Genomic DNA, 71,351 nt, shown 5'->3' with positions numbered 1-71,351 from the left:
TATAAAAATCCCAAAAGAAAGAAATGATCTCACTCCAATAAATTTTTATAGAAAGTTAGCAAAAATAGATAAGATCTTGCTACCATGGAAAGGAAAATACCTGTCTATTTGTGGAAAAATCACCCTAATTAACTCTTTAGTCATATCACAGTTTACCTATTTGCTTATGGTTTTGCCTACACCTAGTGACCTGTTTTTTAAATTATATGAACAAAAAATATTCAATTTTATTTGGAACGGCAAGCCAGATAAAATTAAAAGGGCCTATTTATATAACGAATATGAATTCGGAGGGCAGAAATTATTAAATATTAAAGCATTAGACCTCTCACTAAAGGCATCGGTCATACAAAAGTTATACTTAAATCCAAACTGGTTCTCTAGTAAACTGGTACGAATGTCTCATCCTATGTTCAAGAAGGGCCTTTTTCCCTTTATTCAGATTACACCTGCTCATTTTCGGTTGTTTGAAAAGGAAATTATCTCCAAAATATCCTTATTCTTTAAACAAGCCTTAGAAAGTTGGTTGCAATTTCAGTTTAATCCACCTGAAAGGACGGAACAAATAGTACAACAAATATTGTGGTTAAATTCAAATATAATAATTGATAAAAAAACTGTATTTATCGAAGAAATGTTTAAAAAAGGTATAATTTTTGTGAATGATATCATAAATAGGACTGGTGGAGTTATGTCACACATGCAGCTAACACAGACATATGGAAAAGTCTGCTCTACCCAAAATTACAACCAATTAATTGCAGCATTACCACAAAAATGGAAGAGGCAAGTAGAAGGGAAAAAAGTAAGGAACTTGTATGTCGGCCCTGTATTAAAGAACAAAAATGGTTAAAGAAAAGTGTGATAAATAAAAACATATACCAATTTCATTTAAGGACCAAAAAACTAACAGCTGTGCCATACAAATTGCAAAATAGTTGGGAAGAGATTTTCGATGTACCCATTCCATGGCACATGGTTTATGAATTGATACGCAAAACAACGCCGGATTCAAAACTTCGAATTTTTCAATATAAATTACTGTACAAAATTCTTGCAACTAATAGAATGTTATATATGTGGGGTATACAATCTTCCCAGCTCTGCAGATTCTGTTGTGAGGAGGCAGAGTCATTAGATCATTTATTTTGGTATTGTCCATATGTAGCTCGTTTTTGGTCACAGGTCCAGGAATGGCTGAAGAATTGCAACATTTGCCTAAAACTAACGCTACAGATAGCAATACTGGGGGATTTGAAAAGCCATAGTCAATCAATCAATAATATAATAATTATTTTGGCAAAGATGTTTATTTTTAATTTACAATCTGTAGAAGCTATGAGAATAGGAAGGTTCAGGTCTTTTGTGAAGCATCACAGCACAGTTGAGAAATGTATGGCAAATAGAAATCCGAAATGGATGATGTTGGAAGATAGATGGGAGGGGTTGGGTGGAGCTGAAGGGTGGGACTAATAACAAGATAAACAATATAGGGCATACGGGATCTGTGAAATGTGTATAGGTGCGGAGCTTTTGTGAAATAGCACAGTTACAAGTGGAAATAAAATTGGATGGACAACAGAAATAGAGGAAGGACTAAGAACAAATAAGAGAGAACTATTGTAAAGTGGACTGTGTCTGTAAGATAGGTATAAGATGTAGAAATTGAAGGTAAAAGCAGAAGTGTTTATAAGTTTACTCCAATTGGGGGATTGGTGGTAGGGTCGCGGGGAATAATAATAAAGGCATATTCTTTAAAAAAGTATGTATGTCTATATAGGTATGTGTATGTATATATGTGTATATGTATGCATATGTGTATGGATATATATATTTACCCAAAAAAATATGGGGGAATGGAAATGATGCAGACAATTACATTGGAAGCAACATTCTTTCCGCAATACTAAGCTGATCCACCCCTAAAAAAAAATAATAAAAAAAAAAAAAAACCTTCCGAAGATTAGGAGTCATACTCAGAAGATGTTTGTACTGTTTGGGTCAGCCTATGTACACTACTGTTCAAAAGTTTGGGGTCACTTAGTAATGTCCTTGTTTTTGAAAGAAAAGCATATTTTCTGTCCCTTAAAAGAACATCAAATTGATCAGAAGTACAGTGTAGACCTTGTTAATGTTGTAAATGACAATTGTAGCTGGAAACAGCAGATTTGTTATGGAATATCTTCATAGGCGTACAGAGGCCCATTATCAGCAACCATCACTCCTGTGTTCCAATGGCACGTTGTGTTAGCTAATCCAAGTTTCTCATTTTAAAAGGCTAATTGATCATTAGAAAACCCTTTTGCAATTATGTTAGCACAGATGAAAATTGTTGTCCTGATTAAAGAAGCAATACAACTGGCCTTTTTTAGACTTGTTGAGTATCTGGAGCATCAGCGGGTTCGATTACAAGCTCAAAATGCCCAGAAACAAAGAACTTTCTTCTAAAACTCGTCAGACTATTCTTGTTCTGAGAAATTAAGGCTATTCCATGCGAGAAATTACCAAGAAACTGAAGATCTCGTACAACGCTGTGTACTACTCCCTTCACAGAACAGCGCAAATTGTCTCTATCCAACATAGAAAGAGGAGTGGGAGGCCCGGGTGCACAACTGAGCAAGAGGACAAGTATATTAGAATGTCTAGTTTGAGAAACAGATGCCTCACAAGTCCTCAACTGGCAGCTACATTAAATAGTACCCACAAAACACCAGTCTCAAAGTCAACAGCGAAGAGGATGCCTTCTAGGCAGAGTTCCTCTGTCCAGTGTCTGTGTTCTTTCGCCCATCTTAATCTTTTATTTTTTTCATGTGCTGACCAACTGACAGGTGATATCAACATGTAATATCTGTAATATCAACATGTTTCAAGCACACCACCATAGTCCCTGTGCCCAAGAACACGAAGGCAACCTGTCTAAATGACTACAGACCCGTAGCACTCACATCCGTAGGCATGAAGTGCTTTGAAAGGCTGGTAATGGCTCACATCAACAACATTATCCCAGAAACCCTAGACCCACTCCAATTTGCATACTGCCCAAACAGATCCACAGATGATGCAATCTCTATTGCACTCCACACTGCCCTTTTTCCACCTGGACAAAAGGAATACCTAGGTGAGAATGGTATTAATTGACTACAGCTCAGCGTTCAACACCATAGTACGCTCAAAGCTCATCACTAAGCTAAGGATCCTGGGACTAAACACTTCCCTCTGCAACTGCATCCTGGACTTCCTGACGGGCTGCCCCCAGGTGGTGAGGGTAGGTAGCAACACATATGCCATGCTGATCCTCAACACTGGAGCCCCCAAGGGTGTGTGCTCAGTCACCTCCTGTACTCCCTGTTCACCCACGACTGCATGGCCAGGCACGACTCCAATACCATCATTTAGGTTGCAGACGACGCAACAGTGGTAGGCCGGGTCACCGACAACGAAGAGACAGCCTATAGGGAGGAGGTCAGAGACCTGGCCGGGTGGTGCCAGAATAACAACCTATCCCTCAACGTAAAAAATACTAAGGAGATGATTGTGGACTACAGGAAAAGGAGGACCGAGCACGCCCCCATTCTCATCAACGGGGCTGTGATGGAGCAGGTTGAGAGCTTCAAGTTCCTTGGTGTCCACATCACCAACAAACTAGAATGGTCCAAACACACCAAGATAGTCATGAAGAGAGCACGACAAAGCCTATTCCCCCAGCTGCAGCATCTAGAGCATCCTGACTGGTTGCATCACTGCCTGGTGCGGCAATTGCTTGGCCTCCGACCGCAAGGCACTACAGAGGGTAGTGCGTATGGCCCAGTACATCACTGGGGCTAAGCTGCCTGCCATCCAGGACCTCTACACCATGCGGTGTCAGAGGAAGGCCCTAAAAATTGTCAAAGAGGGGTTAATACGGTATTAACGAGGGGTTAATACGGTAATCAGGGGGAAGTTGTAACCTATAACAAACCCTGTTCAATCTCCTCAGTACTTTAAATGGCACCACAAACCGCGGACCCAGCTTCCGGCAGGGCAGGTTTCGGGTCGAGAGCCAGACCCGATGCCCCGGTGCATACACCGGGGCCTCACTGCAGTGGCGGTCGGCACTCACCTTCTGCCGCCTGATGGCTCGTTGTAAACGCACATGAGCAGCGAGTGCCGAAACCATTTATCCACCGCAATAGCCTCACTCCCCCGGCCGGTCCTGGCAATAGGACCGCAGAAACCTAACCTACTCTCGGGGGGTGAAAACCTGAGGTGAGGCTAACCGAGACCCCCAGGCGTTCCATAAACGCCCTCCAGACTTTAGACGTGAATTGGGGACCCCGATCAGAAACTATATCCTCAGGCACCCCGTAGTGCCGGAATACGTGGGTGAACAGGGCCTCTGCAGTCTATAGAGCCGTAGGGAGACCGGGCAAAGGAAAGGGGGCAGGAAAGATCCGTCACGAAATCCACCGATAGGTGTGACCACAGTCGTTGTGGAACGGGAAGAGGCTGTAATTTCCCTCTGTGCAGGTGTCTAGGTGCCTTGCACTGTGCGCACACCGAGCAGGAGGAAACATAAACCCTCACGTCCTTAGCTAAAGTGGGCCACCAGTACTTTCCAGCAAGACAGCGCACTATCCGACCGATGCCAGGACGACCCGAGGAGGGTGACGTGTGGGCCCAACATATCAAACGATCGCGGACATCAAACGGAGCGTACAGACGCCCAACTGGACACTGTGGGGGAGTGGGCTCTGCACGTGACGCCCGCTCGATGTCCGCGTCCACCTCCCATACCACCGGTGCCACCAGGCAAGAAGCTGGAATTATGGGAGTGGGCTCTGCAGACCGCTCCTCCGTGTCATACATCCTGGACAGTGTGTCTGCCTTAACGTTCTGGGAACCTGGTCTGTAGGATAGAGTGAAAACAAAGCGGGTGAAAAACATGGCCCACCTCGCCTGGCGAGGTCAGTCCAAATGAGGAAAGGGTGTTTAGCCCCCTCAAGCCAATGTCTCCACGCTTTCAGAGCCCTGACAACAGCCAACAGCTCCCGGTCCCCCACATCATAGTTTCGCTCCGCCGGGCTGAGCCTCTTCGAAAAGAAAGCGCAGGGGCGGAGTTTTAGTGGCTTACCCGAGCGCTGAGACAGCACAGCCCCTATCCCAGCCTCGGACGCATCCACCTCAACTATGAACGCTAAGGAGGGATTAGGATGAGCCAGCACGGGAGCCGAGGTAAACAGAGCCTTAAGTTGACAAAAAGGCCTGTCCTACTCCGCTGACCACTGCAGTCGCACCGGTCCCCCCTTCAGCAAGGACGTAATGGGAGCCGCTACCTGACCGAAACCCCGGATAAACCTCCGGTAGTAGTTGGCAAACCCTAAGAACCGCTGCACCTCCTTTACCGTGGTTGGAGTCGGCCAATTACGCACGGCTTAAATGCGGTCATTCTCCATCTCCACCCCTGACGCGGAAAAGCGGTACCCTAGGAAGGAGATGGACTGTTGGAAGAACAGACATTTCTCAGCCTTGACGAACAGGTCATGCTCCAACATTCGACCAAGCACCTTGCGCACCAGAGACACATGCTCGGCGCGTGTAGCGGAGTATATTAGAATGTCATCTATATACACCACTACACCCTGCCCGTGCAGGTCCCTGAAAATCTCGTCTACAAAGGATTGGAAGACTGATGGAGCATTCATCAACCCGTACGGCATGACGAGATATTCATATTGCCCAGATGTAGTGCTAAATGCCGTCTTCCACTCATCCCACCCCTTGATACGCACCTCAAATGGAGTCAGCAGGTACAGCCAGCTGTCCTCTCCCAATGGAGGAGCGTGTTCAGCAGCACGCGACCATGTTACAGAGTCTCGGTACAGCCATGGATCGCGTGCTGCAAACCATGGACCAATGGGAGAGAGGGGGTTTTCCAGTTCACCCATCAGCAACTTCCCATCTCCCACAACAACCGACCCAGAGATCCACACTTCCTTCATCAGAATCCAGTGGGATTCGACTCTCGCTCCCGGGAGCATATGATGGATCGGCTGCCGGGTGCCAGGGGTTCCTACTCCAGCTGGAACTCTACCTGGCAGCTGTTCAGCCATCCCCCTCAGGACGCGAGAGAGTGAGAGCCCTCATCTCTTGTCTGACTGGAAAAGCACTGGTCTGGGCCAATGCCATCTGGGGAGAAGAAGTTCCGACGTTGGACAATTACGAAGATTTCACCCTGCTTCCAGGCAGTTTTTGATCATCCACCTGAGGGGAGAGCGGCGGGGGAACGCTTGTTCCATTTAAGATAGGGGATGAGGAGCGCTCAAGAGTTCGCTCTGGTTTTTAGAACTCTGGCCGCCGGCGCAGGATGGAATGAGCGGGCCCTGAACGACCACTACAGGTGTAGTTTACGCGAGGACGTTCGTAGGGAGTTAGCCTGCAGGGACACCACCCTTAATCTGGACCAGCTGGTGGACCTATCCATCCGGCTGGATTACCTGTTGGCATCCCGCGGACGTCCAGATCGGGGTCCGTCAGTTCCATCCCCCAGCACCTCTGATCCTACCCCGATGGAGCTGGGAGGTGCTGCTATGAAGGGGACCGGAGGGGGGACCGTTCCCTGCACCAACTGTGGCCGCAGAGGACACACTGCGGGTCGGTGCTGGGGAGGTTTCCCAGGTAATCGAGGTGGCAGGCGGAGCACTGGTGGATCATCTCTGGTGAGTAGGCACACACCTCACCCAGAGCTCCCTTTTGCACACATGTGGTTGTATATAGCCTTTCCTGAGTTTTCCCAGCATTCCCAGCATAAGGCGCTAGTAGATTCAGGCGCAGCTGGGAACTTTATTGACTGTACCTTTGCACTTAGTTTAGGGATTCCTATTGTTCCTGTTGATGTCCCCTTCCCTGTACATGCCTTAGATAGTCGTCCGTTGGGGTCAGGGCTAATCAGGGAGGTCACAGCTCCACTCCGTATGATAACGCAGGAGAATCATGAGGAAAGAATTAGTCTCTTTCTGATCGACTCTCCTGCGTTTCCTGTTGTGTTGGGCCTTCTCTGGTTGGCCTCTCATGATCCTATTATTTCGTGGCAACAGAGGGCTCTCAAGGGATGGTCTTGTCAGTGCTCAGGGAGGTGTGTAGGTGTTTCCTTAGGTGCCACTACGGTGGAGAGTCCAAACAAGGTATCCACCATGCACATTCCCCCCCGAATATGCCGATTTGGCACTCACCTTCTGTAAAAAGAAGGCGACTCAATTACCACCCCATCGACCGGGGTATTGTGCAATAAATCTTCTGATAGATGCTGCACTTCCCAGGAGTCACGTGTATCCTCTGTCACAGGAGGAGACGGTGGCTATGGAAACATATTTCACCGAATCTTTGGGACAGGGATACATTCGGCCTTCAATTTCACCTGTCTCCTCGAGTTTCTTTTTTGTGAAGAAGAAGGATGGAGGTTTGCGCCCGTGTATTGACTATCGAGGTTTGAATCAGAAGAAGGAGAGGGACCAACTTCGGCCGAAGTCGTGACAGTCTAGTAATAATTTGTCAAGAAAACCATCAATAAAATGATGTGGTTGAATGAGAATGGACTGTGTGGTTTCACTTGTTTCAGAGATATTCATGCTTTATCATAGACAGACTATAAGAATGTCTGAGTATGGATGTCATAGCAGATACATTTTGTGTTCTCATTTCAAATTACTTGTTTTCAACCAAAACATGGTGTACAGCTCTACAGTTGACTCCACAAACACCCTCCATACAGTACATGACTCTGAATCTAATGCTTAATATTTTTTGTGTTTGATTAATAGAGATTGAATTATATAATTTTGCTGACAACTTAAATTCAAATTTCGACTATCAGCGTTCATACATTTATTGCTAAGTATTAAACTCAGTACAAGTGAATGTCATAAATTACACTATTCAAGATCATAATGACACATATACTTTCTCAAGACCATAGAATTGGCCTCATGTGCAAATGATAACAACCTATATGATAGTCAGATGTATGGGAGCACGCCAGATCAGATAAATCAAGTTGAAAGACACAGAAGACAGAATGATGGTGTCAGCAAGTCAGAGCATCTTTATTACATTCACAATGGGGTCTGTTGTTGGTGTTCCACCCAGATGTAGTAGAATGTGTTGTTCTGGAGGTGTTAACCATAGAAATAGAATTACCAGAAAATAAATCCCCATTCAAGTCAATGATCCATGATGGGTGTCTGAGGGGATTTAGCCATTCTAGAAAGAACAGGAGGATGGTATGCACATCTTAAACTAGAGTTAACCAGAGCTGGCCTCAACAAATAACAATGTTATTTATCTGACAAACACTTTTTATAAGTTGAAACGTTGTATTTTAGGTTGCATGAATAAACACTGAGGAACAGCAATATTCTATGTGTTGGCCTCTCATTTCATGTACCCATTCTAGAAATTCTATTTCTATTGGGTTAACCCCTTGCTTGCTGCAGTGCTCGGTGTGTGTGGGGGACCTTAAGAGGTGTGTTTGGTTACACTTGTGGAGACAACCTTGCCATCCACTTTTTCCTCTTTGATAACCACCTCCTTGCGTTTGGTGGTGCTGGAGGAGCTGTGGCCAGATTTTGAGGAGCTGAGGCCGAGATTGTGAGGAAGGGAAACCCATGGTTAGCATAGTTAGCATCTATGATCTATGATCATAATAAGTATCTATTAAAGGTCAAACACCAGTAGATTCATGTCAAAAGTAACAATGTCTCATATTAAGGTCAACTTCAAAATAACATTTTTTAATAAAGTCAAATGTTGAAGGAAACATGAATTCATTTTCACTTGTTTCAAGGACCCTTGTCACCCCACTTCCCATCCTGCCTTACCCGCTAGCCTCTCCGTCCAGCAGCCTCCTGTACTCAGCGATCTCCATCTCCAGGCGTGTCTTGATGTCCAGCAGCATCTTGTACTCCTGGCCCTGGCGTTCCATGTCGCTGCGGAGAGACACTAGCTGCTCCTCCAGACTGGTCACTTGGTTCTGGAGGCGTCCCAGCTGCATGGAGTAACGGCCCTCCGTCTCCGCCAGCGTGTTCTCCAGGGAGCCTTTCTATTGGCCGGGAGGGATAGAGATGATGGGTCAAAAACTGTGGGAGTAGGTTTGGAATTTGGAATGTTTACAGTCATACTGAAAAAGTTAGCTCTAGTGATTGAATGTGAAGGCAGGTAGAGGTTAGCTATAGTAATGTAGAGGTGCCTGGCTATAACAACTTGAGGGATAGTGTTAGAGTCCAGGTGAAAGTGAGATACTTGAGGGTTGGAAAAGAGAATGATGAAAGAGTCAACTGTTGATTATTGAAGAAAGTTGTATAAAGTTGTGTTAGTAATGTCCCCTAAACTGTTGTCTGTGGTTAGATGTTAGTAATTACTACTCACCATGCTGAGCTGTGACTGCAGTTCGATCTCCAGGCCCTGCAGTGTGCGACGGATCTCTGAGATCTCTGACTTGGAGGTCTGGAGAACCTCTGTACTGGACGCCACCTCCTTGTTCAACGTCTCCGTCTGTAAAAAATAATAAGTTGTTAATGGTTGAAAAGTACCCAATTGTCATACTTGAGTAAAAGTAAACATACCTTAATAGAAAATGACTCAAGTAAAAGTGAAAGTCACCCAGTAAAATACTACTTGAGTAAAAGTCTACAACTATTTGGTTTTAAATGTTAAGTAAATAGAATTTCAAAATATACTTAAATATCAATAATAAAACTATAAATTATTTTTTTAAATTTGCCAGGGGCATACATTTACAAACGAAGCGTGTGTGTTTAGTGAGTCCGCAAGATCAGAGGCAGTAGGGTATTACCAGGGATGTTCTCTTGATAAGTGAATGAATTGGACCAATTCCCTGTCCTGCTAACCATTCAAAATGTAACAAGTACTTTTGGGTGTCAGACAAAGTGTATGGAGTACATTATTTTCTTTAGGAATGTAGTAAAAGTTGTCAAAAATATAAACAGTAAAGCACAGATACCCCAAAACTACATAAGTAGTACTTTAAAGTACTTTTACTTAAGAACATTACACCACTATAAGTCATCGATCCTCACAGGAACAAACCAACTCATGATAGAATGTGACAACGTTACCAACTAGAAGTAAAGGAACATCTACACCATGAACATATTTTAGAGGTTCTAGAGGTTCTACCTTGGTCTGGAACCAGGCCTCCAGGTCGCGCTGGTTTTTGGCACTAACGGACTCGTACTGCTCACGAATCTCAGCCATGACTCTGGACAGGTCCTCCTGTGGTGCTGCGTCCACCTCCACGTTGATCTGTCCAGTCATCTGTGTCCTCATGGCCAGCAGCTCCTAGGGAGAAACACATAGAGGTCAGTGACTAACCTCTGCTGATGGTAACAACTTGACCTGCCCTCTGTCCTCATTATACATTTGAACACCATTGCTTGATACAGATGTGCTTGAAAGCCAGCAGGGGTGTTCTAGTGGAGACCCATAGCAGGTTGACATGGTCAATAGATGTAATACTTTAAGGGACTGTATGGATATGTTCCATCAGCCCACACCCACCTCCTCATGGTTCTTCTTGAGATAGATGAGCTCCTCCTTCAGCCCCTCGATCTGCATCTCCAGGTCAGATCTGGCCATGGTCATCTCGTCCAGCATCCTCTTCATCCCAGCGATGTCCGCCTCCACTGACTGACGCATGGCCAGCTCGTTCTCATACCTGAGAGATAGAGATTGCTTCGGTCAAAGAACTGCCGGAATGTGTTCCTCTGTGGGAATAGCAGGGGGTTATAGATTCTAGTATTCCGTTAAGTTTAAAAAACAGAAAGTAACACCAGGCTTCTGATATGTCTGTTGGGAGGGTGTGGTTATGGTGTCGTTTGATTTTCTTTTTTGTAGTTTCAACACAGAATTCTGTAATAACCAGTATGAGGGTTTTTACAGATTTGGGTTATTCCATTTGGTTAATGGAATGCACCAACAGTGTTCTGTATCTGTGGATGGTGTTGGATATGCTTACTTGGTTCTGAAGTCGTCTGCAGCGAGCTTTGCGTTGTCGATGTTCAGATAGATGCCTCCATTCAAGCAAGTGGCAGCCTGGATCTGAGAGGTAGAGGATGGCGAAGCATTTCAGGGTGGGGCATGCATGGAATTTCATACTAATGCAGTAGGCACAAACTGTGATACCACACAGTAATCATTGAGATCTGAGTTTCAGCTGCACTGTAAATGATAGCTCATAGAAGCATTACATTGTCATTATGATAATTGTAAAGCATGACACAAAGAAACAAATTACACCTTTAGCAATCGCCTGGGGGCTCTTAACAGACAGGAAGGGTTGATTTCAATGATCTGCTTGATTTTCAATACTTCAGCTGCAAATATGCGTACTGTCTTTGCATCAATCTTTGGTGAAATATCTTGGTTGAATCAATTATAACAAATGTGTATCATTTAGCATTTAGCAAATCATATTCATATCACTCTTAGTAAATTGTTGGAAAACAAGCTGATGATATGTGGACCGTGTATCTGTACTCTCTAACAAGGCATAACATTGTCACTCTGCAGACATTACCATGTTTTGACATGCTGAGATGTCATTATTTAGTGCTTTTGCCATCTAGGACACATGTCACGTACCTTGTCCTGCAGGTCGGCGATAGTAGCGTAGAAGCGAGAGTAGTCACGAGAGCTAGGAGACGTCTTGCTCTCCATGAACTGACGGATCTTCAGCTCCAGCTCGCTGTTGGCCGCCTCTAGCTTGCGCACCTTCTCCAAGTAGTTGGACAGGCGGTCGTTCAGGTTCTGCATTGTGGCCTTCTCGTTGGCTGACACATGGAGGTCGGCTCCACCGCCGCCACCACCAACCCCTCCCATGCCGAAACCATAACCGCCACCACCACCTCCGCCGCCGGAACCAAATGAGGAGCTAGAGATGCGTACCCCAGAGCCTCCTGCACCTCCATACACACTGCCGGCCCTCATGGCAGTGACGCGGCCTCCTCCACCACCACCACCCATCGAGGAGAAGCGTGAGGAGCCCATACCCATTCCACCTCCACCTCCAGACCTCATGGACATGGTGCCACCTCCACCACCGCTGCTGCTGTAGGACATGCTAGATCTGGAGAAGGACATGGCTGCTGAGAGGGAGTCTGCCTGCCTGGGATGAAGAGGAGAGAGAATGTGGTGCACGGCCCAGCCACTGTTCCCTTTTATGCTGCACAGGGCTTAAGGTGGGAGGGAGGTTGGGAGGAGGACAACGGTGGTGAGGCAGAAGGGAGGAATAGAGAAGGGAGGAATACATGGAGGTATTACGTAATGTAGGGCAGGGCAGGGCTCCTCCACCCACTTTGACACCCTGCGGGCAGATGCTAGCATGCAGAAGGAGATGGAAGAGGATAGATAGATATGTACTTTGTGTGAATATTGAAAATATACCATTGTCGTGCAACCCCACCCTCCCCCATCTCACTCTATATATGGTGTCTGCCTGCACAAACATATAAAATTGCACACAACCATAAACAGATGGATTTCCTCTCTCGTAATAGCGTCTGGTTGAAAGCATAGACAAACCTGCTTCTATTCTCCCCAGGTAGGTCAGTCAGTCAGTCAACACACACAGTTTAACTTTGACAGGTGAGCTTTGCCATGACACACAGAATGGCTATTTACCTGAACCTGTTATGTTACTAAGACAACAAGTTGCAATGAAACTTCACGGTACAATATGATCTTTCACCTGATACCCAGACAACCTTCTCCCCGAACAGACCTGTCTTTGTCTCACACACTGATATCTTGCAAGACCATTTCCTGTCCTTTTCATTAAATGCAAAAGTCCATTGTTCCATCATAGTATTTCTGATTTTATGAACAGACTCAGGTACCATTGTTTTAAGTTTCACTCAACTGTATGCATGTTCAATCTATTGTAGGAGTCTGTAGACAAAAGTACCACTTTTTTGCCCCCATGGGATGAGTCATTACTCCGGGCATCGTACCCCAGGAAAAGTAACCTCAGATGGGATTAAAGTACTGTTCTTTTCCCTTAACACCTTGGCAGGGAACTTGGCATCTGCAGCGTGCTAGAACACGCTGTCGCTTGTTTGTATATTTCCATATAACTAGAGCATTTCCTGCAGATTATTCTTTATTATGCTCCAGAGGTTACCATTTGAGTCTCACATTTAGTATGTGAAAAAGTTTATTTGCATTTGGTTAAAGCCAAAGTGCATTGCATCATTTATGTCCACATGTTAATGATTTGTGGTAAAGTGGATTATAGTGGCATTGGTGGAATATGTAACAAAAAAGTAACATTTAACCTTTGTAGGTAAATTGTCACCATAGCTGACATATTATTAACATGTATGTTGCAGTGACATCACACTGGGCACACCACGTCTTTTCAACACGGACAATTGGGGGATATTTGGTTGAGATGTTGCTCAATGAGAATTTAACCTACATTCACCCATTCAAAAAGACAGCCAAAAGTTTGTTGAATTCCCAATGTGTTATCACTATGCTTTCAACCATCCAAAAACAAAAACAAATTCCAATGGTTTTCTCATAAATGCGTTATAACTGCACTTTCAACCATTTAGCACAAAGTTCAAATGGAAAACAATGACAGATATTTTGTTGATCTGTACAACGGAATGTGTTATCATTGTGCTTCATCTAATGAATAGTACAACCAAATGAGCTGAATTGCAGTTGAGATTTCAAATTTCAAAACCAAATATCAACATTTGAAGGAGAGCTGTTCCAATTGGCTTAGTCTTAATATTTTGGTTGAGACGGAGATGTGAATCCAACATATTCATTATTAAGTTGTCCACAAACAGAAATTAAAAGCTTGAAACCCTACGCCTATATGTATTATCAATTTTTATCCTGGGTTAAATTTAAATAATAGCTGAAATGAAATATGATTACATTAACTTTTTCGGGATCGGTGTCCCTTCCGCAGGTTGACTTGCAGTAGGGTGTGGCCATAGAGATGTATTGTTTGGGTGTGGATAGGTGATGAAGGATGGAGGGCCAGACAACACAGGCACTCTGTCTCTGTTGATACAGTCCAATGAAAAGAACAGGTTCAATTTTTATTAAACAATTCTTTATGCTTTATGCCAATGTACTGTCTGTACTGTCTATAGTCCTGGGATAACATTTTAGGCATAGATATGTACACCCACATCATGATATTATTCTACCATTATCACAGAGTAGCACTTGTTCTGCATTCTAAAACATTGTCTGTTTCACCCAGCACTATATTTTGTAAGCTTGGTCATGATCATACAAAAATATTTTAGAGTAATGTCTAATTAGTGTTAAACTTCTTCAGGATCGGTTGAGCTAACATAGGCTAATGCGATTAGCATGACGTTGTAAGTAACAAGAAAATTTCCCAGGACATAGACATATCTGATATTGGCAGAAAGTTTAAATTCTTGTCTAACTGCACTGTCCAATTTCCAGTAGCTATTAAATTGAAAGAATACCATGCTATTGTTTGAGGACAGTGCACAGTTATGAACTTGAAAAGTTATTAATAAACCATTGAGGCACATTTGGGCAGTCTTGATTAAAAACTTTGAACAGAAATGCATTGGTTCATTTGATCAGTCTAAAACTTTGCTGCCATCTAATGGCCAAAATCTAAATTGCGCCTGGGCTGGAATAATACATTATGGACTTTCTCTTACATTTCAAAGATAAGGGTACATATAAAATACAAAAAAATGCATGTTTTTTCTTTGTGTTACCAGATCTAATGTGTCATATTCTCCTCCATTCCATTCACATTTCCACAAATTTCAAAGTGTTTCCTTTCAAATATCAATATTTTCAAGTATCAAGAATATGCATATCCTTGCTTCAGGTCCTGAGCTACAGGCAGTTAGATTTGGGTATGTCATTTTTGGCAAAAATTGAAAAAAAGGGTTGGATCCTTATTAAGAAGTTAAGAAAAATGAGTGTAAAGTAAAAAATTGAAAATGAACAAATAATTAAACAGCAGCAGTAAAATCGCAATAGCAATATGTACAAGTAGGTAGTTAAAGTGACCATGCAAAGATTATAAACAGAGAGTAGCTGCAGCATAAAAGAGAGGTCTGGGTAGCCCTTTGATTAGCTGTTCAGGACTGTTATGGCTTGCAGGTAGAAGCTGTTAAGATGCCTTTTGGACCTAGAATTGGCACTCTGGTACCGCTTGCCGTGCTATAGCAGAGTGAACAGTCTATGACTAGGGTGGCTGGAGTCTGACAAATTTTAGGGCCTTCCTCTGACACCACCTGACATAGAGGTCCTGGATGGCAGGAAGCTCTGCCCCAGTGATGTATTGGGCCGTATGCACTACCCTCTGTAGTGCCTTGAGGTTGGAGGCCAAGCAGTTGCCATACCAGGCAGTGATGCAACCAGTTAGGATGCTCTCGATGGTGCAGCTGTAGAACCTTCTGAGGATCTGAGGACCCATGCCGAATCTTTTCAGTCTCCTTGGGAGGAATAGGTTTTGTTGTGCCGTCTTCACGACTGTCTTAGTGTGTTTGGACCATGATAGTTTGTTGGTGATGTGGACACCAAGGAACTTGAAGCTCTCAACCTGCTCCACTACAGCTCCATCGATGAGAATGGGGGTGTGCTCGGTCTTCCTTTTCCAGGAGTCCACAATCATCTCCTTTGTCTTGATCACGTTGAGGGAGAGGTTGTTGTACTGGCACCACCCGGCCAGGTCTCTGACCTCCCTATAGGCTGTCTCATCATTGTCAGGGATCAGGCCTACCACTGTTGTGTCATTGGCAAACTTGATGATAGTGTTGGAGTTGTGCCTGGCCATGCACTCATGAGTGAACAGAGAATACAGGAGGGGACTGAGCACGCACCCCTGAGGGGCCCCCGTGTTGAGGATCAGTGTGGCGGATGTGTGTTACCTACCCTTATGCCCTGGGGCAGCCCGTCAGGAGGTCCAGGATCCAGTTGCAGAGGGAGGTGTTTATTCTCAGGGTCCTTAGCTTAGTCATGAGCCTTGAGGGTACTATGGTGTTGAACGCTGAGCTGTAGTCAATGAATAGAGTTCTCACATAGGTGTTTCTTTTGTCCAGGTGGGAAAGGGCAGTGTGGAGTGCAATTGAGATTGCATCATCTGTGTATCTGTTGGGGCGGGATGCAAATTGGAATGGGTCTAGGGTTTCTGGGATAATGGTGTTGATGTGAGCCACGGCCAGCCTTTCAAATCACTTCATGGCTACAGACATGAGTGCTACGGGTCGGTAGTCATTTAGGCAGGTTACCTTAGTGTTCTTAGGCACAGGGACTATGGTGGTCTGCTTGAAACATGTTGGTATTCCAGAATCAGACAGGGAGAGGTTAAACATGTCAGTGAAGACACTTGCCAGTTGGTCAGCGCATGCTCGGAGAACACGTCCTGGTAATAGTTCCCAGCTTGGGAACCTGGGACTGAACACCTCCCTCTGTAACTGGATCCTGGATTTCTTGGTAAGCTGACCAAAGTTGGTGAGGGTAGGCATAGATCAGTGTGGTGGAGGCAAAGCCTCCACCACACTGATCCTCAACAAGGGGGCCCCACAGGGGTGTGTGCTTAGTCTCCTCTAGTCCTCCCTGTTCACCTACGACTGCGAGGCCACGCAAGACTCGCGTTCCTAGGAAACTATGCAGTATTTCGTTTTTTTATGTGTTACTTCTTACATTGTTACCTCAGGAAATCTTAAGTTTTATTACATACAGCCGGGAGGTACTATTGGATATAAGAGCAACGTCAACTCACCAACATTACGACCAGGACTTTCCCGAAGCGGATGCTCTGTTTGGTCCACCACCCAGGACAATGGATCGGATCCCAGTCGGCGACCCAAAACAACGGCGCCGCAGAAGGGGCAGACGGAGCGGTCTTCTGGTCAGGCTGGGTAGACGGGCACATTGCACACCGCTCCCGAGCATACTATTCGCCAATGTCCAGTCTCTTGACTGGACAAAATCCGAGCAAGGGTTGCCTCCCAGAGAGACATCTGAGATTGTAATATTCTTTGTTTCACGGAAACATGGCTCACTCGGGATACGTCATCAGAGTCAGTACATCCACCTGGTTTCTTCACGCATCGCGCCGACAGAAACAAACATCTCCCTGGTAAGAAAAAGGGCGGGGGTGTATGCCTTATGATTAACGAGACGTGGTGTGATCATAACAACAAACAGGAACTCAAGTCCTTTTGTTCACCTGACCTAGAATTCCTTACAATTCCATACATCTACCAAGAGAATTCTCTTCGATCATAATCACAGTCGTGTATATCCCCCCCAAGCAGTCACGTTGACGGCCATGAAAGAACTTCATTGGACTCTATGTAAACTGGAAACCACATATCCTGAGGCTGCATTTATTGTAGATGGGGATTTTAACAAGGCTAATCTGAAAACAAGGCTCCCTAAATTTTATCAGCATTTCGAATGTGAGATCCGGACTGGCAAACGCTCGATCATTGTTATTCTAACTTCCACGACGCATGCAAAGCCCTCCCCTGCGCTCCTATCAAAAAAGCTGACCACGACTCCATTTCGTTGCTCCCAGCTTATAGACAGAAACTAAAACAGGAAACGCCCGTGCTCAGGTCTATTCAACGCTGGTCCGACCAATCGGATTCCACACTTCAAGATTGCTTCGATCACGTGGACTGGGATATGTTCCGCATAGCGTTGGACAATAACATTGATGAATACGCTGATTCGGTGAGCGAGTTTATGAGCAAGTGCATCGGTGATGTTGTACCCACAGCGTCTATTAAACCTTCCCCAACCAGAAACCGTGGATTGATGGCAGCATTCGCGCAAAACTGAAAGCACGAACCACTGCTTTTAATCAGGGCAAGGCGACCGGAAACATGACCGAATACAAACAGTGTAGCTATTCCCTCCACAGGGCAATCAAACAAGCTAAGCATCAGTATAGAGACAAAGTAGAGTCGCAATCCAACGGCTCAGACACGAGAAGTATGTGGCAGGGTCTACAGTCAGGCACGGACTACAAAAAGAAAACCAGCCCCATCGCAGACCACGATGTCTTGCTCCCAGGCAAACTAAACAACTTCTTTGCTTGCTTTGAGGACAATACAGTGCCACCGACACGGCCCGTTACCAAAACCTGCGGGCTCTCCTTCACAGCAGCCAACGTGAGTAAAACATTTAAATGTGTTAACCCTCGCAAGGCTGTCGGCCCAGACGGCATCCCTAGCCGCGTCCTCAGAGCATGCGCAGACCAGCTGGCTGGTGTGTTTATGGACATATTCAATCAATCCTTATCCCAGTCTGCTGTTCCCACATGCTTCAAGAGGGCCACCATTGTTCCTGTTCCCAAGAAAGCTAAGGTAACTGAGCTAAATGACTATTGCCCTGTAGCACTCACTTCCATCATCATGAAGTGCTTTGAGAGACTAGTCAAGGATCATATCACCTCCACCTTACCTGACACCCTAGACCCACTCCAATATGCTTACCGCCCCAATAGGCCCCAATAGGTCCACAGAAGACGCAATCACAATCCCACTGCACACTGCCCTAACCCATCTGGACAAGAGGAATACCTATGTAAGAATAGTGTTCATCGACGACAGCTCAGCATTTAACACCATCGTACCCTCCAAACTCGGCATTAAGCTCGAGACCCTGGGTCTCGACCTCGCCCTGTGCAACTGGATCCTGGACTTCCTGACGGGCCGCTACCCAGGTGGTGAGGGTAGGAAACAACATCTCCACCCCGCTGATCCTCAAAACTGGGGCCCCACAAGGGTGCTTTCTCAGCCCTCTCATGTGCTCCCTGTTCACCCATGACTGCGTGGCCATGCACGCCTCCAACTCAATATTCAAGTTTGCAGACGACACTACAGTGGTAGGCTTGATTACCAACAACGACGAGACAGCCTACAGGGAGGAGGTGAAGGCCCTCGGAGTGTGGTGTCAGGAAAACAACCTCACACTCAATGTCAACAAAACAAAGGAGATGATCGTTGACTTCAGGAAACAGCAGAGGGAGCAGCCCCCCATCCATATCGATGGGACAGTAGTGGAGTAGGTGGAAAGTTTGAAGTTCCTCGGCGTACACATCACAGACAAACTGAAATGGTCCACCCACACAGACAGCATGGTGAAGAAGGCGCAGCAGCGCCTCTTCAACCTCAGGAGGCTGAAGAAATTCGGCTTGTCACCAAAAACACTCACCAACTTTTACAGATGCACAATCGAGAGCATCTTGTCGGACTGTATCACCGCCTGGTACGGCAACTGCTCCATCCACAACCGTAAGGCTCTCCAGAGGGTAGTGAGGTCTGCACAACGCATCACCGGAGGAAAAGTACCTGCCCTCCAGGACACCTACACCACCCGATGTCACAGGAAGACCAAAAAGATCATCAAGGACAACAACCACCCGAACCACTGCCTGTTTGCCTCTATCATCCAGAAGGCGAGGTCAGTACAGGTGCATCAAAACGGGGTCCGAGAGACTGAAAAACAGCTTCTATCTCAAGGCCATCAGACTGTTAAACAGCTATCACTAACATTGAGTGGCTGCTGCCAACATACTGGCTCATCTCTAGCCACTTTAATAATAACAAATTTGATGTAATAAAGGCATCACTAGCCACTTAAACAATGCTACTTTATATAATGTTTACATACCCTACATTACCACATTACCCTACATTACTTATCTCATATGTATATACTGTACTCTATACTATCTACTGCATCCTTTTCCGTTCGGCCATCGCTCATCCATATATTTTTATGTACATATTCTTATTCATTCCTTTACACTTGTGTGTAAAAAAAGGTAGTTGTTGTGAAATTGTTAGATTGCTTGTTAGATATTACTGCATGGTCGTAACTAGAAACACAAGCATTTCGCTACACTCGCATTAACATCTGCTAACCATGTGAATGTGACAAATAAAATAAAATTTTATTTTATTTGAATATGTTCTCTTCTCAGTCAAATCACCTGGTAGAATAAGAGTTCAATAAACCAATGGTGTACACCCACCTCTCAGTTTAGATTGCAGGATGGTATGGGTGGCAGGTAGCGTAGTGGTTAGAGAGGCGAGCCAGCAAACGGGTTGCACGTTTGAATCCCGGGTCCGACGAGAAGTGAACTGGCAACCGGAGGGTTACTGCTATCAAATCTTAGATGCCACCTGACAGATGTGCCCAATGTAAACTGCCTGTTACTCAGGCCCAGCAGCCAGGATATGCATATAATTGGTAGCATTGGGTAGAAAAAACTCATGGTTTTTCTTGAGATAGATGAGCTCCTTCTTCAACCCCTCAATCTGCATCTCCAGGTCAGATCTGGCCATGGTCATCTCGTCCAGCATCCTTTTCAGCCCGGGGATGTCCGCCTCCACCGACTGACGCATGGCCAGCTCGTTCTCATACCTGAGAGATAGAGATTGCTTCGGTCAAAGAACTGCCTGGATGTCTTCCTCTGTGAGAATAGCAGGGGGTTTATAGATAATATTATAAACTGGGTGGTTTGAGCCCTGAATGGTGATTGGCTGACAGCCATGGTATATCAGACCGTATACAACGGGTATTTATTTATTTATGTTATTTAACCTTTATTTAACTAGGCAAGTCAGTTAAGAACACATTTTTATTTACAGTGACGGCCTACAAAGCAATGACAAACGCATTTCTTTTTACTGCTCTAATTACGTTGGCAACCAATTTATTAAAGAAATAACGGCAATAAACAACAGCCAAGGACTGTATCCAGCCCACTTTCATCATTATCTGGATTCAGGAACTCTGCGGAGCGTTGTGACTAAGAACAGCCCTTAGCCGTGATATATTGGCCATATTCCACCCCCCCTCTGGTCTTATTTCTTAAGTATTCCATACATTTTTGGGAAAACAGAAAGTAACACCAGGCTTCTGATATGTCTGTTGGGAGGGTGTGATTATAGTGGGAGGGTAATTTCATTTGATTTCCTTTTTTACAGACACAAAATTCAATTTAAAAAAGGAGTATGAGAATGTTTATAGATTTATGCTTATTCCATTTGGTTTATGGAATGCACCAGCAGTGTTCTGTATATGTGGATGGTGTTGGATATACTTACTTGGTTCTGAAGACATCTGCAGCGAGCGTTGCATTGTCACTGCTGAGACACAGTTGAAGTCGGAAGTTTACATACACCTTAGCCAAATACATTTTAACTCAGTTTGTCACAATTCCTGACATTTAATCCTAGTAAAAATTCCCTGTCTTAGGTCAGTTAGGATCACCACTTTATTTTAAGAATGTGAAATGTCAGAAAAATAGTTGAGAGAACAATTGATTTCAGCTTTTATTTCTTTCACCACATTCCCAATGGGTCTGAAGTTTACATACACTCAATTAGTATTTGGTAGCATTGCCTTTAAGTTGTTTACCTTGGGTCAAACGTTTCGTGTAGCCTTCCACAAGCTTCCCACAATAAGTTGGGTGAATTTTGGCTCATTCCTCCTGACAGAGCTGGTGTAACTGAGTCAGGTTTGTAGGCCTCCTTGCTCGCACATGCTTTTTCATTTCTGCCCACACATTTTCTATAGGATTGAGGTCAGGGCTTTGTGATGGCCACTCCAATACCTTGACTTTGTTGTCCTTAAGCCATTTTGCCACAACTTTGGAAGTATGCTTGGGGTCATTGTCCATTTGGAAGACCCATTTGCGACAAAGCTTTAACTTCCTGACTGATGTCTTGAGATGTTGCTTCAATATATCCACATAAATGTCCTTCCTCATGATGCCATCTATTTTGTGAAGTGCACCAGTCCCTCCTGCAGCAAAGCACCCACACAAGATGATGCTGCCACACCCGTGCTTCACGGTTGGGATGGTGTTCTCCGGCTTGCAAGCCTCCCCTTTTCCCTCCAAACGTAACGATAGTCATCATGGCCTAACAGTTCTATTTTTCTTTCATCAGATCAGAGGACATTTCTCCAAAAAGTACGATCTTTGTCCCCATGTGCAGTTGCAAACCGTAGTCTGGCTTTTTTATGGCGGTTTTGGAGCAGTGGCTTCTTTCTTGCTGAGCGGCCTTTCAGGTTATGTCGATATAGGACTCGTTTTACTGTGGTTATAGATACTTTTGTACCTGTTTCCTCCAGCATCTTCACAAGGTCCTTTTCTGTTGTTCTGGGATTCATTTGCACATTTCACACCAAAGTACGTTCATCTCTAGGAGACAGAACGAGTCTCCTTCCTGAGAGGTATGACGGCTGCATGGTCCCATGGTGTTTATACTTTCTTACTCTTGTTTGTACAGATGAACGTGGTACCTTCGGGCATTTGGAAATTGCTCCCAAGGATGAACCAGACTTGTGGAGGTCTAGAATTGTTTTTCTGAGGTCTTGGCTGATATCTTTTGATTTTCCCATGATGTCAAGCAAAGAGACACTGAGTTTGATGGTAGGCCTTGAAATACATCCACAGGTACACCTCCAATTGACTCAAATTATGTCAATTAGCCTATCAGAAGCTTCTAAAGCCATGACATAATTTTCTGGAATTTTCCAAGCTGTTTAGTCAACTTAGTGTATGTAAACGTCTGACCCTCTGGAATTGTGATGCAGTGAATTATAAGTGAAATAATCTGTCTGTAAACAATCGTTGGAAACATTACTTGTGTCATGCCCAAAGTAGATGTCCTAACTGACTTGCCAAAACTATAGTTTGTTAACAAGAAATTTGTGGAGTGGTTGAAAAACGAGTATTAATGACTCCAACCTAAGTGTATTTAAACTTCCAACTTCAACTGTAGATACCTCCGTTTACACGAGTGGCATCCTGGCTCTGAGAGGTAGAGGATGGAAAACATTTCAGGATGGGGCATGCATGGAATTTAACACTAATGCAGTACACACAATTGTGATACCACACTGTAATCATTGAGATCTGAGTTTCAGTTGCTCTGTAAATTATAGCTCATTGAAGCATTACAGGGAACCTGTTTTCTTTGTGAACATTGTAAAGCATGACACAAAGAAACAAATTGCACCTTTCGCAATCGCCTAGGGGCTCTTAACAGACATGAAGGATTGGTTTCAATGATCTGCTATATTTTTAATGCTTCAGCTGAAAATATGCATACTGTCTTTGCATCTATCGTTGGTGCAATATCTTGGAAATGTTTATAATTTTGCATTGTCCAATATTCATATTCATGTCACTATTAGTAACTTGTTGGAAAAACAATCTGATAACATGTGTACACCATGCACATGTACTTTCTAACAAACCATGACATTGTCACAATGCAGATATTACCATGTTTTGACATGCTGTGACGTCATCATTGAGTGCTCTTGCCATCTAGGACACATGTCTCGTACCTTGTCCTGCAGGTCGGCGATAGTAGCGTAGAAGGCAGAGTAGTCGCGAGCGCTGGGAGACGTCTTGCTCTCCAGGAACTGACTGATCTTCAGCTCCAGCTCGGCGTTGGCCACCTCCAGAGAGCGCACCTTCTCCAAGTAGTTGGACAGGCGGTCGTTCAGGTTCTGCATTGTGGCCTTCTCGTTAGCCGACACATGGAGGTCGGCTCCACCGCCGCCACCACCACCCCCTCCCATTCCGAAACCATAACCGCCACCACCACCTCCTCCGCCACTGGAACCGAACGAGAAGCTAGTGATGCCCAGATCCTACTGCACCTCCATACACACTGCCTGCCCTCATGGCAGTGATATCTCACAAGAAAATCTCCTCAAATCAAATCAAATTGTATTTGTCACATGCGCCGAATACAACAGGTGTAGTAGACCTTACCGTGAAATTCTTACTTACAAGCCCTTAACCAATAATGCAGTTCAAGAAATAGAGTTAAGAAAAGATATAATGTGCTAAATAAACTAAAGTGAAAAACAAAAAGTTATAATCTAGGTCCTGGATGTCAGGAAGCGTGGCCACAGTGATGTACTGGGTTGTACGCACTACACTCTGTAGCACCTTACCGTCAGATCCCGATGAGTTGCAATACCAGGCGGTGATGCAACCGGTCATCACAGCTTGTCCATTTCCTTAAGTTGTCCTTAACAGTCCATTGTTTCTTCATAGTGTTTGTGATTTTATTCATAGACGCAGGTACCATTATATTAGGTTTCACTCAACTTTATGCATTTTCTATCCACTGTAGGAGTCTGCAGGTCTGACAAAAGTCATTTTTCCTTGGCAAGGAACTTGGCATCTGCATATTTCCATATCACCACTGCATTTCTTGCAGATTTTTAAAATCATGCTCCAGATGTTGCCATTTGAGTCCCATATTTTGTATGTGGAAAAGTTGATTTGCGTTTGGTTAAAGCCAAAGAACATTGCAGCATCTTGTGGTAATGATTTGCAGAAGAATTATTGTGACATTGGTGTGACAGAGATGTTGCACTATATATAGCTATTGCCTTTAAGTCGACATGGTCTAACTAGAATTTGCAACAAAAAGTAACATTTAACCTTTGTAGGTAAACTGTCACCATAGCTGACATATTATTAACATGTAAGTTGCAGTGACATCACACTGGGCACACCGCATCATTTCAACATGGACAATTGGGGGATATTTGGTTGAGATGTTGGTCAATGAGAATTTAACCTACATTCACCCATTCAAAAAGATAAACAAAAGTTTGTTGAATTCCCAATGTGTTATCACTATTCTTTCAACTATCCAAAAACAATGGAAAAACATTGTCTGATTTTTGTTTAATTGTCACCTAAATGTGTTATATCTGCACTTTCAACCATTTAGCACAAAGTTCAAATGGAAAACAATGACAGAAATGTTGTATATTTGTACAACTCAATGTGTTTCGTCTAATAGCACAACCAAATGAGGTGAATTGCAATTGAGAATGCATTAAAAGTGCAAACCAAAAAAATCTAAGTTCCTGCAATTGTACTTAGTTTAGCATGACATCTATTTTTGGGTATGATAATAATTCTGAAAAAAATCTTTAAAAAATCCCACTCTTATCCATTCCCCACTTCCGTTCGTACCCACGTTACTCTCGGTCCGATTCTTTTGTCTGTACATATCCATGATGTCGCTCTTGCTGCTGGTGATTCTCTGATCCACCTCTACGCAGACGACACCATTCTGTATACATCTGGCCCTTCTTTGGACACTGTGCTAACATACCTCCAAACGAGCTTCAACGCCATACAACACTCCTTCCGTGGCCTCCAACTGCTTTTAAATGCTAGTAAAACCAAGTGGATGCTCTTCAACCATTGCTGCCCGCACCCTCCTGCCCCACTAGCATCACTACTCTGGACGGTTCTGACCTAGAATATGTGGACAACTACAAATACCAGGTGTCTGGTTAGACTGTAAACTCTCCTTCCAGACTCACATTAAGCATCTCCAATCCAAAATTAAATCTAGAACCGGCTTCCTATTTCGCAACAAAGCCTCATTCACTCATGCTGCCAAACATACCCTCGTAAAACTGACTATCCTACCGATCCTTGACTTTGGCGATGTCATTTACAAAACAGCCTCAAACACTCTACTCAGCAAACTGAATGTAGTCTATCACAGTGCCATCCGTTTTGTCACCAAAGCCCCATATACTACCCACCACTGCAACCTGTATGCGCTAGCCCTCACTACATATTCGTAGCAAAACCCACTGGCTCCAGGTCATCTATAAGTCCTTGCTAGGTAAAGCCCCACGTTATCTCAACTCACTGGTTACCTCACTGGTTACCCGTAGCACGCGCTCCAGCAGGTATATTTCACTTGTCATCCCCAAAGCCAACACTTACTTTGGCCGCCTTTCCTTCCAGTTCTCTGCTGCCAAGGACTGGAACAAATTGCAAAAATCACTGAAGCTGGAGTCTTATATCTCCCTCACTAACTTTAAGCATCAGCTGTCAGAGCAGCTTACCGATCACTGTACCTGTACACAGCCAAACTGTAAATAGCACACCCAACTACCTCATCCCCATATTGTTACTTATCCTCTTGCTCTTTTGCACCCCAGTATCTCTACTTGCACATCATCATCTGCACATCTATCACGCCAGTGTTAATGCCAAATTGTAATTATTTCGCCTCTATGGCCTATTTATTGCCTTACCGCCCTACTCGTTAACATTTGCACACACTGTACATAGACTTTTATATTGTGTTATTGACTGTACGTTTCTTTATGTGTAACTGTGTTGTTGTTTTTGTCGCACTGCTTTGCTTTATCTTGGCCAGGTCACAGTTGTAAATGACAACTTGTTCTCAACTGGCCTACTTGGTTAAATAACTATTTTTTTAACTCTCAAACACAGAGGTGTAAAATTGGAGTGGTTTTTGCCTCTTTGAAGTTGAAGTTCGCATTAGTCAAACATTTCTATCACTGAAACATCTCCAAAACTCTCCTGGTTTGTGTCATGCATACATGTAACTCTCAACTATATAGAATAATAGGTGCTATGACATGGCAGTGTGCAATGTACTCTCATGATAAGACCTGTACTCTGCAGGCTTTTACAAACTCTCATAAACCGACATCTGGGTGCTGGCTGGGGATCTGGGATTGTGGGAGGTGGGAGGGGAAGAGGAAGAGGTTCATGTTGTCCAAAATAACCCTTTTCTTTATACACTTCCTTGTCTTCACCATTAGCCTTTGCAACCTCAAAAATAAAATGTTCTGTCTGTATGTTGTTTTTAATGACTGTTATTGATAACTAACATGATCACAGAAACCTGTATCTGGGTTGGTTCTTTCCATTAACACGTCTCCTCCAGTAAGAGCGATAAAGTCCTTGACCACTGTTACTCTATTGACAAGCAAGTGTGGCCAATGTGAAATGGCTAGCTAGTTAGCGGTGGTGCGCGCTAGCATTGTTTCAATCGGTGACGTCACTCGCTCTGAGACCTAGAAGTAGTTGTTCCCCTTGCTGTGCAAGGGCCGCGGCTTTTGTGGCGAGATGGGTAACAATGCTTTGTGAGTGACTGTGGTTAATGTGTGCAGAGGCAAGGGCTATAGTCCATTACGGATTACTAAGGAAGGCCCAGCCATGATCTTCCCAATGATGCCTCTCTACCAGAAGACCTCAATGCATTCAATGCATGCTTCGACAAAAACAACACCGAGCCGTGCATGAGGGCACCCGCCAATTCAGAGGACTGGATGATCTCGTTAATCAAGTAAACACTGTATTCCAGGGCACGTTCTCAGAGCTTGGGCAGAACAGTCATTTACAACCTCTCCTTGTCTCAGTCCCTAATCCCCACTTGTCTCAAGCTGACCACCATCATTCCTGTGCCCAAGAACTCTAAGACTACCTGCCACAATAACTACCACCTTGTAGCACTCACATCTGTAATCATGAAGTGTTTTGAAAGGCTGGTTATGGCACACATCAACACCATCATTCCAGACACCCTAGACCCACTCCAATTTGCATACCGCCCCAACAGATCCATAGACGACACAATCTCAATTGCACTTCACACTGCTCTCACCCACCAAGATAAGAGGAATACCTATGTGAGAATGCTTTTCATTGACTACAGCTCAACGTTCAACAATATTGTCCCCTCCAAGCTCGTCACTAAGCTTGGGAACCTGGGACTGAAAACCTCCCTCTGCATCTGCATCCTGGATTTCCTGAAGGGCCAACCCAAGGTGGTGAGGGTAGGCAACATAACCTCCCCCACGCTGACCCTCAACATGGGGACCCCAAAATGTAATCATCCCCAGCTTTCCAATCAACTCTTTCATCCCCTCACCTCTCCCCTACAACTATTCCCAGGTTGTTGCTATAAATAACAATGTGTTCTCTTCTCAGTCAATTTACCTGGTAGAATAAGGGTTAAAAAGAACAATGGTGTACACCCACTTCCAAGTTTGGATTGCAGGTTGTGCCTACTGTACAATCACCCATAAAGGGTGGCAGGTGAGCCAGCAACTGGGTTGCAAGATTGAATCCCAGGGCAGACTGAAAAAATCAGTCAGGAAGTGAGCTGGCAACCGGAGGGTTACTGGTATCAAATCTTATATGCCATTGCCTGCTGTTGTGCCCTTGAGCAAGGCACTTAATCCACCACAACAAAAGCTCCCCAGGCTTCCTGTGTGGCAGCACCCCACACCTCTCCAAAAAGTCTGTATGGGTGTGTAGATTGGGTAAAAAGCGGAAGTCCAATTTCGGTTTGGACTTTGTGTGCAATTGACCAATAAAGTTATCTAATCTTAATCTTAAAAACAATATAAACTCTAACTGAAAGCAGAATACCTTTATTATTATTCCTCTTACTAGAATGTACTTTACACTGACATTCAGCTAGTGGCATGAACTGTTCGGTTTTAGCTTGATTTTAGTATGATTCTTTAATTAAATCGAGCATGCAATAGCTCTGTGTGTAAACTAAGGTATACCGTTTCCTTTTAGCCTCAAACTTTTATAATTCATAACTTCTTATCTGGTTGTTTGTAGCTGTCACACGGAGCAGAGCACAGCAGTGCAACATAGAGCCGCTGTCAATCACCAGATTCACCCGAAACTCAACCCCTGTCCATTGGCATTCCGTAACTGGTTCTTCCAGACACACAATGTAGAAACAAACAGAACCCCTTTGCCTGAACAAATATGTCATGAAGTGAAGAAGACATTCTATAGCAATATTCTCTAGACCACAATCTAGTGATATTATGGCTTTTACAAGCAATGCTCAATCAGAAAGGTGCAGTCAGTCTGTTAGTCCGCATTGACATGTTCACACAAACAAGGAGCCAGGGCAAAGCAATCAGTTAAGATAACAGCAATTCATCGGAATGCATAAATCACTATATTGGTTGAAGGCGGAAGGCACATTTCAGTTGAATGCATTCAGTTGTGCAACTGACTATGTATCCTCCTTTCCCTTTCTTTAATATGTGGTCTGCATCTTGATTTATGGCTGTGCACCCCTGTGAGTAGAGCCCTCTACTTTACAAGCCTTGTATGAGCTTCTGAAGTTTCCCACAGTCATATCTGTCAACACTAACTCCAATAACTACTGATGTAGTGTAACAGTGGAGGATCCTCAGAGGAGGTAGGGGAGGACCATCCAACTCAGTGTATTTCAACAACAAAAATTATGAAACATTAAAAAGTTATCAATTTCAGATAAAACTGTACTAAATATAGTCACGTCACCAAATACGGTACCCGATTAAAACAAACTGATTTTGCAATGAAGGTCTACAGTACAGTAGTCTCACCAGCACGCTCTAGAGTAGGACCATGGTGTAGACCAGGCCTGGGCAAAGGCCGGCCCGGGGGGAGTATGTGGCCCGGGACCTGATCCAATACGGCCCACGGAATCATGCTCAGATCACATAAAGAATTTGCGATAGTAACGTTTTTTAATCGTATTTGTTATTCAAATTAAAAGCCCAATGAATACTCGCCTTTGTGTAATGATTTAACTCCCACCGCTTATGGGACATTTATTTTGAAGGCACATATAAAAGCAACTGCACGAGGACAGACTACATCTGACAGGCTGACACACACGTCACAGTTATAAATAGTACTAAATAGTACGCCGACAGAGATGGTCGCCTCGCTTCGAGTTCTTAGGAAACTATGCAGTATTTTGTTTTTTTATGTATTATTTCTTACATTGTTACCCCAGGAAATCGTAAGTCTTATTACATACAGCTGGGAAGAACTATTGGATATAAGAGCAACGTCAACTTACCAACATTACGACCAGGAATACGACTTTCCCGAAGCGGATCCTCTGTTCGGTCCACCACCCAGGACAATGGAGCTAATTCCAGTAGGCGATCCAAAACATCGACTTCGCAGAAGGGGCAGACAAAGCGGCCACCTGGCCAGGCTCCGTAGACGTGCACATCGCACACCGCTCCAGAGTATACTACTAGCCAATGTCCAGTCTCTTGACAACAAGGCTTCTCCATGCATAACGCCGACAGAGATAAACACCTCTCTGGGTAAAGGAAGGGCAGGGGTGTATGCTTTATGATTAACGACTCATGGTGTAAGCATAGCAACATACAGGAACTCAAGTCCTTCAGCTCACCCGATCTAGAATTCCTTACTATCAGGTGCTGGCCATTTTACCTACCAAGAGAATTCTCATCAGTTAAATCACTGCTGTGTACGTTCCCCCTCAAGCAGACACCAAGACGGCCATCAAGGAACTTCACTGGACTATATGCAAACTGGAAACCATACATCCCGAGGTTGCATTTATTGTAGCTGGGGATTTTAACAAAGCAAATTTGAGAACAAGTCTACCAAACATTTTCCAGCATATTGATTGCGCTACGCGAATGAGCAATACCCTCGACCATTGCTACTCTAATTTACGTGATGCATACAAAGCCCTCCCCCTCTATCCCTTCGGCAAATCTGACCACGACACCATCTTGCTCCTTCTGCCTTATAGGCAGAAACTCAAACAGGATGTACCAGTGACGAGAACCATTCAATGCTGGTCAGACCAATCGGAAGCCACGCTTCAAGATTGTTTTGATCACGCGGACTGGAATATGTTCTGGTCAGCCTCAGAGAACAACATCGACCTATACGCTGACTCAGTGAGGGCGTTGGAGATGTGGTACCCACTGGGACTATCAAAACCCACCCTAACCAGAAATCGTGGATGGATGGTGGAATTTGCGCAAAACTGAAAGCGCAATCCACCGCATTTAACCATGGAAAGAGGTCTGGGAATATGTCTGAATATAAACAGTGTAGCTATTCCCTCTGCAAGGCAATCAAACAAGCGAAATGCCAGTACAGGGACAAGGTGGAGTCGCAATTAAACGTCTCAGACACGAGACGTGTGTGGCAGGGTCTACAGGAAATCACGGACTACAAAAATAAATCCAGCTACACCACGGACACCGACGTTATGCTTCCAAACAAACTAAACACCTTCTTTGCCCACTTTGAGGATAATACAGTGCCACCGTTGCGGCCCGATAACAAGGACTGCGCCCCCCCCCCCCTCCTTCTCCGTGGCTGACGTGAGTAAAACATTTAATTGTGTTAACCCTCGCAAGGCTGCTGGCCCAGACGGCATCCCTAGCCGTGTCCTCAAAGCATGCACAGACTGGCTGGTGTGTTTATGGACATATTCAATCACTCCCTATCTCAGTCTGTTGTCCCCACATGCTTCAAGATGGCTACCATTGATCCTGTACCCAAGATGGCAAAGATAACTAAACTAAATGAATACCACCCCTTAGCACTCACTTCTGTCATCATGAAGTGCTTTGAGAGACTAGCCAAGGATCATATCACCTCCACCTTCAGTTTGCATACCGCCCCAACAGGTCCACATACGATGCAATTGCCATCACACTGCACACTTCCCTGTCCCATCTGGACAAAAGGAATAGAAAAAAAATCCACCACCCGAGCCATGAAGTGTTCACACCATTACCATCCAGAAGGCAAGGTCAGTACAGGTGCATCAAAGCTGGGATCGAAAGACTGACAAACATCTTCTATCTCAAGGCCATCAGACTGCTAAACAGCAATCACTAACTCAGAGAGGCTGCTGCCTACATTGAGACCAAATCACTGGCCACTTTAATAAATGGATCACAAGTCACTTTATACAATGCACTCTAATAATGCCACTTTATTCATGTTTACATATCTTACATTACTCACATCACACGTATACTGTATTTTATACCATCTATTGCACCTTGCCTAGGCCGCTCAGGCATGGCTCATCCATATACCTACATTTACATATTCTCATTCACCCCTTTAGATTTGTGTGTATTAGGTAGTTGTTGGGGAATTGTCAGATTACTTGTTAGATATTACTGCACTGTCGGAACTAGAAGCACAAGCATTTCACTACACTCGCATTAACATCTGCTAACCATGTGTATGTGACAAATAAAATGTGATTTGATTTGATTTAGTAGCTAGCTAGAAATTGCACAAAAATTCGTTTTTCAAAGAAAATGAAAGTAGACAATGAATGTAGGGTGTTCTAGCAAGAGTGAACATCAAAATATTTCTTTATTGACGTATCAGGGAAAGCTGTGTGCATAGTGTGTCTTGAAAGACTACAACTTGTCCCGACGTTTTCCGACGAAGCATGCAGAAAAACAGGAATATGTCTTCGGAGAGGACAATGGATTAACATTTGAAAGACAAGGTTAACGATTTCTTTCACCTATTTCTCCTTGACCCTGGATGAGAGCAGTGCTGCATGTGACATGGTGCAGTTGTTGATATTCTTACGAGGCATAACCCCAGACTTTGAAAGTACAGAGGGCCTTGCTTCAGTGCAGTCAATGAAGAGCACAACCACAGGGAAATACTTATTGGAGGAGGTTAATAAGTGTGTGTGTAACGGTTCTCCTCTTCCTCTTCATCCGAAGAGGAGGAGCATGGATTGAACCAAGACGCAGCGTTTGAATAAGACATGATTTTTAATTAAACAAAACAGAAAACACGAACGAACACTTGAAATTACAAAACAAATAAACGATGTAGACAGACCTGAACAACGAACTCACATGAAACACGAAGAACGCATGAACACGAAAACTGCCTACATAAAACGAACAAACAAACAAAACCGAAACAGTCCCATGTGGCGCAACGACATACACAGACACAGAAACAAAAAACATAGACTGCCCACCCAAACTCACGTCCTGACCAACTAACACATACAAAAACTAACAGAAACAGGTCAGGAACGTGACAGTGTGGCAAAGCTGGGACTGTGTTTTGAAAAGTTGCCAGTGTGACCACTGATGTGTGCCCAAACTTGACAGGAAAAAACATTGGCCTTTTGAAAAGGACAGAAGATCAGGTAGCAGAGCTGAACCCAGATCAGAACATGATTTTCCTGCATTGCATTATTCATCAGGAGGTGCTCTGTAAATGTGTTTTGAAAATGAGCCATGTTGTGGAAACAGTCACTAAAGTGGTAAACTTCATAAGAGAAAAATATTTAAACCACAGGCAGTTTGTCTCACTGTTGGAAGAGACAAAGTCGGGTCATGCAGATCTCCCCTACCACACAAACGTGACATGGCTGAGTTTGGGGAAGGTGCTTAAAATTGTGTGGGACCTGAAGTCGGAGATTGCTGAGTTTTAGCAAATGAAAGGAAAATATGTTGATTTCCCTCAACTGTTACGCAGAGTGGAACAGAGGAACCCAAGAGCAGACTCAGACGAGGAGACTGGGATGAAGTAACCAAGGTATTCATTGAAACACAGGGGGAAGATGGAGTGCAGGTCAGGGGCGGCTGAGGCTGGAGCGAGAGGGGTTGGGACAGGGTGAGCAGATCCAAGGGAGTAGTAGAGTGGGAAATCCAGGACAGAGTAGCAGGATGATGAGACGTTGGACTGGAGACAGGGGCCAGAGTCAGAGCTGGCGGAACTGTAGCGGAGAAGAAATGTGACATCAGCTGCAAGATAAAGAATGGTTGGCTAATTTTGCCTTCACCATAGACATCATGGCCCTAATGAATGAACTGAATTCCAAACTACAAGGGAAGGAAGGGTCTTTTTGCACATTAGATGTACAGCCTTGTCAACGCCTTAAAGGGAAAATTACTCCTCCTGACCCGCAAAGTAGAAGCCAACAATCTCACCCACCTTCCGACACTACTAATCTGTTCCCTATCAGGGGTCCAGTGGGAGAAGTATGCTGCGTGCTTTGAACGGTGAGTTTTCTTGTTTTTTTGAGGATTTCAAAGTGTTGGAAAATGACATGCTGTTGGTTTCCTCTCCTTTCACTTTCAATGTTTTTACCCCCAAGCCATAAGACTCCTGAACAGGTAATCAAATGGCTACCCGGACTATTTGCATTGTGAACTCCCCCCCTATTTTACACTGTTGCTACTCTCTGTTGATCATATATTCATTGTTACTTTAATTATACATTCATGTACATACTACCTCAATTTGCCCGATCAACCAGTTCCCCCGCACATTGGCTAACTGGGCTATCTACATTGTGTCCCGCCACCCACCACCAGCCAACCCCTCTTTTACGCTATTGCTACTCTCTGTTTATCATATATGCATATGTAGTAGAGTTAAAATGGTTATTTCATCAAACTTCAAATTATTAGAATAGTACACAACGCAGAGCAGAACAACCAGGTTGAGGGTCAGTGGCCAAAGCCCGCAATCAGGAATATTCCAAGTTCAGACAGAGGGGAGGGGGGGGAGTCAGATCGCTATGCTCGCCAGGAACTTTACTTTTGGTGTCTATTTTTAATTGTTGCGCTACTGGTGCTGCCTGTTGATGTTAGGTAGGCAGCTACAGTAGCTGAATGATGTTAACATCTTCGGGTTTTGTTTCATTAAATGTATTTTATTTCATCCGGGTGCTACTAACACCCTGGTACTACCCGTAGCTCCCGCTCTTCTCAGTCAGAGAAAACTCTTGAGAGAGGAAGGTATGTGTTGTAGAATACTCCTTTGTAGAAGTCCATAACGTGAAATAAATAAAGCATCCCAAGGTTAATGCTGTAGATATTGTTCTAAGGGAATGTGAGACTATTGAAACATGTAACTTTCAGAGTTTAATTGTTGTTATTAATATAGTTTACAGAGTGCTAAAAGTGTTGCTAGCTAGCATGCCTTTCTGTGATGCAGACGGTTAGCTAAGCTGCCGACTGGTGCTGGCGTTGCATTATGGGAGATGTAGTTTGGTCCTCTACGGTCAGAATGGAATATAGGCGATGTCACGTTATAACTTGTTTATGTTGCATTGTTTTTGTACATGAGTTGTTGTATTTTGGTACTGTCAACACTGAAAGCACCTAGCAATGTATTGGGGATGTGAGACAGGATATGTGTTTTGCCTTTCTTCATGCTCCTGTGTAGAACAACTTGTCAGATGGTGCATTGGAGACTGATGTGTTCCTGTCCTGTCTTTTCACAATACTATTGCAGATATGGTTCTATTGTCTAAGAATTAAGATTATACATTCTTTGTATTAAGGACTGGTTATTATTTTATAGTATACATAAGGCTTTTCATCTTTGAGTCGGATACGGTGGATGACTCAAGTCGGTCCCTGGAGAAGATGCCTTCATACTGAGCAATAAGGTCCACTAGTTTTCCTTTCCACATATCAGACACTTCACAGGACTCTATGTCAACTTCTGTTAAACCCAACTCTTCCAACTTTTGTAGATACTCCTTTGTCTTTTTTCCACTAACTGAACATTCTTCCCCAGCTTGGGTGACATTCTGAAGAGCAGACTGGACCTTACTGGGGTTCTCAGCATGGCTGGAATAGAGCTCTAGGTCTTCTAGGGCTAGGCATGGGTGAACATCAGCCAACTTGGTGTTACGCCGGAGAACAATAGGGTGGTGACTTTAACCATATCTACATGTACATACTACCTCATTCAGCCAACTAACTAACCAGTGTCTGTATGTAGCCTCACTACTGTTATTTTTTACTGTTGTTTTTATTTCTTTACTTACCTATTGTTCACCTAATACCTTTTTTGCACTATTGGTTAGAGCCTGATAGTAAGCATTTCACTGTAAGGTGAAATGGAATACCTGTTGTATTCGGCGCACGTGACAAATAAACTTTGATTTGATTTAGTCTAAAGAAGGCCAGTTGTATTGCTTCTTTAATCAGGACATCAGCTGTGCTAACATAATTGCAAAAGGGTTTTCTAATGATCAATTTTAAAATGAGAAACTTGGATTAGCTAACACAACGTGCCACTGGAACACAGGAGTGATGGTTGCTGATAATGGGCCTCTGTACGCCTATGAAGATATTCCATTAAAAATCTGCTGTTTCCAACTACAATTGTCATTTACAACATTAACAATGTCTAGACTGTACTTCTGATCAATTTCATGTTCTTTTAAGGGACCAAAAATGAGCTTTTCTTTAAAAAACAAGGACATTTCTATGTGACCCCAAATCTTTCAACAGTAGTGTATGTGACCACACATTTTCAGTGACAAAATACAACAAGTCAAGGCACAGATCATCTCTTGCTGACTCTCACCTCTCAGCAATCAGAAACTATACCTGATTTCGCTGCTCTAGTCAATGCCCGTCAGAGACTTCACTCCTCACACTGATTGAGTAGTTTAAAGGTAATGTTGAGCTCTCTTTCCTGTGTTTTTTGTGCATACCCTTTAATAAGTATATTTTAGCTATTAAATTTACTTTTGATGCTTAAGTATATTTAAAACAACATACTTTGACTCAATTAGGATTTTACTGGGTGACTGTCACTTTTACTTGAGTAATTTTCTATCAAGGTATCTTTACTTTTACTCAAGAAGAGAGTTCTGTCACTGAATGCACAGTGTACTTTTTCCTTCCTGTAGTTCATTGCATGTTTAATAATGGAAATACCTACCAAAAGGAGAACATGGTTGTGGTTTATTTCTGTGCATGTTAAAAAAGTTAAATAAGTAGCATATCTGGATGTGATTTACAGTAGATATATCCGTCAACACAGTCATACACATGATGTATAATCCTGTAATATGATTCTGGCCCGCAAAGGCAAATATATATTCTAATGTGGCCCTCCATGGAAAAAATTTGCCCAGACCTGGTTTAGCCGGAGGAGAGTTATTTATTATTAGGATCTGACTCCTGACCCACTTCCATAGACCTACATGGTAGTTATGACAGAGACAACCCAGAATGTCAAGTAATAATTTGTCAAGAAAACCATCAATAAAGATTATGTGGTTGAATGAGAATGGACTGTGTGGTTTAACTTGTTTCAGAGATATTCATGCTTTATCATAGACAGACTATAAGAATGTCTGAGTATGGATGTCATAGCAGATACATTTTGTGTTCTCATTTCAAATGAATTGTTTTCAATTTTACATCTTTCAACCAAAACATGGTGTACAGCTCTACAGTTGACTCCACAAACACCCTCCATACAGTACATGACTCTGAATCTAATGCATCATTTTTTTTGAGTTTGATTATTAGAGATTGAATTATATAATTATATGCTGAAAACTTTAATTCAAATTTTGACTATCAGCGTTCATACATGTATTGCTAAGTATTAAACTCAGTACAAGTGAATGTCATAAATTACACTATTCAAGATCATAATGACACATATACTTTCTCAAGACCATAGAATTGGCCTCATGTGCAAAAGACAACAACATATATGATAGTCAGATGTATGGGAGCACGCCAGATCAGATAAATCAAGTTGAAAGACACAGAAGACAGAATGATGGTGTCAGCAAGTCAGAGCATCTTTATTGTATTCACAATGGGGTCTGTTGTTGGTGTTCCATCCAGATGTAGTAGAATGTGTTGTTCTGGAGGTGTTAACCATAGAAATAGAATTACCAGAAAATAAATCCCCATTCAAGTCAATGATCCATGATGGGTGTCTGAGGGGCTTTAGCCATTCTAGAAAAATAGGAGGATGGTATGCACACCTTAAACTAGAGTTAACCGGAGCTAGCCTCAACAAATAACAATGTTATTTATCTGAGAAATAATTATTATAAATTAAAACGTATTTTAGGTGGCATGGATAAAGCACTGGGGAAAAGCAATATTCTATGTGCTGGTAATTCTATTTCTATGGGGTTAACCCGTAGCTTGCTGCAGTGCTCACTGTGTGTGTGAGACCTTAAGAGGTGTGTTTGGTTTCACTTGAGGAGACAACCTTGCCATCAACCATTTCCTCTGTGACGATCACCACCTTACGTGTGGTGGAGGTGGAGGAGCTGGGGACGGTACTGGAGGAGCTGAGGCCAGAGCTGGAGGAGCTGATGTGGGAGCTGGAGGAACTGTGGCCAGATTTTGAGGAGCTGAGGCCGAGACTGTGAGGAAGGGATACCAATGGTTAGCATAGTTAGCATCTATGATCATAATAACTATCTATTTAAGGTCACATAGCAGTAGATTCATGTCAAAAGCAACCATGTCTCATACTAAGGTCAACTTCAAATGAACATTGTTTTCGCATCCTGCCGTACCCGCTAGCCTCTCCGTCCAGCAGCCTCCTGTACTCAGTGATCTCCATCTCCAGACGTGTCTTGATGTCCAGCAGCATCTTGTACTCCTGGCCCTGGCGTTCCATGTCGCTGCGGAGAGACACTAGCTGCTCCTCCAGACTGGTCACTTGGTTCTGGAGGCGTCCCAGCTGCATGGAGTAACGGCCCTCCGTCTCCGCCAGCGTGTTTTCTAGGGAGCCTTTCTATTTGCCGGGAGAGATAGAGATGGTTTGTCAAAAACTGTGGGAGTAGGTTTGGAATTTGGAATGTTTACAGTCATACTGAAAAAGTTAGCTCTACTAATTCAATGTGTAGGCAGGTAGAGGTTAGCTATAGTAATGGAGTGGTGCCTGGCTATAACAACTTGAGGGATAGTGTTAGAGTCCAGGTGAAAGTGAAATAGTTGAGGGTTGGAAAAGAGAATGATGAAAGAGTCAACTGTTGATTATTGAAGAAAGTTGTATAAAGTTGTGTTAGTAATGTCCCCTAAACTGTTGTCTGTGGTTAGATGTTAGTAATTACGGCTCACCATGCTGAGCTGTGACTGCAGTTCGATCTCCAGGCCCTGCAGTGTGCGACGGATCTCTGAGATCTCTGACTTGGAGGTCTGGAGAACCTCTGTACTGGACGCCACCTCCTTGTTCAACGTCTCCGTCTGTAAAAAATAATGGTTGAAAAGTTAATGGTTGAAAAGTACCCAATTGTCATACTTGAGTAAAAGTAAACATACCTTAATAGAAAATGACTCAAGTAAAAGTGAAAGTCACCCAGTAAAATACTACTTGAGTAAAAGTCTACAACTATTTGGTTTTAAATGTTCTTAAGTAAATAGAATTTCAAAAATAGACTTAAGTATTAAAAAATAAAAGTATTCATTATTTATTTTTGCCAGGGGTATACATTTACAAACAAAGCATGTGTGTTTAGTGAGTCCGCCAGATCAGAGGCAGTAGGGTATTACCAGGGATGTTCTCTTGATAAGTGAATGAATTGGACCAATTCCCTGTCCTGCTAACCATTCAAAATGTAACAAGTACTTTTGGGTGTCAGATAAAGTGTATGGCGTACATTATTTTCTTTAGGAATGTGGTAAAAGTTGTCAAAAATATAAACAGTAAAGCACAGATACCCCAAAACTACTTAAGTAGTACTTTAAAGTACTTTTACTTAAGAACATTACACCACTATAAGTCACCGATCCTCACAGGAACAAACCAACTCATGATAGAATGTGACAACGTTACCAACTAGAAGTAAAGGAACATCTACACCATGAACATAGTTTAGAGGTTCTAGAGGTTCTACCTTGGTCTGGAACCAGGACTCCAGGTCGCGCTGGTTCTTGGCACTAACGGACTCGTACTGCTCACGGATCTCAGCCATGACTCTGGACAGGTCCTCCTGTGGTGCTGCGTCCACCTCCACGTTGATCTGTCCAGTCATCTGTGTCCTCATGGCCAGCAGTTCCTGTGGAGAAACACGTAGTGGTGAGTGACTAACTTCTGCTGATGGTAACAATTGACCTGCCCTCTGTCCTCATTATACATTTGAACACCATTGCTTGATACAGATGTGCTTGAAAGCCAGCAGGGGTGTTCTAGTGGAGACCCATAGCAGGTTGACATGGTGAATTGATGTAATACTTTAAGGGACTGTATGGATATGTTCCATCAGCCCACACCCACCTCCTCATGGTTCTTCTTGAGATAGATGAGCTCCTCCTTCAGCCCCTCGATCTGCATCTCCAGGTCAGATCTGGCCATGGTCATCTCGTCCAGCATCCTCTTCAACCCGGCAATGTCCGCCTCCACAGACTGACGCATGGCCAGCTCGTTCTCATACCTGAGAGATAGAGAGAGCTTAGGTCAAAGAACTGCCTGAATGTGTTCCTCTGTGAGAATAGGAAGAGGATTACAGATTCTAGTATTCTATTTAGTTTTGGGAAATTAACAGAAAGTAACACCAGGCTTCTGATATGTCTGTTGGGAGGGTGTGGATATGGTGGAGGTGAAGGGTAGTGTACTTTGGTTTCTTTTTTTATAGATTCAACACAAAATTAAATAAAAAACATTGAGTTTTTTTTCAGATTTGGGGTTATTCCATTTGGTATATGGAATGCACCAGCAGTGTACTGTATATGTGGATGGTGTTGGATATACTTACTTGGTTCTGAAGTCGTCTGCAGCGAGCTTTGAGTTGTCAATGTTGAGATAAGTGCCTCCGTTTACGCGAGTGGCAGCCTGGATCTGAGAGGTAGAGGATGGAAAAACATTTCAGGATGGGGCATGCATGGAATTTCACACAAATGGAGTACGTGCAAACTGTGATACCACATTGTAATCATTGAGATCTGAGTTTCAATTGCATTGTAAATGATAGCCCATAGAAGCATTACAGGGAACCTATTGTCTTTGTGAACATTGTAAAGCATGACTCAAAGAAACAAATTGCACCTTTCGCAATCGCCTAGGGGCTCTTACGAGACAGGAAGGATTGGCTTCAATGATCTGCTATATTTTCGATGCTTCAGCTGCAAATATGCATACTGTCTTTGCATCAATCTTTGGTGCAATATCTTGGTTGAATCAATTATAACAAATGCATATAATTTAGCATTTTCCAATAGTCATGTATAACTCTCAGTAACTGACATGTGTACACCATGTACATGTACTCTCTAAAGAAGCATAACATTGTCACTCTGCAGACATTACCATGTTTCGACATGCTGTGATGTCATCATTGAGTGCTCTTGCTATCAAGGACACATGTCACGTACCTTGTCCTGCAGGTCGGCGATAGTAGCGTGGAAGCGAGAGTAGTCGCGAGCGCTAGGAGACGTCTTGCTCTCCATGAACTGACGGATCTTCAGCTCCAGCTCGCTGTTGGCCGCCTCTAGCTTGCGGACCTTCTCCAAGTAGGTGGACAGGCGGTCGTTCAGGTTCTGCATTGTGGCCTTCTCGTTGGCTGACACATTCATGTCAGCTCCACCGCCGCCACCACCACCTCCCATGCCGAAACCGCCTCCTCCGCCACCACCCCCTCCCATTCCGAACCCATAACCTCCACCACCACCTCCGCCGCCGGAACCAAACGAGGAGCTAGAGATGCGCACCCCAGAGCCTCCTGCACCTCCATACACACTGCCGGCCCTCATGGCAGTGACGCGGCCTCCTCCACCACCACCACCACCCATCGAGGAGAAGCGGGAGGAGCCCATACCCATTCCACCTCCACCTCCAGACCTCATGGACATGGTGCCACCTCCACCACCGCTGCTGCTGTAGGACATGCTAGATCTGGAGAAGGACATGGCTGCTGAGAGGGAGTCTGCCTGCCTGGGATGAAGAGGAGAGAGAATGTGGTGCACGGCCCAGCCACTGTTCCCTTTTATGCTGCACAGGGCTTAAGGTGGGAGGGAGGTTGGGAGGAGGAGATCGGTGGGGAGGCAGAAGGGAGGAATAGAGAAGGGAGGAATAGAGGGAGGTATTACCACATGTAGCGCAAGGCTCCTCCCCCACTTTGACACGTTAGGATGCAGAAGACGGAAGAGGAAAGAAAGATATGTTCTGTATGTGTGGATATGCAAATTTTGAAAATATACTATTGTTGTGTAACTCCACTCTCCACATCTCACTCTATAAGTGGTGTCAGCCGACAGGGTGCTTGCAGGCACTCACAACAAACATATAGAAGTGCACACTCCCATAAAGAGATGGAATTCCTCTCCCGAAAAACATCTGGTTTAAAGCATAGCCAGGCCTGCTTATATTAGTCATTTAATCAGTCAACACACACTGTATAACAGGTGAGCTTTGCCATGTTTTCTGAGCATATTTTTTGAAACACTGAATGGCTATTTACCTGTACCTGTTATGTTACCAAGACAACAAGTTGCAAAGAAATTTCCCGGTACAATATGATCTTTCGCTTGACACCCAGACAACATTCTCCCCGAACAGACCTGTCTTTTTCCTTTAACACAACAGTCGATTGTTCCTTGATATATTTTCAGATTTTATGCATAGACTCAGGTTCCATTTTCCTAAGTTTCACTCAACTTTATGCGTGTTCCATCTACTGTAGGAGTCTGCAGGATCGACAAAAGTAGTTTTTCATTCCTTTTAACCACTTTATAGCCCACATGGGATGAGTCATTACTCGGGTCATCGTTCCCCAGAAAAACTCACCACAGATGGGATTAAAGTACCGTTCTTTACCCTTAACACCTTGGTAGGGAACTTAGCATCTGCATATTCCCATATAACCACAGCATTTCTTGCTGACTTTTTATGTCACGCTCCAGAGTTTACCATTTTCCTCTAACATTTTACCTGGGCGTTGCTCCATTGTCTATTTTGATTCTGAAAACACAACACAACACAGGGGAAACTATTTTCAAGCATTAGGATGTCAGCATCATGTTATGGGTATGCTTGTCACCGGCAGGAAATGGGGAATTTGTCAGGATCAAAATATATATGAAAAGAGCGAGGTTAAACTTTTTATTTCTCAGCGGGAGAATTACACATATTTTAATGCCAAAGACATGCCAGAATGACTTTCCAAGTGGCTTTGAGTATTTCTGAGTGCTCCAGCCTCAGTCCAAAAACAATAGATAAATGTTGCCCTAAGACTTGTCTAAAGTTTGTCAAAACTAAAATATACCTCCTCACCTTAGCCTCATCCTTTAATTATTCCTAACATATTTCCTGGTTGTTTGTGGCTGAATAAAACCCAGTCACAGAGAGCCGAGCCAAGCACAACAGCACATAGAGCCATTGACAGTCACTAGATTCACCCAGAACTCAACCCCTGTCCATTGGCATTCTGTAACTGGTTCTTCTAGACACACAATGTCCCCAATGTAGGAACAAACAGACCCCCTTCGCATGAACAAATATGTCTAAAAGAAGACATGCTAAAGCAGTAATTTCTAGACCACATACTAGTTGAAATGGATTCAAATCCCAAGTGCTATCACGTGTCTTATTACATTTGTGAAATGATGGGCTTTTCTGAGAAATGCTAAATCAGAAGGGTGCAGTCAGTCAGTGAGTTTGCATTGGCGTGTTCACACAAACAAGGTGCCAGGCCAATGTAATCTAATTAGATATAATACGTTCATCTGAATGCATGAATCACTATATCATCTATCATACACTACGTGGCCAAAAGTATGTGGACACTCCTTCAAATTAGTGGATTTAGCTATTTCAGCCACATCCGTTGCTGACACGTGTATAAAATCAAGCACACAGCTATGCAATCTCCATAAACAAACATTGGCAGTAGATTGGCCTTACTGAAGACCTCAGTGACTTTCAACGTGGCACCGCCATAGGATGCCACCTTTCCAACAGGTCAGTTTGTCAAATTTCTGTTGGTGCTGCCCCGGACAACTGTAAGTGCTGTTATTATGAAGTGGAAACGTCTAGGAGCAACAACGGCTCAGCCGCAAAGTGGTAGGCCACACAAGCTCACAGAACGGGACCACTGAGTGCTGAAGTGCGTAAAAATTGTCTGGCCTCGGTTGCAACACTCACTACCAAGTTCCAAACTGCCTCTGGAAGCAAGGTCAGCACATCTAACAAGGTCAGCACATGATTAAAAATCATACAATGTGATTTTCTGGATTTTTGTTTTAAATTCTGTCTCTCACAGTTGAAGTGTACATATGATAAAAATTACAGACCTCTACATGCTTTGTAAGTAGGAAAACCTACAAAATCGGCAGTGTATCAAACACTTGTTCTCCCCACTGTATACTTTCTCAAGACCATAGAATTGGCCTCATGTGCAAATGATAACAACCTATATGATAGTCAGATGTATGGGAGCACGCCAGATCAGATAAATCAAGTTGAAAGACACAGAAGACAGAATGATGGTGTCAGCAAGTCAGAGCATCTTTATTGGATTCACAATGGGGTCTGTTGTTGGTGTTCCATCCAGATGTAGTAGAATGTGTTGTTCTGGAGGTGTTAACCATAGAAATAGAATTACCAGAAAATAAATCCCCATTCAAGTCAATGATCCATGATGGGTGTCTGAGGGGATTTAGCCATTCTAGAAAGAACAGGAGGATGGTATGCCCATCTTTAACTAGAGTTAACCAGAGCTTGTCTAAACAAATTACACAGATAACGAAGACAGGAATTTTTCATCTGACGAAGACTTTGTATAACTTGAAACGTTGTAATTTAGGTTGTATGAATAAAGCACTGGGGAACAGCAATACTCTATGTGCTGGCCTCTCATTTCCTATTCCCATTCTAGTAATTATATTTCTATGGGGTTAACCCATTGCTTGCTGCAGTGCTCGCTGTATGTGTGGGACCTTATGTGGTGTGTTTGGTTTCACTTGTGGAGACAACCTTGCCATCCACTATTTCCTCCGTGACGATCACCACCTTACGTGTGGTGGAGGTGGTGGAGGTGGGGACGGTACTGGAGGAGCTGACACTGGAGCTGCTGACACTGGAACTAACACCGGAGCTCGAGGAGCTGGAGGATTTTTGGCTGGTTTTCGAGGAGCTGCCGCCGAGGCTTAGAGGAAGGGAAACCCATAGTTAGCATCTATGATCATAATAAGTAACTACTAAATGTTTACATAGCAGTAGATTCATGTCAAAAGCAGCCATGGCTCATAGTAAGGTCACCTTCAAATGAATTTTGTTTTTAAAATCAAATGTTGAAGGAGACATCAATTAATTTACACTTGTTTCAAGGTCCCTGTCACCCCTCGTCCCATCCCACAAAGATGTAACACTCTCTTTCCAAATCCCTGTCTCAGTTGCCTCCCTCTGTCCAATCCCATCCTGCCTTACCCGCCAGCCTCTCCGTCCAGCAGCCTCCTGTACTCAGCGATCTCCATCTCCAGGCGTGTCTTGATGTCCAGCAGCATCTTGTACTCCTGGCCCTGGCGTTCCATGTCGCTGCGGAGAGACACTAGCTGCTCTTCCAGACTGGTCACTTGGTTCTGGAGGCGTCCCAGCTGCATGGAGTAACGGCCCTCCGTCTCCGCCAGCGTGTTCTCCAGGGAGCCTTTCTATTGGCCGTAGAGATGATGGGTCAAAAACATTGGGAATTTGGAATGTTTACAGTCATACTGAAAAAGTTAGCTCTAGTAATTGAATGTGTAGGCAGGTAGCTATAGTTAGCACAGAGGTTAGCTATAGTAATGGAGTGGTGCCTGGCTATAACAACTTGAGGGATAGTGTTAGAGTCCAGGTGAAAGTGAGATACTTGAGGGATGGTAGAGAATGATGAAAGAGTCAAATGTTGATTATTGAAAAAAGTTGCAGAAAGTTGTGTAAGTAAGGTCCCCTAACTGTTGGTCATTGGTCAGATGTTTGTAATTACGGCTCACCATGCTTTGCTGTGACTGCAGTTCGATTTCCAGGGCCTGCAGTGTGCGACGGATCTCTGAAATCTCTGACTTGGAGGTCTGGAGAACCTCTGTGCTGGACGCCACCTCCTTGTTCAACGTCTCTGTCTGTAAAACAATGGTCAATCATCACAGGAACAACAACATTTCAGCTCATGATAGAATGTGACAACGTTACCAACGTTACCAACTAGAAGTAAAGGAACATCTACACCATGAACATAGTTTAGAGGTTCTAGAAGTTCTACCTTGGTCTGGAACCAAGCCTCCAGATCGCGCTGGTTCTTGGCATTAGCGGACTCGTACTGCTCACGGATCTCAGCCATGACTTTGGACAGGTCCTCCTGTGGTGCTGCGTCCACCTCCACGTTGATCTGTCCAGTCATCTGTGTCCTCATGGCCAGCAGCTCCTGTGGAGAAACACATAGTGGTGAGTGACTAACCTCTGCTGATGGTAACAACTTGAGCTGCCCTATGTCTTCATTATTACATTTGAACACCATTGCTTGATACAGATGTGCTTGAAAGCCAGCAGTGGTGTTTTAGTGAAGACCCATAGCAGGTTGACATGGTCAATAGATGTAATACTTTAAGGGACTGTATAGATATGTTCCAGCCCACACCCACCTCCTCATGGTTCTTCTTGAGATAGATGAGCTCCTCCTTCAGCCCCTCGATCTGCATCTCCAGGTCAGATCTGGCCATGGTCATCTCGTCCAGCATCCTCTTCAGCCCGGCGATGTCCGCCTCCACCGACTGACGCATGGCCAGCTCGTTCTCATACCTGAGAGATAGAGAGAGCTTAGGTCAAAGAACTGCCGGAATGTGTTCCTCTGTCGGAATAGCAGGGGGTTATAGATTCTAGTATTCCATTAGGTTTTGGGAAAATAACAGAAAGTAACACCAGGCTTCTGATATGTCTGTTGGGAGGGTGTGGTTATGGTGGAGGTGAAGGGTAATATCATTTGGTTTCCTTTTTTTGTAGTTTCAACACAAAATTAAATAATAAGCAATATGAGTGTTTTTACAGATTTGGCGTTACTCCATTTGGTATATGGAATGCACCAGCAGTGTTCTGTATATGTGGATGGTGTTGGATACACTTACTTGGTTCTGAAGTCATCTGCAGCGAGCTTTGCGTTGTCAATGCTGAGATAGATGCCTCCGTTTACGCGAGTGGCAGCCTGGATCTGAGAGGTAGAGGATGGCGAAACATTTCAGGATGGGGAATTTCACACAAATGCAGTACGCACAAACTTTGATCCCACACTGTAATAATTGAATTCTGAGTTTCAGCCGCACTGTAAATAATAGCTCATAGAAGCATTACAGTGAAACTGTCGTCTTTATGATCATTTTAAAGCATGACTCAAAGAAACAAATTGCACCTTTTGCAATGGCCTAGGGGCTATTGATAGAGGAAGGAATAGCTTCAATGAATACTTTAGCTGCAAGTATGGATACTGTCTTTGCATCTATCTTTGGTGACACATCTTGGTTGAATCAATTATAACAAATATAATTGATAATTTAGCCTCTTCTAACAGTCATATATCACTCTCACTAACTTGTTGGAAAAACAAGCTGATGGCATGTGTACACCATGTACATGTACTCTCTAATGAAGCATAACATTGTCACTCTGCAGACATTACCATGTTTTGACATGCTGTGATGTCATCATTGAGTGCTCTTGCCATCAAGGAGACATGTCACGTACCTTGTCCTGCAGGTCGGCGATGGTGGCGTAGAAGGCAGAGTAGTCACGAGAGCTAGGAGACGTCTTGCTCTCCATGAACTGACGGATCTTCAGCTCCAGCTCGGCGTTGGCCGCCTCTAGCTTGCGCACCTTCTCCAAGTAGGTGGACAGGCGGTCGTTCAGGTTCTGCATTGTGGCCTTCTCGTTGGCTGACACATTCATGTCAGCTCCACCGCCGCCACCACCACCTCCCATGCCGAAACCGCCTCCTCCGCCACCACCCCCTCCCATTCCGAAACCATAACCGCCACCACCACCTCCGCCGCCGGAACCAAACGAGGAGCTAGAGATGCGCACCCCAGAGCCTCCTGCACCTCCATACACACTGCCGGACCTCATGGAACCTCCTCCACCACCACCACCACCCATCGAGGAGAAGCGTGAGGAGCCCATACCCATTCCACCTCCACCTCCAGACCTCATGGACATGGTGCCACCTCCACCACCGCTGCTGCTGTAGGACATGCTAGATCTAGAGAAGGACATGGCTGCTGAGAGGGAGTCTGCCTGCCTGGGATGAAGAGGAGAGAGAATGTGGTGCACGGCCCAGCCACTGTTCCCTTTTTATGCTGCACATGGCGGGAGGGAGGGTGGGTGGAGGACATGGGTGGGGGAGTATGTACTGTATGTGTGGATATGCAAATTATTTTAATATTCTATTGTTGCGTAACTCCACTCTCCACATCTCACTCTATATGTGGCTTCTGCCTGCAGGGTGCTTGCAGGCACTCACACAAACATATAAAAGTGCACACACCCATAAACAGTTGGAATTCCTCTCCCGTAAAAGCGTCTGGTTTAAAGCATGGACACGCCTGCTTCTATTAGCCCCAGGTAGGTCAATCAATCAGTCAGTCAACACACATAGTATAACTTTGACATGCTGTAACAGGTGAGCTTTGCCATGTTTTCTGAGCATATAGATTGACACACTGAATGGCTATTTATCTGTACATGCTATCCTACCAAGAAACAAGTTGCAGAGATGCATGCAGTTAATTGAAACTTTACAGTACAATATGATCTTTCACGTGACTCCCAGACAACATTTTCCCCGAACAGACCTGTCTTTTACTCACACACTGTCACGATCGTTAGAATGATTGGACCAAGGCGCAGCGTGCATAGAGTTCCACATTTTTAAACCAAAACCAAACAGAAGAAAAACATTCTGGGCTGCTCACAGGCAGCTACACAAAAACAAGATCCCACAAACAACAGGTGGGAAAAGACTGCCTAAATATGATCCCCAATCAGAGACAATGATAGACAGCTACCTCTGATTGGGAACCATACCAGGCCAACATAGAAAACAAAAAAAACCTAATCACACCCTGACCTAACCAAATTGAGAAATAAAAAGGTTCTCTAAGGTCAGTACCCCCCCCCCCCCCCCCCCTCCCCCCCACCCAAAAGGTGCGGACTCCGGCCGCAAAACCTGACTCTATCGTGGAGGGTCCGGGTGGGTATCTAGCATCGGTGGCGGCTCCGGTCCGCGACGTGGACCCCGCTCCGTTCGCTGATCCCTCCGCTTCCGTGGAACCAGACCACGGATCGTCGGCGGAGGCTCCGGACCGTGGATCATCGCCGGAGGCTCCGGACCGTGGATCATCGCAGGAGGCTCTGAACTGGGAACCCCCGCTGGAAGCTCTAGACTGCGGACTGTCGCTGGAGACTCTGGACTGCAGACCGTCTCAGGAGGTTCCGGACTGTGGACCGTCTCAGGAGGTTCCGGACTGTGGACCGTCTCAGGAGGTTACGGACTGTGGACCGTCTCAGGAGGTTTCAGACTGTGGACCGTCTCAGGAGGTTTCAGACTGTGGACCGTCTCAGGAGGTTTCAGACTGTGGACCGTCTCAGGAGGTTTCGGACTGTGGACCATCGCTGGAGGTTCCGGACCGTGAAACGTCGCCGGAAGCTCTGGACTGGGAACTGTCGCCGGAAGCTCTGGACTGGGGATTGTCGCTGGAAGCCTGGTGCGTGGGGCCGGCACTGGTGGTACCGGGCTGGTGACACGCAACTCGGGGCGAGCACGAGGAGCAGGCACAGGACGTACTGGACTGTGGAGGCGCACTGGAGGCCTGATGCGTGGGGCCGGTACAGGTGGCACCGGGCTGGTGACATGCACCTCAGGGCGAGTGCGGGGAGGAGGCAGAGGATGTACTGGACTGTGGAGGCGCACTGGAGGTCTAGAGCGTAGAGCTGGCACAACTCGTCCTGGACCAATGACCACCTTCGCACGGCAAGCGCGGGGAGCTGGCACAGTACACACTGGGCTGTGAAGCGCACTGGGGACACAGTGCTTAGAACCAGCGCAGGATGTACTGGATCCTGAAGGCGTACTGGAGACCAGGAGTGCTGAGCCGCCACAACCCGTCCTGGACAGATAACCATTATAGCACAACTAGTGCTGGAAGCTGGCACAGAACGCACTGGGCTGTGGAGCCGCACTGGAGATATGGTGCATAAAACCGGAAAACTTGACACCTGAACGGTCACCAACTACACACGGTGAGTACAGGGAGTTGGTTCTGGTTCCCATCTTGGCTCCGCCAACCACCAAGTGTGCCCCCCCCTTTTGATGCTTAAGTATATTTGTACACCTTGGCAGGGTACTTGACATCGGCAACGTGCAAGAACATTCTATTGCTTGTTTACATATTCCATGTAACCAGAACATTCCCTGCAGATTTTTTTTGTCACCCTCCAGAGGTTATAATTTCACATTTTGTACATGGAAAAGTTGATTTACATTTGTTCAAGCCAATGCAAGTTATGTTAATGATTTGCAGTAGAATGCAATACTGTGACATTGGTGAAGATGTTTGAAAGCACTGTAGCTAGCTAGCTCTCAGTCAACATGGACTTTGATTTTGACATAAAATGTCAAAATCAAAAAGGGACATTTAACCATTGTAGTTACAGTGCCTAGTAAAAGTCAACACACCCCTTGCACAGTCTTCACATTTTGCTGCTTTAAAATGTAATTTAAATACGTATTAACTCATGTTTTTCTCTATGGATATACACAACCTAATAATCATTTTAAAAGTGAAAGAAAATTTGCAATTGTCCCGCTGAAAAATAAAACTAACCTAGGGTTAGGTCTTCAGAAGACTGAGGCAGGTTTTCCTCTAACTTTTTACCTGGGTTTTACTCCTTTATTTAATTATTTAAACACGCCACAGGTTGAATTTTGTATTTGTATTTTCAAGCATTGTGATGGAAAAATCCTTTACGGGTATGCCTGTCACCAGGGACTGGGGATTTTGTCAAGATCAAATTTAATATGAAAGGTGCAAAGCCCAGGTAAAAAGGTGTATTTTTCAGCAGGACATATCTACATATCTTTATGCCAAAGATCCACCGGAATGGTATTCCTGAGTGCTACAGTCTCAGTCCAAAAACAATGGATAAACGTTGCCCTAAGAGCTGTCTGAAGTTTGTAGAATCGTATTATTCACAGCTGCCAAAGGTGCTTCCACCAAGTATTAACTCTGGGGTGTGAAGACACAAAATATTCTATACATTTTCTTTCACTTGTGGAGTAGGTTATGTAGATCTGTAGGAATAAAATCCAATTTAATCCATTTTAAGATGTCATTTTATGACAGGAAAAGGTGAAGATTGTGCAAGCGGTGTGTAGACTTTCTACCAGCTCTGTATGTCATATAGGCTGGTATTAGTTACATGGCATAATTAGCTGAGGTCATCTGCCTGATTCTCCTGCTCACACACTCACTCATATGAGTGATTTCCGCTCATCTTGACAAAGCGTCAGCCTTTTCGCAACGTACTCTACGGATTACCAGTGTGCCTGTAACGCAACTCAGGGTTTAGCCAAAGAAACCCATTGAACCTAATTCTGCTACTGACCAATGAGGAGGGGGGTGGGTAAATGGCATAGCCATGTCCCACTCTTATGCTATGACATAACATTGTGCAAAATACTCTCATTACTATAGCATCGTTGTGAAGGAGAAAGTGGGAGTGTGTGTGAGAGAGAGAGAGTGTGAGAGAGTGTGTGAGTGTGAGAGAGGCAGTGTGTGAGAGATTCAGTGTGTGTGAGAGAGAGAGAGAGAGAGAGATTGAGAGAGAGAAAGAGAGAGAGAGATTGTGAGAGAGAGAGAGCGAGAGAGAGTGTGAGAGAGAAAAAAATGGTGTGAGAGAGTGTGTGAGAGAGAGAGGGAGCAAGAGAAAGCAACAGCAAAAGAGAGAGCGAGAGATTTGTATGGTTTATTTAGCTTGATTTGTCAAAGTTAACATATGCTTCCCTTGCCAATAAAGCCCTTAAATTGAATTGAAATTGAATTGCAAGAGTGAGTGAGTGAGTGAGTGAGTGGGTGAGTGAGTGAGTGAGTGAGTGAGTGAGTGAGTGAGTGAGTGAGTGAGTGAGTGACTGAGTGACTGAGTGACTGAGTGACTGAGTGACTGAGTGACTGAGTGACTGAGTGAGTGAGTGAGTGAGTGAGTGAGTGAGTGAGTGAGTGAGTGAGTGAGTGAGTGAGTGAGTGAGTGAGTGAGTGAGTGAGTGAGTGAGTGAGAGAGAGAGAGTGAGTGAATGAGTTCCTGTGTGCCCTGCAGCTTTTCTCTTCAAAGAAGAGATCCACACCCAGATAAAGCCACAGGAGTGTTTTTCTCATGCCCTGACAATGACTGCAATGTATGCATTTCAGCATTTATCAATTTAGATTGATTTATGTCTGTCCCTCCTTCGCAAAGAATGTGCACATTTGACAGGAATGAACATGCAGTAACCCCAAGGAGAAAGCGTATGAAGCATGAACTATGTAAAGTGACCTTTGCCTGTCTTCTCCCCTCCAAAAAGATGACAGACCACACAATATAAAGTACTAAGATTGTGTCCAAGCTAAATTCCCAATCTGGACCTCCTACGGTCATAATGGCCATCTAATTATCCCAGCTTTCCAATCGACTCTTTCCTCACCTCTTCGCTGCAACTATTCCCAGGTTGTTGCTATAAATAACAATGTGTTCTCTTCTCAGTCAATTTACCTGGTAGAATAAGGGTTAAATAGAACAATGGTGTACACCCACATCTCAGTTTGGATTGCAGGTTGTGCCTACTGTGCAATCACCCATAAAACAATATGAACTCAAACTGACAGAGAAGACAAACATCATTTCACAAGTCTTTTAAAAGTAAAACAATAGCGTTGTCATGCTTCCTACTAGAATGTACTTTACACTGATATTCAGCTAGTGGCATGCAGTCTACGGTTTTAGTAACATTTTTGTTGGATTCTTTATATAAATATAGCATGCGATAGTTTGTTTGAGCGTTAACTAAAATATACCTCCTCACCTTAGCTTCGCCCTTTTACCATTCCTAATATTTCCTGGTTGTTTATAGCTGTATACAACCTTGTCACACAGAGCTGAGCCAAACACAATACCACAACATAGAGCCGCTGTCAATCACTAGATTCACCCGAAACTCAACCCATGCCCATTGGCATTTTGTAACTGATTCTTTAAACACACAAAGTCCTCATTTGTAAAAACAAACATCCCCTTTGAATGAACACACAGTACCAATCAAAAGTGTGGACACGCCAACTCATTCAAGGGTTTTTCTTTATTTTTACTACTTTCTACGATGTAGAATAACAGTGAAGACATCAAAACTATGAAATAACACAAGGAATCATATAGTAACCAAAAACGTGTTAAACAAATCAAAATATATTTTATATTTGAGATTCTTCAAAGTAGCCACCCTTTGCCTTGATGACAGCTTTGCACTTTCTTGGCATTCTCTCAACCAGCTTCATGAGGTAGTCTCCTGGAATGCATTTCAATTAACAGGTGTGCCTTGTTAAAAGTTCATCTGTGCCACTCAGTTGTGTTGTGACAAGGTAGGGGCGGTATACAGAAGATATCCCTATTTGGTAAAAGACTAAGTCCATATTTTGGCAAGAACAGCTCAAATAACCAAAAATGACAAAACAGCTCAAATAACCAAAAATGGCAAAACAAAATTCAAGGACATAGACATATCTGATACAGGCAGAAAGCTTAAATTCTTGTTAATCTAACTAAAGCTGTTATGCAGCAACTCACTGCCTTACTGAAGACAAATAATGTATACAAAACGCTCCAGTCTGGTATTAGACCCCATCATAGTACTGAGGCTGCACTCGTGAAGGTGCTAAATTATCTTTTAATGGTGTCAGACCAAGGCTCTGCATCTGTCCTCATGCTCCTTGACCTTAGTGCCACTTTTGACACCATCAATCACCACATTCTTTTAAATATATTGGAAACCCTAATTGGTCTACCCGGACAAGTTCTTGCCTGGTTTAGATCTTATCTGTTGGAAAGATATCACTTTGTCTCGGTGGATGGTTTGTTCTCTGACAAATCAATTGTACGTTTTGGTGTTCCTCATTTGTTCCGTTTTAGGACCACTATTGTTTTCACTATATATTCTACCTCTTGGTGATGTCATTCGGAAACACTTTCAATGCTATGCGGACAACACACAGCTGTACATTTCGATGAAACATGGTGAAGCCCCAAAATCCCCTACCCTGGAAGCCTGTGTTTCAGACATAAGGAAGTGGTACTTTTAAACTCGGACAAAACAGAGATGCTAGTTCTAGGTCCCAAGAAACAAAGAGATCTGCTCTTTGATCTGACAATTCATCTTGATGGTTGTACAGTCATCTCAAATAAAACTAAACGACCTCGGCATTATTCTGGACCCTGATCTCTCTTTTGACAAACAAAAATATTTAAGGGGCAGCATTGTTCCATCTTCGTAACATTGCAAAAATTCGAAAGGTTTTGTCCAGAAATTATGCAGAAAAGCTAATCCATGCTTTTGTCACTTCTAGATTTGACTACTGCAATGCTCTACTCTCTGGCTACCTGGATAAAGCACTAAATAAAATTCAGTTAGTGCCAAATATAGCTGCTAGAATCTTGACTAGAACCAATTTTTTAAAATCATATTACTCCAGTGTTAGCGTCTTTACACTGGCTTCCTTTCAAGGCTAGGGCTAATTTCAAGGTTTTACTGCTAACCTTCAAAACATTACATGGACTTGCTACTACCTATCTCTCCGATGTGGTCCTGCCGTACATAACTATACGTACTCTTCAGTCACAATACGCAGGCCTCCTTATTGCCTCATATTTCTAAGAAAACAGCTGGAGGCAAGGCTTTCTTCTATAGAGCTCAAATTTAATGGAATGGTCTGCCTATCCATGTGAGAGATGCAGACTCGGTCTTGACCTTTAAGTCTTTACTGAAGACTCATCTCTTCAGTAGGTCCTATGATTGAGTGTATTCTGGCCCAGGGGTGCGAAGGTGAACGGCAAGGCAATGGAATGACAAACCACCCTTGCTGTCTCTGCCTGGGCGACCCCCGTCTCCACTGGGACTCTCTGCCTCTGACCCTATTACGGGGGGCTGAGTCACTGGCTTACTAGTGCTCTTCCATGCAGGCCCTAGGAGGGGCACGTTACGTCCTGCCAGGCTTTTCTGTGCTACAGTATACTCGACTTGAGTGGGTTGAGTCACTGACTTGATCTTCCTGTCCAGTCTTGCGCTCCCTCGGGCTTGTGCGGTGGAGGAGCTCTTTGTGAACAATACTCAGACTCAGGCTAGTAAGTTGGTGGTTTGTTGATATCCCTCTAGTGGTGTTGGGGCTGTGCTTCGGCAAAATGGGTGGGGTTATATCCTGCCTGGTTGGCCCTATTCGGGGGTATCGTCGGTTGAGGCCACAGTGTCCACCGCCCCCCCCCCCCCCCCCCCCCCTTCTCAGCCTCCAGTATCTATGCTGCAATAGTGCCGGGAGGGGCTACCTATCTGGTGAAATTATCCTTTCTTATCTGGTGTCCTGTGTGAACTTAAATATGATCCCTCTAATTCTCTCTCCCTCTCTCCCTCCCCTCCTGGAGGACCTGAGCCCTACTGTAGGACCATGCCTCAGGACTGCCTGGCCTGATGACTCCTGGCTGTCCCCAGTCCAGCTAGTTGTGCTGCTGCTCCTGTTTCAAGTTGGAACCCTGACCTGTTCACCGGCTGTACCACCTTGTCCAGGACCTACTGTTTTCGACTCTCCCTCTCTTGCTCTCTCTCTCCCTCCCTCTATGGGTACTCCTGAGGTGCTGACCTGTTGCACCCATCCTCTACAACCCCTGTGATTGTTATTTGACCCTATGTAAATCATCTATGACCAACGATCTGGCCTTAATTAATGGCCATGTACTCTAATAATCTGCCCCCGGCACAGCCAGAAGAGGACTGGTCACCACTCAGAGCCTGGATCCACTCTAGGTTTCTTCCTAGGTTCCTGCCTTTCTAGGGAGTTTTTCCTTTTTTATTTGATTGAACCTTTATTAGACAAGGCAAGTCAGTTAAGAACAAAATCTTATTTACAATTACGGCCTACAATTTCCTAGCCACCTTGTTTCTACATCTGCATTGCTTGCTGTTTGGGGTTTTAGGCTGAGTTTCTGTATAAGCACTTTGTGACATCCGCTGATGTAAAAGGGGCTATATAAATACATTTTCTTGATTGATGAGTGAAAGAATTACAGACAAACAAATATCATATCCCCAAGACATGCTAACCTCTCACCATTACAAAAACAGGAGAGATTAGCATTTATTTTTGGTGGGGGTTAGGATATATTTGTGACTCCAAAATGACACGATACATTGTTCACCATTCATTTCTATTGGTCACAAAATAATCTGAAACACAAAAGAAAACAAAAAGCAAATTCATCCAACATATTTTTAGAGTCACAAGCTCTAAATGGTTAATCCGATATGGATGAAAATACCATCAAATTAAAGCTGAGAGTCTGTACTTTAACCTCATAGTCATTGTTTGATTTCAAATTCAAACGTATGGAGTATATGGCCAAAAGAAGACAAAATGCTTCACTGTCCCAATAATTACGGAGGGCACCCTATGTTTTCTGCATGTTCATTCATGACTGTGATTTACAAACACTCTACTTTTCAAGTCTTGTATGAGTTTCTCAATTCTCCCACAGTCATATCTGGCAAAACGATCTGTATCGCCCTCTAACTCCAATGACTACTGATGTTGTGTATTGTCTACCTAAACTAAACTGCCCTGTTCCTTTCTGTTGAATAACCCTGGTAGAAAACACCTTCTATTCAGTCTGTCAGAGGGACATCAGGGCTGTATTGTGTAGTTAAACCCTGTTTCTCTCCCACATTCTGTAACTCTCACACTCTACCCCCTCGGGCACTATAGAGTTGAAAGATCCTATAACTCACTGCCAGCATGGGTTCCACAGCCATGGCTCTGTTCCATTGTGTTATGTGTATGTGGTCAGGACTGGTTTCTGCAGTTTCTGTTAATGCGCCACAGCTATTGGCTTGCCTGGCCACACCCTACCTGACCCAGAAAGGACTCTACTATTTTCTTTAATTCATCAAAGTACTGTCAAAGGGATTACTACCAATTACTGTATTCAGGGTTATGTTATAGCTTTTATAGCAATGAGTCACATTCATTCAATGAGTCACATTCTGAAGTAATACATGGGCATTTGATTACACACAACGGTACTATTGACAGTTATTTAGTATTTCAATCGTTTTAATTATGGTGCTGCTTACAGTACCTCATCATTTTGCACGTGGTATCACACACATGCAGTTGATGAAAGCTAAATAAATCTGGATGCAATGGAATTACGCATCACATGCTGTTGTGTGCAAACAGAACTAGATAGCACTGTGAATGTGAATACAAATCTAAATGATAATCAACAAGAAAGGAGTTAGAGCTCTATACAATCTGTATTGAGGAAGTTCAGTGTTACAGCGTGCTTTAAATGTAAAGGCAATGTTCCTGCGTTAGCAGAGACTGCGTTCACAGTAAACGCTGCATATGTCGGCTCAATCTGGAATGACCTTCTTATTGCTCAATCTGTAACGCTTCAGCCATGCAGATTGAATAGAACCCTTAGTCTTTCAGATAAACGTACAATAATGCTTGGCATAAGGGTTTCAGATCAACTTGCTACAGAGTACAAAATATAGACTCAAACGAATATAGAACACACAGATCTTCCCACAAACAGTGTTCGCTTTCGTGCCACGTTAAGTAATAAACCCTATCCTTTATTAGAATGCACCACTGCTGGAACACCGACAGGACTATTTATATGGTTGAACATTGACTTCCATATGTCTTTCTGTTTGTATAATGACACTTGAGGTGAGATGATGTTTATGACAAAGACAGTCATGATAGAGACAGTCATGACAAAGACAGTCATGACAAAGACAGCCATGATAGAGACAGCCATGATAGAGACAGCCATGATAGAGACAGTCATGATAGAGACAGTCATGACAAAGACAGTCATGATAAAGACAGCCATGATAGAGACAGTCATGACAAAGACAGTCATGATAAAGACAGCCATGATAGAGACAGCCATGACAAAGACAGTCATGATAAAGACAGCCATGATAGAGACAGCCATGACAAAGACAGTCATGATAAAGACAGCCATGATAGAGACAGTCATGACAAAGACAGTCATGATAAAGACAGCCATGATAGAGACAGTCATGACAAAGACAGTCATGATAAAGACAGCCATGATAGAGACAGCCATGACAAAGACAGTCATGATAAAGACAGCCATGATAGAGACAGCCATGATAAAGACAGCCATGATAAAGACAGTGAAGATAAAGACAGTCATGATAAAGACAGTCATGTTTGAACACCTATTGTATGTAGGGCTGTGGCCGTCATGACATTTCGTCAGCCGGTTATTGTCATGCAAAAGACGGCCAATCTCACGGTAATTAACCATTAATTAACATAAACACAATTCGCATCTCCAGGCCTCCACACATACAAGCTGCTGATGTGCACTTTTGGAACATCTACATTTAAAAAATGTTTAGTAAATCAGTTTAATATACACCACACTATAAATCCATTATTTATTTTAGGCAGGTCTAAAGAAACAATATGATATGAAGAAAATGTACTTCAGAAGAACAGAATATGAGTTGGCCTACTATATGTTATCTGGCTATGTGCCATGCCATAGGCTGTAGGCTTGTTCATTTAGCAGACAAGATATCCTTATAATCCTTATGCTCCCGAGTGGTGCAGCAGTCTAAGGCACTGCATCTCAGTACTAGAGGCGTCACTACAGACACCCTGGTTTGAATCCAGGCTGTATCACAACCGGCCGTGATTGGGAGTCCCGTAGGGCGGAGCACAATTGGCCTAGCGTCGTCCGGGTTTGACTGGTGTAGGCCGTCATTGTAAATAAGAATTTGTTCTTAACTGGCTTGCCAGTAATAAGTCCCATGCCATTATTTTACATTATATGACTTTAGTAAGAAGAATATCATTTAACTTAGATGAATAAAATAGAAAATATATGTTTCCCATTCCGGACTCAGAGTGTGCATATGAAGTGTTTATGTTGAGCATGATGAGTGATCATTTGAAACAGGTCCTATATGCTAGATGTAGAGTTATTTGGAAACTTTCATTGTGAATGATACAAACATAGAATGTCTTAGAAATCAAAAGATATACGGGCTGCACTCTGTTGCTTGCCTCAGGCTGCACACGCTGGTCTCTCATCAATTGATAATATTTTCATGCATCAGACTATTCATCATTTAATCTTGTCTTGATTAATATGTAAAACTAGTTTTAATTTAGAATGGCCCATTATCAAATAGGCAGGAACAGGAACAAGAGACAAAAAGGCATGTCGTCTAATCAAATAGGGAATGGAGGCTACTTTCCCACCGGTTCCTTTCACTCATGTTGAGTAGGCTACTCCAGTTATGTTGTCATGCAGCAGGTGATATTCTGCTCAAACTCTGTATGCCATAGGCTCTCCTACACTGTTGCTTAATTTGGGAAACCAAGTGAAATCTGTTCGGGAACATCGATAGTAAAAAAAAATCACAGCGAAACATATTCAATTCAACTGTTGAGAACCCTTCTCTCTGCGTGCTGGTGAAAGTAATGAAGGAGAGCAGTGAGGAGATGGAAACGCACGGTGGTGAGATAGCTAAAAATATGTATTGTATAATAGCACAACCATTATTTTAATTCAGGTATTTCTTTGGGCTTGGGCTCATATATTGGCCTACGCATATGCATAAGCTCTAATATGCATATGTTTTTTTTTAATGAATCATCACCTTAGAAAGCACTGTCCATTTCATTGTATTAGGCTTTGAAACAACATGCACAACGACCATGTTTTCCACTCAGTTTCAGCCTGTTGTTGAACTTCTTTCTTCATATTGCTCAATCACAGTGAGGTGAGTTTTAAAAGCACATACTGGTTTGATAAGTGTTTGATGTGGTTTTCGATTGTATTTGCATTGATCTCAGAGTGGTTACAGGAACAATACAGCTCTGAGTAACAGGCCATTAGCCACCCGATGATCATTAGCGAGTTGGGTACTACTAACACATGTCCAGAGTGCATAAGAGGACATTACCGTGACTCAGCAGTCACATAGAATTTTACTGCAGTCATGACTCAAAAGCTAATACAGCCCTAGGTGTATGTATGTCACATAGAAAAAGCCATTTTTATGCAAGTTGCGATCATCATCAGTCCGTCAGTCAGTCAGTCACAAGGACACACCCTGCTCTTGAATGCGACCACAGCCACACCCAGATCTACGGTTGTTTCTACTTGCAGAGATACAATAGAAAGTGAAGTGGGGAGGGTTTGTACCGTGAATGAATGAAATCAAGTCTGTATAAAGATACAAATGTTCACTTAAAAGCTAAAGAGGAGGATCTCAATATATTCTATATTGGCTTTCAACTGGGTATGTTTAATATTCTCCTATAACTCAAACTAGTATTGAGCCAAAGTCGCCGTCATCCTGCAAATACAATGAGAAAACACCAGTGGAGACTCGTCAGAGGGGGAAGGACCATCCTACTTAGTGAATTTCATAAAAATAAAAATACTGAAACATTTGAAAAACTATACTATAAGTTCTTATATAACTATAAGAATACCATCCCAACCGTGAAGCACGTGGGTGGTAGCATAATTTGTGGGGGTGCTTTGCTGCAGGAGGGACTGGTGCACTTCACAAACTAGATGGAATCATGAGGGAGGAACATTATGTGGATATATTGAAGCAACATCTCAAGACATCAGTCAGGAAGTTAAAGCTTGGTCGCGAATGAGTCTTCCAAATGGACAATGACCCCAAGCATTCTTCCAAAGTTGTGGCAAAATGGCTTAAGGACAACAAAGTCAAGGTATTGGAGTGGCCATCACAAAGCACTGACCTAAATCCTATAGAAAATGTGTGGTCAGAACTGGAAAAGCGTGTGCGAGCAAGGAGGCCTACAAACCTGACTCAGTTACACCAGCTCTGTCAGGAGTAATGAGCCAAAATTCACCCAACTTATTGTGGGAAGTTTGTGGAAGGCTATCCGAAATGTTTGACCCAAGTTAAGCAATTTAAAGGCAATGCTACCAATTACTAATTGAGTGTATGTAAACTTCTGAACCACTGGGAATGTGATAAAATAAATAAAAGCTGAAATAAATCATTCTCTATACTATTATTATGACATTTCACATTCTTAAAATAAAGTGGTGATCCTAACTGACCTAAAACAGGGAATCTTTACTAAGATAACATTTCAGGAATTGTGAAAAACTGAGTTTAAATGTATTTGGCTAAGGTGTATGTAAACTTCCGACTTGAACTGTATATACAGTATATTAATGCACTAGGCCTTTATTATTCCTGTATGAGTGGAGCAGAGCAAAATACTAGTATAGCGGGGAGAAATTCAGCACCACCACCCCAATACATATTTCTGCGGCCATGGTAAGTGGTTATGCTAGGTTTGGCTTGGAAAGGTTTGGCTTGGTCACAAACACTGAAGTCCACCATTGAAGAGAAAGGGTGAGAGTAGGAGAGTTTGTAGATGTGAGAAGGAATTATACAACAAGCAAAGTGATGATGCTGTTTGTATGTGGCCGCTATTAAAGAAAACTGTGTGCGGGTCATCAGGGGGAATTGATTCCACCGATTCTGTTGAAAAACGTTTCTTAAACAGAAGCAAATGGACCAAAACGGGGATAAACCTACCAAAATTTGTCCAATAGAAACTCTCGTTTGCAACTGTTTGATTAACGATTACACCCTCGATCAGCTAGGGAAAATGTTTGTATCTGTCACCTTCTTCAAAATGAACGGACCAAGGTGCAGCGTGCATTGAGTTCCACATCTTTTTAATACAAAGTGAAACTAGAAACAAAACCACAAAACTTAAAGAATGTGAAGGCGTAGTGCCCAAACAAACTAACAAACAATATCCCACAAAGCAGGTGGGGCTTCCTAAATATGATCCCCAATTAGAGGCAACGATTACCAGCTGCCTCTAATTGGGAACCATACAAAACCACCAACATAGAAATACACATTCTAGAACACCCCCCTAGTCACACCCTGACCTAAACCACTGTAGAGAATCCAAGGGCTCTCTATGGTCAGGGCGTGACAGTATCATGTAGTAGCCTAAACCTATCGATGATACATTGAACTGGGTGAATGGAAGATGAATGACAGTCATCCAATATGCTGTAATAGAAATAAGGCCATGCTCATAAAATAAAAAAAACGTCCTCCCTAATCTTAAACGGCACTGACCGTCACTGGAACAATTAAGTAAAGGTCTGTTTTTGTTATGGTCTAAGCACTTTGTTGTGGTATAATAGCAACCTGTTCATATTTGATGAGATGAAGCATCTCCTTTTTGCAGGTCTATTTGACTGTCCTACATATTGTTGTATAAAAAGGAGCCACACGTCCCTACTTGATACAGCCCAACACTTCTAGAGCTGCTTACCAGTATAACGATGACTCACCCATGAACTCCAGAATCAAAAGAGGCAACTCTTTGCACAGCAAAGTAAATCTAATTCCTCAGTGAATTCTTAACACAAAGCATTTCACTAACATTGGCTGATGCAATAGACCTAGCCTGTTATGTAAGCTCATGGGAGTTTAACTTACTCAAACATTCTCAGAGCAGAAAGGATTATGATTGGTTGCGTCAGGCAACCAATGAAAATGGAAAGGAATACCAAACTGAGAGCAGACTGGGAAATAGACTTGTCACATGAAGGGATTCGAAAACATTTGAGGGAAAAAGGGGAGGGAAAAAGAGGAAGAACAACATTCTGCAGGAGCAAGCAGCAAGAAAGCAAAACAAGTTAAGTTGAATATAGCTAGCATATTATTAATGTTGCACATTCATGTCCTGTATCCAGCTAGTCAAAATAATGTATTAAATACTAAATGTGATGCAAGCTAAAGTTAGGTAGTTCAAATCTTATTTTTTACGTGATGTTAGCTAGCTCAACAGTTTAAGCCTTAGGTTACCAAGCTAGCTTGTGAGTAAACTATTTAAGCCTACAGCCAGCTAACTAGCCAGCTAAATACAGTGCATTCAGAAAGTATTCAGACCCCTTGACTTTTTCCACATTTTGTTACTTTAAAGCCTTATTCTAAAATGGATTAAATAGTTTATTCCCTTATCAATCTACACACAATATCCCATAATGACAAAGCAAAAATAGGTTTTAAAAAATGTTGGGAAATGTATTAAAAATAAAACATATCACATTTACATAGGTATTCATACCCTTTACCCAGTACTTTGTTGAAGCACCTTTGTCAGCGATTACAGCCTCGAGTCTTCTTAGGTATGATGCTTTTCCCATCTCCACAGAGGAACTCTGAGGCTCTGTCAGAGTGAACATCGGGTTCTTAGTCACCACCCTGACCAAAGACCTTGGAGAAGCTCTAGGAAAAGTCTTGGTGGTTCCAAACTCCTTCCATTTAAGAATGATGGAGGCCACTGTGTTCTTGGGGACCTTCAATGCTGCACACATTTTTTGGTACCCTTCCCAAGATCTTAACTTACCACAGGGTGGATTCCAATCAAGTTGTAGAAACATCTCAGGGACAATCAATTGAAACAGAATGCACCTGAGCTCAATGTCTCATAGCAAAAGGTCTGAATATGTAAATACGTTTTTTTATATACATTTGCAATACAAAATTAAAAACTTGTTTTCGCTTTGTCATTATGGGGTTTGTGTGTAGAATAATGAGGGGGGGGGGGGGGAATGATTTAATCAATTTTAGAATAAGGCTGTAACATAACAAAGTGTGGAAAAAGTCAAGGGGTCTGAATACTTTCCAAATGCACTGTATGTTGCTGTTCTAGTAGCAACATAAATGAACAGGGAGTGCTGCAGCTCATCGAACAGAACTCTGTTAACCACAGTAGATATTGCTGCTCTAAGAGCAGATCTGTACTGTGTTAACTAATATTTTTGCTTTAGGAGCAGCTCAGGTAAACTAGCAGCACTGCTGCTCAACTATACCTATATTTTGTTGCTCCAAGAGCAGAACTGTACGGTGCTATCCTGATGTTGCTGTTCTAGATGCAGCTCAGTTAAACTATCAGCGCTGCTGCTCTTAGAACAGAACTTTGTTAACTAGATACTGCTGGGATGGTTGAGCTAACGTGCGCTAATGTGATTAGCATGACGTTGTAAGTAACAAGAAAATTTCCCAGGACATAGACATGTCTTATATGGGCAGAAAGCTTAAATTCTTGTTAATCTAACTGCACTGTCCACTTTACAGTAGCTTTTGCAGTGAACGAATACCATGTTATTGTTTGTGGAGAGTGGACAGTTATGTACTTGAAAATGTATTAATTGGCCAATTAGGCACATTTGGGCAGACTTGATACAACATTTTGAACAGTAATGCAATGGTTCATCGTATCAGTCTAAAACTTTGAACATACACTGCTAAATTGCGCCTAGAGTCCTAAGTGATATGATGGCCTTTCTCTTGCATTTCAAAGATGAAAAAAATGTAAATAAGAAAACACTTTTTTTTCTTTGTATTGTCTTTTACCATAACCTAATGTGTTATATTCTCCTACATTAATTTCACATTTCCACAAACTTCAAAGTGTCTCCTTTCAAATGGTATCAAAAATGTGCATATCCTTGCTTCAGGCCCTGAGCTACAGGCAGTTACATTTGGGTATGACATTTTAGGCGAAAATTGAAAAAAAGGGTCCAATCCTAGAGCAGTTGGAGTCACCTGGGTCTTCTGCTGCTCTAACAGCAGAACTGTCAGTACTGGCCATCAACACAGTCAGTACTCCACATTCCTCTTTCCCCCTTTTCCTACATTATTCCCTTTTAATGATGTAAAGTGTGTACTCGTGACCAATGTGAAATGCACTTAAAATAAACTCTGACTTTACTACTAACATTTCATTATTTCCTGGCTTTAAAACATACGTTGGTGAAGACCAGAGGACGTATGTTGGGTCGTATCTTTGCTCCTAGATGTGTAACGAGCTGGGACATATCTGGATGGAGTCAGGTGTGAGTGAGGACGCCATGTCTGGACACATCCAGCTCATCATATCGGGGAGACCGATATAATATCGGGGAGACCCTTCTATGGGGACAGTCTTTCTGAACCCTTTTTTCTACGAGTAATCAGGTAGAGATTTTGTACTACTTGATGTTGGTAGTAAATAAGTAGTCAAAACATTTCAGCTTTACTATACAGGCTTATCAGTAGAAATCCGGTACAGTTTTTACTCCTTGTTTGTATAGTGAATAAGTTGTCAAACACTACAGGCAGACTACACCAGGGCTGCGTTTCAAACTCATAAAAGACACACCCTCCTCTACTTACCCTCGCCTTATGCCCTTGGGGAATCCCCACGGCCATCTTTGTCGAGTTTGCGAGTGAACAATTATGTTCGCTCCGGGCCTGAAACGCCCCATAATTCAATTTTTGATGATAGTACATCCGCTAAGAAAAGTCAGACAAAACTTAAAACTAACATTAATATGGAGAAGTAAACATACAAGAGTAAGTAAAAATGAATGTAAATAAGTTTGTGCTACTAATGCACATGATGGCTCAAACACGTATCATAAAAGTATGATGTTTTTGTTTGGTTAGCTTTTGGAAACGCTAACTTTGCGCACATAACTTTCCCTGACATCACACTTATACATTGTCATTTTTCATTTACTGATATAGTAGGACGGCTAACATTCAATGTCTGCGGATGTGTTGTCTTCTAGCCAAGATATGAAATGCAATCATAATTGACTGTAGCGCATATAAGGCACACACAACAGTTCCATGATGACTGAAAACACAACCGTGGGATGAACAAGTGACAAAAATCCAGGCAAGAGCAGTCCATTTAAAATTCATTCATTCTTCTCCCACCCCTTGCCCTGCAAGTGTCAGAAGTGTCCACTTAATTTGAGGGCTGGGGGGAGAGGGTGTCTTTTAAGTGTTTGGAATGCAGCCCGGCTCTTCAGTAGTGATCAGTAGAGTTTTGCAGCTTGTGACCACAGAAGAAAGACCAAACAGGAAGTAGTTGGTTGCTGTTAGTTAACTACTGTTTGACCATCCTGAATGTAATCATCTTCCATCCTTCATCATCCTGTCTTTCACAGCCCTTATGCTGGCACCATCTGGAAGTGTAACTTTGCTTTATGTTTTATGTCATTTCAAGTCATTGTTTAGCCGTTGATATAACTTATGTAGCCTCTGTTTTCGTCATGCTAGCTAAAAAGTATGTGTTTTTATGGAAACGTACAGTTTTTTTCATATTAGTATACTTACCCGTTCTTCTTACCTCTTTTGACCTGTTGCCAAGGAGGCCCTGAAAAAGAAAAGGAGAGCCTCAAACTCTAGGAGCTCAGATCCAATCATTTTATAACCAACGTTTCAACAGACTTCATCAGGGTATAATGACAAACACTGCGGGTCACTAGTTTATATAGTGTCAAAGGACACACACGTGTCTGTAATCATGGCCGGGTTTGGCTTGATTTCATTGGTTGATTTACAAATATGAATCAAACATATAAAAAGCATGAATGAATAACATACGATCATAGATACAATTTGGCTACATAGGCCAACAAACATTTACAATGGATAGCACAAACACAACAATCATAAGAATGGCTTCAGATCAAAGTCCACGTTGAGACCTCAAAAAGAAAGGAGGACCAAGGCACTCTTATAATTAATTAAAATGCCTTTATTTGTATCGCTTGTTCAATGGAAACAAAGTTTTAAAACTCAGACACATTTTGACTGCATGGCCATTGTCAGGGAGTACAACGAAATGATAAGTTGAGACCGAAGGGAGCAAGGGTCTTTAAATTAACAATAATTTGACACTAATTTCTCAAGGTCACACCCTTAGGGAGGGTGGGGAGGGTGACGTGTTCAATGCCGATGTAGCGAAGGGACAAAATAGAGTGGTTAGCTTCCAAAAAGTGGGCCCGCAACTAGGTACGTCGAGTTTTTGCACCTAATGGTGCTACTGTACAATGCTCAGAGATTCTTACTTTTAATTCACGCTTCATTTTATCCACATCATTTTTACCACAAGGACAAGTTATAAGATAAATAACTGCCTTAGTGGAGCACGTGATAACACCTTTGATTGGGATCTGTTTCCATGTTTGAGGGTGTTTGACGGATTCACATTTGTAAGTGCCATTATATTGAGCACAGCCACCACACTTGTAGTTTCCATCCGGTAGAGGCTCAAATAGACTTTGTGGGTATTTTGGTAGCTGAGATTTCTGCCCCGCAAGAATAAGACCAATGGAGGTTCCAACAACACATTGCCGATGCTGCTATCAGATCTTAGAATGTGCCAATGTTTGTGAACGATTCCCTTAATTTGTTCAGAGCACTTTGAATAGAGCGTAGTGAGAGAGCAAGGATGCTTATTTTTGGAAGATCATGTCTCAATTTGTTTGGGATTTTCTCAATGGCAGTATCGGTCTGACCATTTTTGTACCCCGTCTCCTTGAATATTTCTGTCGAAATCTGATAATTTTTTGCAGATTCTTTTGATTCGACAGAATTGGACGTAGGACAAATAGTTTTTCAAGGGAAGCAGGTGACAGCTATCAGCCTTCAACAAACTGTTACGATCAGTAGGTTTCCTGTAAAGATTAGTGTATAGAACATTATCCTCACACAAAATCAGAAGATCAAGGAAACTGATTTGACGTGTGTCAGATTGCATAGTAAACCTCAGGTGCAAGGAACAAGAGTTAACAAAAGCATGGAACGCCTGGAGCTGGTTTGCATCACCCCTCCATAAAACAAAAATATCATCAATATACCGTTTTCCAAAATAATAACGTTAGGTAAAAAAAACATTTTCGAGAGGATTGAGAATTGACTGTTTCTCCATGTAACCCACATACAAATGAGCATAGTTAGGAGCCATAGGGGATCCCATAGCAGTACACTTTGTTTGGATAAAGAAATAGTTTAGAAATATTACATAGTCATGTGTGAGTACTATTTCAACTATTTCAACCTTTTCTCTCTTTCTCTCTCTCTCCCTCTTTGTCTCTGTCTCTTCATCTCTCTCTCTGTGTCTCACTCTCTGCTTAGCCCATCATGGCCATGGTGTGTGAGGGGATGTATATGATCAAGTACAGTTTTAATTGATTGTGTTGTGTGCTCTGCGGCCCACAGAAGAAAGTGTTGTAGAAGGTGGTGTAGGAGGAGGTGGTTCACAAGGAGTACAATTGGGGTGAGCTACAGCTTTGATATTGTCTCAATGTGCTGTACATAGTATGTAATCCTGTCTAAGTACCACTACTGGCATACTGTATGTAACTGAACATTCTCTGCTGAAACTACTGACGGATTCTCTGTACACACTTTGTTTCAATCAGTGTAGGCTCCTCAGAGGAGGAAGGGGATGAACATCCTCCTCAGTGAATTTCAGGGGAAAAAATTGTGAAACAATTTTGGAAATATTTTTTAGATAAAACTATATATTTACATCACCAAATAACTGATTAAAATTCACTGTTTTGCAAGGATGGTCTACAGGGTAGCACCATGATGTAGCTGGAGGACAGCTAGTTTCCCTCCTCCTCTGGGTACGTTGACTTCAATACAGAACCTAGGGGACTTGTTGTTCTCACCCCCTTCCATAGACGTAATTATCCGTGTAATTATGACAACTTCCAGAGGACCTCCTCCAACCTATCAGAGCTCTTACAGCACGAACTGACATGTTGTCCACCCAATCAAAGGATCAGATAATGAATCTAGTACTGTAAGCATAAGCTACATCTAGCTAGTACTGCAGTGCATAAAATGTGGTGAGTAGTTTACTCAAAGAGAGAGAAAGACTATAGTTGAAGAGTTTAACATGTTAATGTCTTCAAAAATGAAGAAGCAAGAACGAAAGAGCTAGCTAGCTATATTTTGTAGTACTTTATTTTTCACTTACTTAGCTAGCAAATGCAGTTAGCTAGTTTAGCCTACTCAGGCACCTGGCTCAAACAGAGAGGGATGTAATGTTAGCTAGCTGGCTATGGATCCAACACTGGAACTCTTCCAAGTGAAGGTAAGCTTTTGGTTTTATTAATTTATTACCAGTGGGGCCCGCGGGTGTAACTGCTAAACTGCTTGCTGTACTGCATGATTGTAGTGGGTTTACTTGAGCGTTAGTTCTAGTAGCTATGTTGATTTTTGGCTCTGTACTCCAGCAATGATAATAATTTGAGTGTATTTTCATCCCTATCGTGTGAACCATTAAGAAGTTAGAGCACTTTTATATATAGTCCCCCCATTTTAGGGCACCAAAAGTATTGGGACAAATTCAAGTGTGTATTAAAGAAGTCAAACATTTAGTATTTGGTCCCGTCTTCCTAGTACCCGATGATTAAATCACGCTTTTACTCCACAAACTTGTTTGCTGTTTGTTTTGGTTGTGTTTCAGATTCTTTTGTGCCCAATAGAAATGTATGACACTCTGAGCCAGAGCGACTTCCAGTCAATTGGGATATTGGTGATATTGATTTATCATTATCAGATTATCATTATACAATTGAAATTGAATTTTGACAGATATATGCTTCCATAGACAGTAACAGAGCAGTGGGCATTTGGAAACATTTGAATATGCAATAAAAACCTTCATAAACCGGTGTTGACATCATTTCATGATTACCTTAATAATATATATTTATGTTTTGAACACTTAACAATACAGCCATTGAACAGACATTAAATAAAGCAGATTTCATATTTCAAAAGTTAGCTACAGTACTCTTGACAGGTGACACCACTACACTGTTCCATCCCAAAGCAGCATACCAATGTATTCAGAGTGTGATGAAAGTTGTTCTTCTCAGGAATGCAGGCTGCGAACCCTGGATGGCCTTCAATTGTACTTCCTTGATTCTTCGTGTCCTCTCCACTTTCTCCTTCTCAAAATGCATTCGAGGAGAAGATGCAAATCCAATCAAATCAAATGTTATTGGTCGCATACACATGGTTAGCAGATGTTAATGCGAGTGTAGCGAAATGCCTGTGCTTCTAGTTCCGACCGTGCAGTAATATCTAACAAGTAATCTAACAATTTCACAACAACTACCTTATACACACAACTGTAAAGGAATGATTAAGAATATGTACATATAAATATATGGATGAGCGATGGCCGAACGGCATAGGCAACATGCAGTAGATGGTATAGAGTACAGTATATACATATGAGATGAGTAATGTAGGGTATGTAAACATTATATAAAGTGCCATTGTTTAAAGTGACTAGTGATACCTTTATTACATCCAATTATTAATTATTAAAGTGGCTAGAGATTGAGTCTGTATGTTGGCAGCAGCCACTCAATGTTAGTGATGGCTGTTTAACAGTCTGATGGCCTTGAGAAAGAAGCTGATTTTCAGTCTCTGCAAGGTCCCTCGCTCTGACCTTCTCCACCAATGCATTTCTAGAAGGAGACGAGGAAATGAACACACAGGATCCATGAAAGGCAAAATGAGATCCACCACCTGTGTTCTTGGAAGGGGTTGTAGAGGGAGGGGTCACCTGGGGGCATGTGGGAGAGGTGTGGTCCCTCGCAGGCTAAACATGTCCCCACAGGACTAGTGTCGACACGGGGCCTTCCACAAACCAGAGACTGTTCCGACTCTTTGATCTCCATGGATCGCTTGTAAAGCTCTGCTGCTTTCTCAAAGACCCCCTCCGCACAGCTGGGGGAAAGAGAGGGAGGGGGGAGGAGAGGAAGATGGACCGAGAAGAGAGAAAACAAGGTTTAGAAAGAGATATGGGCCTCCCGAATGGCGCAGTGGTCTAAGGCACTGCATCGCAACCACTAGAGATGCTGGTTCGATTCCAGGCTCTGTCGCAGCCGACCACGACCAGGAGACCCATGGGGTGGTGCACAATTGGCCCAGCGTCGTCTGGGTTAGGGGAGGGTTTGGCCAGCCGGAATGTCCCTGTCCCATCGTGCAATGGTGACTCCTGTGGCGGGCCAGGCGTATGCACGCAGACACGGTCGGGCAGGTGTACGGTGTATCCTCCGACATATTGGTGCGGCGGGCTTCCGGGTTAAGCAGGCATTGTGTCAAGAAGCAGTGCGCTTGGCTGGTTTGTGTTTTGGAGGACGCACAGCTCTCGACCTTCTCCTCTCCCGAGTCCGTACGGGAGTTTCAGCGAGGGGACAAGACTGTAACTACCAATTGTATACCACAAAATTAGGGAGACAAAAATGTTTAAAAAGAAAGAGATAATGGGTTGATGATAATGATGATTAAACTAATCGTTCAGCTTATAGTGCTGTATGTATATTAACAATAAGATGGTGTGTGTGTACTCAACAGAGTACAGCTAGGTTCTTCAGATTCTCTCCGACCCGTGAGCGTCGCAGACTGTCCTCATACACTCTCATAGCCTGTTTATACAGGGGCAGCGCCTCACTCTGCTTCTTCTGTCAGACACACAATAACACACAGTCAGACCAATGTACAGGCAGAATCAGTGAGAAAGTCTGAATTTCCATTTGAAGTCCAATTAAGCTGGGGAAATCAAACCATACACATGCTGTATGCTTTCCAGCAGTTCCCATCTTTCCCTAATATGCATGCAGCAGACCTGGGTTTAATGTGAAAAATCATCTCAAACACCTTATCTGTGCCTGTTTGAGCTTGCCTGGCTTAATAAACCAAAACAAGTCCCAAACCTGCAAACCCTGT

At 43.3% G+C, this 71,351-nt stretch overlaps 4 protein-coding genes and 1 long non-coding RNA gene across 6 annotated transcripts; 1 reads left to right on the top strand and 4 right to left on the bottom strand.

Annotated features, from left to right (window-relative positions):
* Positions 1–8,051: 8,051 nt before the first annotated feature.
* LOC129839150 (keratin, type I cytoskeletal 13-like) lies at positions 8,052–12,251 on the bottom strand. The gene is made up of 7 exons (XM_055906432.1): positions 11,635–12,251; positions 11,009–11,091; positions 10,552–10,708; positions 10,171–10,332; positions 9,400–9,525; positions 8,853–9,073; positions 8,052–8,608 (listed from the first exon to the last, which is right to left on the bottom strand). Exons 1-7 carry the CDS (start codon positions 12,130–12,132, stop codon positions 8,491–8,493), a joined length of 1,365 nt encoding a protein of 454 aa, XP_055762407.1. The 5' UTR covers positions 12,133–12,251; the 3' UTR covers positions 8,052–8,490.
* Positions 12,252–20,013: 7,762 nt separating this feature from the next.
* LOC129839599 (keratin, type I cytoskeletal 13-like) lies at positions 20,014–23,655 on the bottom strand. The gene is made up of 5 exons (XM_055907138.1): positions 23,392–23,655; positions 22,821–22,852; positions 21,138–21,179; positions 20,299–20,451; positions 20,014–20,017 (listed from the first exon to the last, which is right to left on the bottom strand). The coding sequence occupies exons 1-5, from the start codon at positions 23,626–23,628 to the stop codon at positions 20,014–20,016; spliced, it is 468 nt and encodes a 155-aa protein (XP_055763113.1). The 5' UTR covers positions 23,629–23,655.
* Positions 23,656–34,247: 10,592 nt separating this feature from the next.
* On the top strand, positions 34,248–36,749 carry LOC129839355 (uncharacterized). The gene is made up of 2 exons (XR_008757007.1): positions 34,248–35,108; positions 35,240–36,749. It is a non-coding gene; the product is annotated as an uncharacterized LOC129839355 (long non-coding RNA).
* Positions 36,750–37,250: 501 nt separating this feature from the next.
* On the bottom strand, positions 37,251–41,458 carry LOC129839354 (keratin, type I cytoskeletal 13-like). The gene is made up of 7 exons (XM_055906737.1): positions 40,807–41,458; positions 40,191–40,273; positions 39,713–39,869; positions 39,333–39,494; positions 38,557–38,682; positions 38,010–38,230; positions 37,251–37,853 (listed from the first exon to the last, which is right to left on the bottom strand). Exons 1-7 carry the CDS (start codon positions 41,338–41,340, stop codon positions 37,661–37,663), a joined length of 1,476 nt encoding a protein of 491 aa, XP_055762712.1. The 5' UTR covers positions 41,341–41,458; the 3' UTR covers positions 37,251–37,660.
* Positions 41,459–43,912: 2,454 nt separating this feature from the next.
* Positions 43,913–52,599, bottom strand: LOC129839353 (keratin, type I cytoskeletal 13). 2 transcript variants are annotated; one of them, XM_055906736.1, is made up of 8 exons: positions 52,503–52,599; positions 47,138–47,648; positions 46,525–46,607; positions 46,045–46,201; positions 45,666–45,827; positions 45,400–45,525; positions 44,858–45,078; positions 43,913–44,576 (listed from the first exon to the last, which is right to left on the bottom strand). In XM_055906736.1, exons 2-8 carry the CDS (start codon positions 47,639–47,641, stop codon positions 44,369–44,371), a joined length of 1,461 nt encoding a protein of 486 aa, XP_055762711.1. In that variant the 5' UTR covers positions 47,642–47,648; positions 52,503–52,599; the 3' UTR covers positions 43,913–44,368. The 2 variants fall into 2 exon arrangements, with proteins under 2 accessions (XP_055762711.1, XP_055762710.1); XM_055906735.1 differs by lacking the exon at positions 52,503–52,599 and having other exon boundaries at positions 47,138–47,744.
* Positions 52,600–71,351: the final 18,752 nt, after the last annotated feature.

Source organism: Salvelinus fontinalis, chromosome 40, assembly GCF_029448725.1.
Source record: "Salvelinus fontinalis isolate EN_2023a chromosome 40, ASM2944872v1, whole genome shotgun sequence".
NCBI classification, from domain to species: Eukaryota; Metazoa; Chordata; class Actinopteri; order Salmoniformes; family Salmonidae; genus Salvelinus; species Salvelinus fontinalis.
The sequence above is the reverse complement of the archived record's forward strand: the minus strand, read 5'-3'. Positions and strand labels throughout refer to the sequence as shown.

What these genes read in the sequence shown, in the direction of transcription:
- LOC129839150 (XM_055906432.1), bottom strand. Translation starts at nt 12,132, where the DNA reads ATGTCCTTCTCCAGATCTAGCATGTCCTACAGCAGCAGCGGTGGTGGA. An exon ending in TCAAGAAGAACCATGAGGAG is followed by an intron (nt 10,333 to 10,551) that starts GTGGGTGTGGGC and finishes GTTTCTCCCTAG; the next exon opens with GAGCTGCTGGCCATGAGGAC. An exon ending in TGCAGTCACAGCTCAGCATG is followed by an intron (nt 9,074 to 9,399) that starts GTGAGTAGTAAT and finishes CCCGGCCAATAG; the next exon opens with AAAGGCTCCCTGGAGAACAC.
- LOC129839599 (XM_055907138.1), bottom strand. Translation starts at nt 23,628, where the DNA reads ATGGGAGGGGGTGGTGGTGGCGGCGGTGGAGCCGACCTCCATGTGTCG. An exon ending in ACTCGTGTAAACGGAGGTAT is followed by an intron (nt 21,180 to 22,820) that starts CTACAGTTGAAG and finishes ACTGTGTCTCAG; the next exon opens with CAGTGACAATGCAACGCTCG. An exon ending in GCAGATGTCTTCAGAACCAA is followed by an intron (nt 20,452 to 21,137) that starts GTAAGTATATCC and finishes TCTATCTCTCAG; the next exon opens with GTATGAGAACGAGCTGGCCA.
- LOC129839354 (XM_055906737.1), bottom strand. Translation starts at nt 41,340, where the DNA reads ATGTCCTTCTCCAGATCTAGCATGTCCTACAGCAGCAGCGGTGGTGGA. An exon ending in TCGCCGACCTGCAGGACAAG is followed by an intron (nt 40,274 to 40,806) that starts GTACGTGACATG and finishes TCTACCTCTCAG; the next exon opens with ATCCAGGCTGCCACTCGCGT. An exon ending in CTGGACGGAGAGGCTAGCGG is followed by an intron (nt 37,854 to 38,009) that starts GTACGGCAGGAT and finishes CCTTCCTCACAG; the next exon opens with TCTCGGCCTCAGCTCCTCAA.
- LOC129839353 (XM_055906735.1), bottom strand. Translation starts at nt 47,662, where the DNA reads ATGTCCTTCTCTAGATCTAGCATGTCCTACAGCAGCAGCGGTGGTGGA. An exon ending in GCAGATGACTTCAGAACCAA is followed by an intron (nt 46,202 to 46,524) that starts GTAAGTGTATCC and finishes TCTATCTCTCAG; the next exon opens with GTATGAGAACGAGCTGGCCA. An exon ending in TCAAGAAGAACCATGAGGAG is followed by an intron (nt 45,828 to 46,044) that starts GTGGGTGTGGGC and finishes GTTTCTCCACAG; the next exon opens with GAGCTGCTGGCCATGAGGAC.